General features: G+C 40.7%; 1 long non-coding RNA gene across 2 annotated transcripts; it reads left to right on the top strand.

The window, feature by feature from the left end:
* Window positions 1-25,173: 25,173 nt before the first annotated feature.
* LOC113626772 (uncharacterized) lies at window positions 25,174-45,939 on the top strand. 2 transcript variants are annotated; one of them, XR_003435264.1, is made up of 4 exons: window positions 25,174-25,266; window positions 25,787-28,031; window positions 33,200-33,316; window positions 43,290-45,939. It is a non-coding gene; the product is annotated as an uncharacterized LOC113626772 (long non-coding RNA). The 2 variants fall into 2 exon arrangements; XR_003435263.1 differs by lacking the exons at window positions 33,200-33,316; window positions 43,290-45,939 and having other exon boundaries at window positions 25,787-29,249.
* The last annotated feature ends 26,150 nt before the right edge of the window (window positions 45,940-72,089 follow it).

The raw sequence follows: 72,089 nt of genomic DNA, 5'->3' as shown, positions 1-72,089 counted from the left end.
TCGCGGTTTAAAATCTTCTCTGAAATGCAGGGCACCATCCTTCCCTCCAGCGACACTGGGATATTGGTTCTGGGTTGGCACCAAAGAGGTCTCAGAAAGGTGAACCCTTAGCTCCCAAAACAACTCTGACTTCTGTCACCAAGTGCTCAGTTTTGCCAGTGCTTTAACTCTAACGAGTCCAGCTGAATTTATGACAAGTTGGGTGATTTCACAATGAGGACACGGCTGTGTGGAATTTGAATTTGGGATTGGGGAAGGGGTGTCTTCATTTTCGTGTTTTCCTTAGAAGGGTGTGATGAGAGGAATTCTGGACTGGGAGTCACAGGGGTTACAGCTCTATGTTTAGATCTGAAGAAGCTCAGTGGCACCAAGTGTGTTGGGTAGATGCTACCTAGTTGTGCTGTGTCCCTCTCCCAGGGTCCTTGAAAGAGCCACTGTAGGGGAATCGAAAGAACATAGACACAGAAGCCAGAACTGGTTTTGAATCTTAGCTGCGTCTCCTACTAAACATGGGATCTTGGGCAAGCCCGTTAACCAATCCAAACCTTGTACCAAAGATGGCAGCACTGGGGGGCGGACTCTTTGTTTTCTCAAATCCCTTAAGTTATAAAACACACTACACTCTGTTTGATTTTAAATACACGTACAAAATGTGCTATTGGTGGTGCTCTTTCCTGTGCCTAAAATCGGGGGTCCAAAAGCATCCAGGCCTCCTTCCACGCAGATTGTGTGTTTAGTCTGTCCTATGGCTAATGACTGCAGCTGTTTCCTGCAGAGCCTGTTATAAGATCCATAAAAGGCCGAGATATTAGGGCTTCAGAAGCAGGTAATGAGCGTACACAGAAACCACATGGTTTTCTTTCTTTCCATTTGGATTTTTACTTTGTGGGCTTTCTGCACAGGAGTTTGTGGGTATGATGCCAACTCTCGCAGACAACAAGGATTTATTGTATTAATAATCTGCAAATTATGGATTGCAAAAACAAAGCCATTTGGGGATTCCATTGAACTTCTACCAAGAAAGATGCCTCCACGCTGAGGTTTTCAAGTTTTTCACTGTGCCCGGTTGAAATTAATTACAAACTATACATCTATTTGCATGTTAATTATGAAAACATACTATGGAATATACTTAGGGTAAAGCACAACAGAAAAAGATGGCAATTATGAATATTGGAGAGCAAACCAAATGGAACACCCAACTAAGACTCTCTCCCAAAAATAGGCTTAAAAATATATCTTTGCAAAGCTATAGAAATCTTATTCATTCAAATCCACCAAATACAAGCCCCTTTACAAATTTTCTTGATTTTGGATTGCTTGAGATAGTACGTACTTGAACTATGATGGGAAATGAATCCCCAAATTAATTTTAAGGAATTTTTTGACTGATGACCATTCACATGATCAAATCTTGTTCTATACCTGTTCTATCCAATGTAGCTCTAAAAATCTGGCTAAAAAAAAATGTGGCTTTAAAAACAGAATCCATGTTCAAATTGTAAAAATGTGTGTTTTTTTAACAATTATTTTCTTTATTGCCAATATGTATTGTAAGTACTGTGTTACACGTAGGGTTTCCTAAATTTAATTGGACCAAGGAATCCAAGGCAAATAGAACAGACACAATCAGAATTATGTTCCTTGTTTATTTCATCAGAGGATGGCCTGCTACTCACATTAGCTCTTTCTGGCTGGGCTACGTGACCCACCCATGCTCTGTACACTTCTGACCTGAAACAGTAGGAGGGTGGAAGAAAGGATGGGAATATCTTCACAGGCCAACTCTGTGAAGCCCACAGGGAGGATGCTTCCAATAGGAAGTCCATTGTCGTAAGATGGAATCTAGGAGCTATAGCCAACTCTTTCTTACAGCCCTTCTCACAATTAATGTGTCACGGCTACTTGATCTGTCAATCTTGGCAGTTTGGCCCTGGGGCATTTCGTCTCCTTCATAAGCAAAGGGAAAATGGGAAAGGAGTGGTCCAGCCCAAAGAGGAGGAGTGGAGAGGGAAAGAACATTATTTGACCTTCTGTTATGTAACCAGCACAGGACCAGGTGCTTTGCATACATGATCTCAGTTATGATCGCCATACTAGGACTGACTTTTAAAAGGTCAGAGAAGTTAAGGAAAAGAAAGGAGGAAAAGAATCTTGGGGGAACTAGAGTATCTCTGTCTCAGGGAAAGAGCATACCACTCTTCTGGACCAAAAATTCACCAGGGCCTCCATCTGTCCCTTCCAACTGGGATGCCAATTCCCCCACTTCATCTTCATTCCAACTCTTCATCTGCATTTCTTTCTTTGTCTCTAAAAGCACTCTTCCTACCATGAATCCACCACCACCTATCTCTCTCCTTCATTTTCATAAAATACTCTCATGGCCCCTAATTCTTCAACTGCCCTTTGCACTCAACTCTCTGACTTTGGCCCTACCGTGCAACACCAACTAACCAATAGGATCACCAGTAATTTCCTGGTAGCCAAATCCTGTGAAAAGATTGAGTTCTCCTCTTTAGTTGAAGGGTATGCAGTAACTTGCGTTCTTGACACTTCCTTGTCTCTTGATTTATTACTTTTTTTTTTTTTAACATTTCTCTTAACCCTTTAATTCCTTCTGATCCTCCTTGTCTGGCTTATTGTCCTCTTCCTGTCTTTCAGTGTTAGTGCCTCCAGAGTTTATGTTCTTACCTCGCTTCTCATTTTGCATGTTCTCTTTGGGTAATCTCATCCACTATTCCATCTCTAACCTTCTCAATCGTTGTAAGTTCTTATTCCCCATGTATTGATGCATCCTGGGCTCTACCCTACCTTTTCTACTTTTTGTTGGATATTGACATGAGGAGCTCCCCAAACCAAACTCATTTTATTTCTTTTCAAACCCATCCTTCCTTGTAGAATCCAGTCCTGGGATAAATGGTACCAGAGTTTCCCAGTGACCTGAATCAGAAAGCTGGAGGTCATCCCCAACTCCAGTCTAACATTCATAGTGCTCCCTGATCTTGTCATTAATATACAGGCTTTAAACATATTCAGAATCTCTCCACTGCTTGTAGTTTAAGAAGCAGATGACTTAGTATGGCATTCAAAATCCTTTAAAAAGTGGCTTTGACCTATGTTTTCCGTCTAATCTTATGTTATTCTCATCCCCCAATTCCCATCATGACTCATATGCTTCAATCACACCTCATTGCTTGCAGCTCTCTAGATACACTGGGTTCCTTCTCATCTTGATGTCTTTTCTTAGGATTGCGTTCTTGACCATGACTATTTTCTATGTCTTCAAGACCTACCTCCTCTTGGAGAAACTCGCTCAACCTCCCTTTTCCTCTTATGCCCTGGGTCACGGGTCTCTTTGAGTTCTTTCTGCTCAGTAGAGGGAGCCCTAGTGCAGGGCTTCTCACACTGCACTGGAATCAGTTGCCCAAGTGTCGGTCTAGATCTACTACACAATAGATGCCCTTCCCTCTGTCACTTACTGGCCTCCAGCACAGTGCCTAGTTAAATGAATGACCGAATTAAAGCTGTCTTCCTTAACCCTGGTTTTCTCAAATGTCACTGATGTCCAAATGACATCGGTGTACCTCTCCCCTTCCATCTCTTTTGCCTCGCCTCATCACTACGTCTCCTTTACAGTTCGCAGATACAAGGCATGGGCAGCTTGCATAACTTCTCTGTGCATCACTTCCTTCGTCATCAAATGAGAACAACAACTGTACTCAACTCAGGAGGTTGTCATAAGGATTCAATGAGAAAATGCATGTACTATTTTAGTACAACGTCTGGCTTATAATATATGCTCAGTAAATATTAGCTGTTGATGTTGCTTCTATAAAAATAAGATTCTTTTTTTTTTTTTCTTATTTACAATTCAGGGTAAGTAGTTGCTTACTTAGAGAGGAGAGGTAAAGGTTTTGGCCATGGCTCACGGGCCCAGCTGCTCCATGGCACATGGGATCTTCCCGGACCGGGGCACGAACCCATGTCCCCTGCATTGGCAGGTGGACTCCCAACCACTGCACCACCAGGGAAGCCCAAGAGAGGTAAAGGTTTTAATAAGTTATTAAGAGTCATCCTTGCCCGTGGTTTTTTGTTTTTGTTTTTTGCCCGTGTTTTGTTTTATACTTTTTTCTGTCTCTACTTTTTTTATTGACATTGCCAATTAACACAGAAGTTTCATGTGCATTGGTCATTTTGTCTACCCAGTATCTCTACATCCTTTCTTTGGTATGAGCATCCTTTCTTTTGAGAAACTGCTCTCCCCACATTTTATGTGGTCCTAGGAGTTGTCAATCCAAGTGTCTGTGTTAGCTCCATTCCCCATTCATAAAGTAAGGACATGGCCTAAGCCAGGATAATCTTTCTTCTGGGATTTTGTCACAGAACCAGACTTCTGGGGGCTGACTCACAGTCGATACTATATGCATTTGAAAAGTTATTTTCACCCTCTACTTCCTGATGCTTGACTGCTCTTCACATTGTGTGCTTTTTGAATTCGCTATCCTTCTAATAAATTAATTTCTTTCCTTAAATTGGCCAGATTGTAATTCTGTTGCTTTCAAAGAAACAACCATAACAGGTACAGCACTGTCCAGTTACATCAATACCAAATGAACCATTATCTTTTGAGCAAGTGAGAGTTGTAAGGGAATGATTCCAAAGAAGTATGAGACATAGTTCTGGTTTCAAAGAGATTACAATCCAAATGGGAAGAGAAAACAAATACAAATAAAATAATTCAGGAACAACTAAATGACAAATTGTGGGTAAGTGAGTATTAGGATAAATTGTAAACAATTTCTCTTTTTGTAAGTAAGAAAACTATTGGCAATTTTGTATATGTCCACGTAACACAATTCTAATGGAAGTTCAGGAAAGGGGTGGAGGGGGGGACAAATATAAGGTGAGCACTCCAAAATGGGAAAAGCTCTGTGTGGGAGGCGAAACTTAAGCTGGTCCTGGAAGGATAGGCAGACTCTGAGAGAAAGGGAAAGGGCTTAGCTGAGAGGAAGAAGCAAGTAGGGAAGGGCACAGAGATGGGAAAATGCACTGACCTTGAGAGTCAATGGGGAGCTTAGCCTGATTGCAGCAAAGGGCATATCTGGGTGAACAGTAGAGAGTATGCAGGGATAACTGCATGAATAGTTGTGGCAGGCAGATAAATGGTCCCCAATGATGTCCATGTCCCAATCTCCAGAATCAATGAAGGCTGTGGATGGAATTCCAGCTGACCTTAAAATAGGCGGGTATTTCCGGATTATCTGGGTGGACCCATTATATTCACAATGGTACTTGTAAGTAGAAGAGGGAGGCAGAAGAGGAAGTTAGGAGTGACACGATGTGAGAAGGACTCAATCCATGGTTGCTGGCTTTGAAGATGAAGGAATGGGGTCACAAGCCAAGGAAAGTTGGCAACTTCTAGAAAATGAGATAGGCAAGGAAGTGGATTATTCCCTACAGCCTCTGAAACGTGGTATAGCTCTGTCAAGACCTTGACTTTAGCCCAGGGAGACATGTGTTGGATTTCTAACCTATAGAACTGTAAGATCATGAACTGTGTTGTTTCAAGCCACTAAACTTATGATAACTTTTTACTGCAGAGATAGAAAACTACAAATACAATGGTATTTTAAATAGCTTTAAAAAAAAAAAAAAAAGGTACAGAGACTAACCAGTCAGAATGGATGCCCAGCCAATCAGAAGTCCATGCTGGACACCAGTTCAGGGTAAATGGGATACAACCACTTTAGAGATGGCCTTGACCTTAATCCCATGGATAAAACATAGTCTAGTGAGGTCTCTTTTTTTTTTTAATTTTTAGAAAAAGTTTATTATTTTTGGCTGTGTTGGATCTTCATTGCTGCACACAGGCTTTCTCTAGTTGCAGCGAGCAGGGGCAACTCTTCCTTGAGGTGCACAGGCTTCTCCTTGGGGTGGCTTCTCTTGTTGCAGAGCAAGGGTTTCAGTAGTTGTGGCTCACGGGCTCTAGAGCGCAGGCTCAGTAGTTGTGGCACACGGGCTTAGTTGCTCCGTGGCATGTGGGATCTTCCCGGACCAGGGATCAAGCCCCTGTCCCCAGCATTGGCAGGTGGATTCTTAACCACTGCACCACCAGGGAAGTCCTAACCTAGTGAGGTCTTGGGTAGGGATGTATCCTGGTGAAAACAGTAAGATCAGTGTGGTAGCGGAATGGATGTTGAATCCATGGGCTCTCTAACACATTTCTGACCACACTTGGGGTAAAATTTTCATTTAAAAGCTGCCTGGTTTAAACATACCAGCATCTTTAAAACTCTGCGTGATTCACCTGTGGGACCTGCCAGATCATTCTGTTTGACTATTTATGTTTAAATTATTAATGCAGCAGATACGGTTGATGTTTATTGCTCATACTAGGCACAGTTCTTTGGCAGTCACTTTTCTCAGCAAGAGAATCAACTAAATGAAAAAAAATTAAAAATTCATAACATTTAAGGGCTTCTTTTTTGTATAATAAGTCATAAATTGGGAGGAAGGATGGGGTTTTTTTCTCTTTCCCCAAAACATGAGATGCAGTAGTGACTCGAGCATCAACAAGGGACTATTTCTGAGTCTAGAAGTTAGAAATCATGTGATTCCTTGAGGACGTTTTGTGACCCATTTTTGAGGATTATCATAAGATAAAGGGCAATTTTTCCCACTTTCTCTTCTTTCTCCTCCATATCGTTAATAAAACAATTATTTTTTGTCCAGAACTGATTAATCTCATTTATACTATTTAGCAATTTAAAAATACCTTCCAAGTTTAAAAAAACGCCACTTATGTGAATGAAACTCTTATACATTGGAAGTTATTTAATCTGTGGGTCCTCTTAGGTGGTACATCTACTTCTGTATGTTTGATTATTAAAAGGAAAGCCACAAGGCCTCACAGACAGGACATGGAGTTCGGAATCGAATGGCTGTCGTTTCAAATCTCAGTTTTTTCATTTACCAGCCATGCTGCTGGAGCATGTCAGTTGACACTAAGTTTAAGCTCCCTATTTATAAAGTCAGGATAAAAATAATGCCCTCAAATGATGTTAATAATAAAACTTACAGATATACAGCTTACTATGTGCCAAGTCCCGTCCTACCCTTTAACATCTATTAGTTTACTTCATTCTTATAACACCAGCATGTAATAGGTATTATTTTACAAATGAAGAAACCAAGGTTCAGAGAGACGATATTTTGCCCAAAGTTTCACAGATTGGAAATGGCAGAACTAGATCTGAATGCAGGCATTCTGTCTCCCAAATCTGTGATCTTAACCATTTAATCTAATTACCGATTCCCTTCCTCAATTGTTATTTGAAGGATTATCCAAGCGATGCCCAACTTAAAAATGGATTCTATCTCAAATTCTCCTTGAAGTTGGTTATTTGCCACTTTGAATACATTTCCCCCTAAAACTCTGCTATAAAACTGTGCATCTGTTCTAGGTCATTAAAGATAAGCAAATAAATACATAAATAAAAAGAAAATCTTTAATGGAAATAAAATATTATCATTTTTAATGATAAATAATAGAAGAGGAATACCACAGAGGGCAATAGAAATAGCACCAGGAAGATGATTTAACGTTTCTAGGCCTCAGTTGCCCTGTTCGTGAAAGACCTTATCCCCGAGATCCTAACTAGAATGCAGAATCTGAAGGGGGTGTTTCAGGTACACGAATACCGGCACTTGATCAGCTGGACTCTTATTTTTGTCTAATTTCCCTTCAAAATTTATGAATTTCCTTTCCCTTGATATATGCCTATCACTAGCACTATTCTTACAATCTTTTTGTCTTGAGAAAAGAAGGAGAGGCAATGGAAGGAGGAGAAAGAGAAACGGATAAAAAAGAAATGGTAAAATGGACGAGGTGGACCAAGAGAAATGAATTTTCTCCAGTGAGTCGAGGAACAGGACGAGATGGAGGTGGTAGTTGAAGAGGCTTGAGGGTGGGCGAGAAGAAGAAAGTGGGCAATTGTGACAAATCTAAAGTCTCTGTTAAGTGTATTCATATCAACAAATTCAGCTCAATCCAACGTTATATTCGTCATCTTTGGTCTAACACCCTTGGAAATCATTCTCACACATATGCTAGCTTTCTGTCATTATAAGCGAATAACATCTTACTTTTTTTTTTTTTTTAGTATAAGCTATCTCCTCCCAGATCAGACTTTGCATTTGTCCCTCTGGAACTTGCTGAGATATGAATCTAGTTATAGGTCTGAAGACAGTAAGCAGTAATTGGGGCAAGTCTTCAGGAGAATAGACAATCTGTTGCTAGGCAGCTGCCCCAAGCAAGGTTATTCTAGAGCCTTTGAGCAAAGGGAAGCTGATTTTCTCAAACCCAGGAGGATGAGCTGCTTCCACTAGGAAGGGAGGCTCAGAGGATTCAAGATTTTAGATTTGGGGGGTTCAAGATTCTCAGCTTTGGCTCAATGGACCCAGAGGTCATCTCCCAAGTGTCCCCTTTTTCCCCAATGCCCTGACTTTCACATAAGATGTTTGGTGAGTCTGTGTCATTTTGTAATCGACACAACTAAATTCTGAGTCTGGTCTTCAATGAGGTCAGCCCTGTGGCTATAAGAAGAGAATCTTTGGGGGTTACCATAGAAAAAGTTCTTGAGTTTTCTCACTGTAATTTGAGCTGAGAGCTTAAAGCCCTGAACTTGTCATTGCCCTCTTATAAGCCCCTCAATTCACTCAGTTCATTCACCCCGCTGTCCTTGAACTCGTCATCAACTGTCATCACTATCCCTCACTTTGCTCCCATGAACGCCAAGTTCAGCAGGCATTTGGTCCCCTAAGACACTGACTTAATAGGGACTTTATCACAATGGGCCACAATAAATTGAGAGGCTGCTGCTTGGCAGGAAATACTAACATTTCATTCCCATTAGCAGGTGCCAGCACTGCATTCAAGCCCAGGCATAGAACCAGACCAATCCCATAACCCCATCCTGGAGGGCCTCCTGGTACAAATACTGTACAGTCGGCGTCCACGAGGAAAACAGAAATCACATTAAGTATTTCAACTGGAAAATCTAATAAGGGAATTTAGAGGGTTAAAGAACAAAAAGGCAACACTGCCAGAAAGCCGGCAGTTCAGAGGAAGGGCTACGAGGAGGAAGGGCACAGACCTTTAGGTAGGGTGGCTTCTGTGCCTAGACGCGGAAGTTCCCTGGGAACGTGGTGATGGGGCTGGTCCTGAGAAAGCTGAAAGGAGGTGGCGTCAGGTGCCATTACTGGGACAATTCAGTTCAGACAATATCTATTCCAAAGAAGAAGTCCCTTCTCCTCTACTCCTGTCCTTCCTCTACTATCTCCTATTGGCGGAACCTAACTGGAAACAAAGGGAAAACTTACTTTGCAGAGTGTTATCCCGGTATCACAGAACAGATTACAGAAGCTTAGGTCTGGAGCAAGAGACTATAACTTAATCACCGCACAGTGGGTAAGGAGTGAGAAAGGAGTTTACAGTCATATATATGTAAGGGACATGTGTTGGCCAGACCGTTCACATGGTGTCTATATTTACACAGCTATGGCTATGAGTTAAGATAATCAATAGGTAGCAATTTTGAGCAAATAAACCGATATGGCTGTACTTCCATGGCTAAAAGTCTCAGGTCTGAATGTCTAATCGGGGCTGAAATGGAACATTCTAGGTATTGTGTTATAAAAATTACTGCTTTCGGGCTTCCCTGGTGGCGCAGTGGTTGAGAGTCCGCCTGCCGATGCAGGGGACGCGTGTTTGTACTCCGGTCCGGGAAGATGCCACGTGCCGCGGAGCGGCTGGGCCCGTGAGCCATGGCCGCTGAGCCTGTGCGTCCGGAGCCTGTGCTCCGCAACGGGACAGGCCACAACAGTGAGCGGCCCGCGTACAGCAAAAAAATAAAAAAAAAATAAAAAAAAATACTGCTTTCTTCATTTTAAAACTGTTTTGGAGACGTTGTAGGGGAACAGCAACATTGGGCTTACAGCCACTGGTACCAGACCTTCCGTTATAAAATGAAATGGAGAAAATATCTGCTGCTGTGATTCACTATGAATAACTAATAAGACACTGTGAGCCTAGGAGTTCTGGACCTTCACTCTGTGGCAAAGGCACATACACGTCCCCACGTGGACTGGAGCTTCCGTGTTCCAATCCACTTCATCAGTATAATCCTGGATCTTAATCTACTGTGAAGTGTACTTCACTGTAGTGAAGACCTAAACGTCATCATTAAATGAAATGTTGGATAAATAAATGTATAGATAGATGAATGATTTAATAAGTAAATATGTGATTGGTGCAGATTTCAGAGGCATCCAAACTGGGGCTTGAATGACCCGGATGGGTTGCTGACATTGATTGTATAGTTTGGCTACTTATTTTTTTTCTCGAAGAGCCAGGTTGTTGCAATTTAAAGGTCTGTTGGCATTTTCACCAAATCTTCTCAACCTATTCCTTCTTCATGGGGAAGTTAAAGCAAAGCAAACACCTGCAAGTTAACCAGGCCTTATTAGGTGCAAACTGTTGTGAGGAAGTGGGATGGAATGGGAGTGGAAGGTGATTTTGAACTGTCTTATGAATTTCAACAATGAGGAACAGAATGATCCCAGGTAAAAAGAGCTCAATGATCTCTATAGAGAAAGACCACCCAAGGATCTGGTACAAAAAGAAAACCCACAAGGGCTTTAGCACCCTTCCAGTGAAAAATGGGCTTGTATGGTTCGTAGGGGGAAAAAAGGAAGGTCCTGGAGGTGCCAGATAAAGAAAGAAAAGAGATAATATAGCCTTTACCTGTTTTACAAGTGGGCCCAAGACAAACCTTGCTTAGCAGCCCACTGTGGGGCAGGAGCTTGTCCAGGTGAAAGGAACTGGGCAGACATGCCGCTGGCACCGCTGGCATCCTGCAGGGGCTGCTGCCTCCTTCTGTGGCAGAGCTGGGCAAAGCCTTCAACACTAACGGGCCCAGGCTGAGGCTTCAGCCCTCTGTGTGAGCCTGTCACAGCCCCTGCCGGCCATGGCCGTGGCCGCGACGACACCACATACGTCACCGGGGCCAGAATCTGGCTCCCAAGTGCTGTGGTCAAAAGGCCCGGTGAGTGATGTGGTCTGGGGCCGTGGGTGCTCGCTTGAGTTCCGCTTTGGTCTCGACCACAGCATCAGAGATGATTTGATGCACTGGGCTTGAACATGTTTTGAGTTACACTGTATTGCATACACATGTAAAACAAATCTGGGAACCCACAAGTGTGTGACCAATTATCTTGCTCCTCTGCAAAGTGTTTATTAAATTTTGAAAAACGAGATGATACAAAGAGGCAAACAACAGAAGCAATCACAAACCCCAAACAGTTTTCAAATCTATAAACAACTTTTGAAAAACATTCAAGTAACTTTCCAACTGTGTTGCCAATGCAGTGCAGAAAACAGATCTTTCTTAAGATTCAGGAAGTTTTCAAGAATGTTCGGAATGACCCGCATATGTCTGTTTGGCTGTTCTGAGTGGTAACGGATCACGGAGAACCCCTGCTCTAGATATTCAAGACATTAAACAGCAAAGGGCGAGGCTCTGCAGCTTAGTACCTTTCAGTGATTGTAAGCCTCTTGGGATTGGGAGCTCAGAGCCCTGGACTGAGGGCTCAGTTCTGCCCTTGTCATATGAGTGATATTGAACAAGTCATATTAAGCCTTATTTCATTATCTGCAAAAAGAAGTGCTTTCTCTGTATCGGTGTTTTCGAACCATTAGTAATGACTCATTAGTGGGTTTTGAAAACAATTTTTTGGATCACGACCAACGTTTAAAAAAAAACCAGAATCAAACCAAAAAGAAAGTGACTTCCCTGGTGGCACAGTGGTTAAGAATCTGCCTGCCAATGCAGGGGACACGGGTTTGAACCCTGGTCCAGGAAGATCCCACATGCTGCAGAGCAACTAAGCCCGTGCACCACAACTACTGAGCCTGCACTCTAGAGCCCACGAGTCACAACTACTGAACCCACAGGCCACAACTACTGAAGCCTGTGCGCCTAGAGCCCGTGCTCCACAACAAGAGAAGCCACCACAACGAGAAGCCCACACACCATAACAAAGAGTAGCCCCCGCTCGCCGCAACTAGAGAAAGCCGATGCGCAGCAATGAAGACCCAACACAGCCAAAAATAAGTAAATAAAATAGATAAATTTTTAAAAAACCAAGAAGAAAATATCAGAGTGCATGGCAAGGCAGTAACAGTATATCTTATTTCATGCAATTTCTGTTTCAGTATGTATGCATATTGAAATTGCTTTGCTCCTCTACAATAGGCTTATTAAATTTTAAAAATGAAACAATATAAAGAGACAAACATCAGAAGCTATCACAAACAAACCCCAGTTTTTAGCAATTTTTGAAAAATGTTCAAATAATTCCATGGCAAGTAATATTCATTTTTTTGTCCTGAGTGATACAATAAAATGCATTTCTTCTTAGAGATTTTGGTCAAAATGTTTGAAAACCACTCCTTTAAGTTTCCATCTACTCTAGTGTTCTATGATTCTAGAATATGGAAAGGGGCGTGCTCATTAAGCCCATAATGAGAATATGAAATGCAGCATCCTTTAACACTTTCTAGGCTTCCAGACACCATGTTAATTGCTTTCCATGCATCATTTCATTGAACACTCCCAACAACCCTATGTGTTAGGTAATCATGATGCCATTTTATAAGGACTTAGGAAATTAAGCAATGTTGGAGAGGTTCAGAACATATAGTTGGCAGGAAAGTCAAGATTTGAAATTCGTAGGCTGACTTGCAAGTCCTTCTTAATTTTTCTACAATTTGCTGCCAAATGTGTGAGATTCTGAGCATCAGTTAGCAGCTCAGCCCATGATACAGATAGACGCAGGTCTCTGTCTAGATGATGAAACCGACCACGCCCCTTCTTCTTGACTAGGGAAGGTGCGATGCACACCCCAATGCCTGCTTGGCCTTGGAAGACAAGGGAGTCAGTCACTTTCTTTGCATTTCATTTTACTCATCTGGAACCCCAATTCCCCTCACTGTCTTACAGAGTCCCCATGATATCGGAGAAGGCAAAAGCCATGGATGTGATTTCGTATGAAATGAAAATAGCAAGTCTTGCCTTTTCACAAGTGTCCTCACCCTGTCTAAGTCTAGAAAGAGGAGTGTGACTCTACATATTGCAGAGAGAAGAAAAGCTTAGCCCACCTGGAGTGTGTAAAGGGATATGTAAAGGGTGTAAAGGGACTTTTAGCAGAAGTACTTATAAATCACACAAGAAGTCTTCCTTTCCTCCTAGTCGATACTCCCACAAATGCATGGATGCTGGCCTGGCCTTACCAGGATACAGAAGAGGCCTTTGTGTGTACCCCTGACCAGAAGAATAACAACTGTTTCCCTTCTAAAGTCATTGAGCCCCCTCAACCTGCATGAAATTTTAGCATTAGATAGTCATTCCTTTTGCTTTAAGGCATTATATCTACAGAAGTTCCTGATTAAAAATGAAACCTTTCTATGGCTCACACACAAAGTAATTAAGAGCCCAAGTCACAATTAGGTCATCCTAAAACCTAACAAAATTCCAATGGTACACAAACAGTAAGTTCAACTGGGGGTCAAGGAAAAGCTTGACAGTACAGGGCACAATCTGGAGGGGCAGGCTTAGGTAGGGATCTAAGTGCAGTATAAAACTCAAGAGCATAGAGGGTCATAGAAAAGCACTGAAGACAACCCTAGGCCACCTTTCATTTTGGGAGAAGTTGCAGTACTCCAGGAAAAACACAGTCTTTTCATCTGGTGCTTTCTAGTTTCACCCATGTTAGCCATTTAACACTCACAACATCCCTTTGAGGTAGGTATTTCCAGAGGAAGAAACAAAGAGTGAGAGAAGGGAGGTGACTTGCCCAAGGTCGGCCAGCTGTGAAATGGCAGGTCTTACAACTCCTGAGTCCTTCAAACTCACCACAACTCTCCCTAGGTGCTGGGATGCATCTTCCATGCCCACATCTGTGCTTCACCCCCTCTGGGTAAAGGTGCCTCACACCCCTTTTGATATGTGTCAGGAAACATAGAGATGGATCGAAGGAAACAGGATTCTGACTTTGATCCCCATCAGTGAAATAAACGACTGGGGATGTTTCTGTGTATGGCACAGACACACACACACAGACACACACACACACACCACACATAAAGTATCACCAAGAAGAATAACTGTTCTAGGTTCACAATTCAACCAAAAGTCATCAGTGATTAAAGATTCTGGGTTTTGCTTCGATCTCTGGTTTCGCCTTGACTTTCAGTTCTCTGCTTCTTTCTCGTTTTCTCCCCGCCCACCTTTTAGTGGCCTTTGTTCTTCGCTCCTGAGCCATCTGGTTGCAAAGTATGGAAGGAGCACAGTGCAGCAGACACATGAAAAAGCAGTACCAAAAAAAAAAAAAAAAAAAAAGGAGTGAAAACAAAAGACACAAAGATCCTGAATTTTTTATTTCTCTTTTCAGAGTGAAATATCACGGCTCCTGGTTCGGATGCAAAATGGGCAAGTGCGCATGGGGTCTTTGGATAGGAGATTGACATATGTAGAAAGAGGAAAGGACCGCCCCAGGCCACCCTGTGCGTCAAGGCTGGGCTCTGGCACGGCTGGGCGAGTGACATGAGTCGTCTCTAAACCTGCGACATGTATCAGAGGAGGTGTTAGAGGAACCACATAGCACACCTGCTTCTAATGGCCCCCACGCTGCTGTGCTCAACCCTTTGCACCATGGAATTTATTTTTTCTGGAAGCCAAGGCTTTGAGTCTCTCCTCCCCTATAGAAAGCTTCTGTGTCTGTGTCCATCTACCGTGTGAATGCATGCAGCCACTACCTCAAATATCATAAATCCTCTCTCTCTCCCCCTTTCTGTCTGCCTGTTTATCTACAATCTGTCTATTTAAATTCTTTTTAAACAAGAAGGGAATATCTTTATGCCTGTTTGTAGGAATATTCTACATCCATCTGTTATTTACATCATTCGTTTTCCTGAGGTGTCTCCAACAAATTCTGGCTGGATGCACTGTATGTGTTATTAATAAAACAGCTGTAAAAATATTAACTGTACGGCCTAATTGTCAGCCCTGATTAGGAGCCAAGTTTATCCCCGGACGGATGCGGAGACTCAGAATTTGGGCTTCAATCCAGATCTGACCCTTGCAGCTCACTTTACATTGGATTCTTTGACCATTTAAGCCGCTCTGGCTTCTTTTTTCCCCTCCAGGGATCTGTGCACATCCGGCCACTGGCCTCCTGACTCCTTCAGCTGGCGCTGCTCCAGTTTCTGGAATGTTCATGGCCAGGGCTCCTACCCCACTCGCCCTCCCCACCCCCCCCCGCCCCACTTTAGTTAAACTTAACAGCCATATGCTATATAATCACCTTTCGGGGATTTAAAAGATGAGTAGAAATATTGTCAGCATTGTTTCTCCACGCACACTGATAGGAAATTGCATTTGGAAAGTCTGCGGTGGAAAACACGTCTCTATTTAAAACCCCTGGGTTAGGACACCAGAAGACCCCTAAGGATCAGCTACAGAGTGACACTCCCTTAGTATCTACAACTAAATCAATCTTTCAGACGAACCTTCTGGACATGGAAGATACATGAAAAGGTGATAATGCATTTTATTTTTAATAAAGTGTTCAAAAGAAATCAAATGAGGGCAGAAGTTATCAAATAAGACACTTTTGTTACTGTTCCCTTCTTAGTACAGTCGGATTAGCTCTGACTGCCTAATACCTAAGTGAGGTCGAGGTGTTTCCTGGGAGAAAACAGCTACATAGAAAAAAATGTTTTTCTGCCAGTGCCCAGAAAGCCTTGGCAACGTCTGTGTCATCTAGACCTCAGCTGATGGGAAAACAATAGAAGACACTTAGATAAGCTGATATGATGGTTTGCACCATTACATATGAAATATATAAATTATCTGCCGATGTTTCATAGAGCGAAGGATTAATGACACAGTTAAAGTGTATAGCCCCAGTAACACCTAACATAGCTATGACTTACTGTCAAAAACTTGGATAAGACTTGATATTTCATGTTACCCTTCTATCAGGGATTTTCTTTCGGACTGCAATATTTCTACTTGAGTGGAGTGCTTTGGAAATTTTACAGCAATGGCCTTTGATTTTGCTTATGTTTCCAGGAAGTTTCCAAGCTGGCTTTCTTGCCATATAAGATTACTTCTTAAATTCTCTCTCACCTCGCAGGTTCCAGACCACCCTTGCAAATGTTTCCAAAAGACAGCATGTGCTGTGTCCCCATCTTGCCTGCAATTCTCATGACCATTAGTATTGACAATCTGGTAGAATGCTCACGGCTTGCTTGAATTGTACATTTTAAAAGAATCATTTGTAAGGGGAAACTATATTTTTGTCTCTAACAGAGGTGATGAAAATTTCAGAAAAGAAACACAAAACTTCTCATTTCCATCTCTTAAAAGAATTTGTGGCGGGATAGTAATGAAATCATCACATACGCTACTGGAGAGCCAACCTCCACAGAAAGTTCAACACACGACTGTCTTTGCTTTAAAAGTACGCATTTCTAAAAGGCATGGTCAATTGTCTCCCCAAAATGTCTGCACTCTAAAATGTTTTTGTCTAACAATTGGACTCGATTCAAATGACTTTGTGAAGACAAGCTGTTTTTAGCCTTGAAAGGATTAGTAATTGCTAAATGTTTTAACGGATGCTACTTCCTTTTTTTCTCCATTGTTTATCGTAATGTTACCTGAGTTTAAATGTATGGGTGTTTCATGGCTCATATCTTATAAATGTACAACAAACTGGATGTCTTTCCAATGGAGCAAGAGGAAAATAGCCATGTCAGCCGTCATGAGAACAACACCATACTTTCTCTTACATCTGTATCTTCCCCAACTCTTAACAGACAACTGTATACCAATGGGGCTCAATATTCATTCACTAATGACTAAGTTCACAAGTTCTCTGCTTGGCATAGTAGAGAGGACTACATTTCATTCTTCTTTCACGTTTCTACATTTCATTCTCAAGTGATAAAACTTCTTTCGGCAATTATTTTGCTTAGATGTTAAACAGAATTTATTGGGTACCTTCTACGTGCCTAGCACTAAGCTACGCACCAAGATGAATTTGTAATAAGCCTAAGACGCGCTTCTGCCAATAAATAATCATACAGTTTTTTTGTGGAGCCAGAACAGCCCACGTGGGAGGCATTGTATAAGCTGGTGTAGGATGGTGTAACTCAACAGAGGCAGATAGGATATTCAGTATTAGGGAAGAGTGTCATGGGATTAGTTACAAGACGAAACTTTACTTGAAAGACAAAGCAGGAACTGGGCCATGAAGGAAGCAGAAAATGGAAAGAAATGTGCAGTTTAAGATTGAAAACTTGGTAGGCTCAGCATATACATTATTGAGTTTCTTGCCCTAAAGCCTTCCAGCTAAATATTATTTTTTTTTAACCAGATGGAGGCTGGCTGGTGAGCTCAAAGTGTGGTGATAAGACAAGCTTTTCTTATAATCAATGTTTAGGATGTGAAATTGATTTTCTTATAATCAATGTTTTAGAGTGCAGAAAAAATAATCCGCACTCCAGTGTCTGGCACGCATTTCATAACTTACTGAATATGTTTAAGACAGACCAAACCTCACGACATCACTACTGTCCATGAAGACTCAGCATGCTGAGAAGATGAGAAGTTAATTGATGGCTTCTGGAGATGGATGGAAGAAATGGTCCTCGGGATATCTGACTACCAGACAGAAGGCTACTGAGGGAATGAGTGTATCTCGCACCATTCTGGAAGTCTCAAGTGAAAGATCTTTTAAAATGACAAATTCAGGGAATATTTACTATTTAAAATATAACACCGACTTTCCATTATTTTTGCCTGGCAGAGAAGTGGAATTATTCATCTCCGAGGAGACAGCCCTTTTTGGGGGAAGATAGCCTGATGGGCCCCTTTTTATATAAACGATGCTCCCACTGTCTTAAAAGATAGGATGAAAAAAAGGAAGTTAAACTGCACTACATTAAAAATTAACTGGCATTTGGGAAATGGTCACTGATGCTTCATTGTTGGTTAGAGACGGCTGAGCAACTTGGCAAGAAGTTGGCAAGGAGCCTGAGAAGAAAAGACAGCCAGTGTGAAAGTCAAGGTGAAATGACGGCTGATGGACTTTCAAGAATAGCGGTGGTTAACATTCAATTGTCAATTGTTTCCTATTCTGTGCTGACACCACCCTTTCCTACCTTGAAAGCTTCGGTAAAGCTCTGTCACTGTAAAGATCTGCCTAGAGGTGTGTTAGAGGTATTGGGACAGAATGGAAGAAGTGGTGCAGGGCTCAGCCTGGACCAAAGCAGTGAAGAAGGAGGATGTTGGCCACTGGAGCTGAGAGAGTTAGTTTGGAGGCAGGCTACACAGAGACGGACCCAGGAGAACATAAGCCTCTCCCTGGGAATCCTCAGAGGTTATCAGGGAGAGTGTGGAGGCCTTCCACTGACACTGGATGGAGGCTTGAGCCATTTGACTTGGATAGTAAAGAAAAGGGAGCTCTCAGGCACTGACATCTGGGTTTCTTCTAGTCATCCTAAATCACCTGGCTGAAAAGAGCAAAGGTGACGCATTTATCCATCGCTCTCATCATCCATCCATTCAATAAGCACCAAGCCAGAGTTTCCTTCTTCCAGATTTTAATTTTAAGAATGAACGTATGCACAAAGCACATTAAAGAAATAGCAACCAAATATTTGAGAACCAGGATGGGTAGTACGCAGCACACGTGGTTAGAATGCAGAGGACAAAGAGACAGCTGTTGGCTGGAGTGGTTGTAAAAAGCTTCAGAGAGAAGGCTGAACTTTATATGGGCCTTGGTCAGTGACTTAAATTAGGATAAGAATTAAAGGAGGGAGAATTCATAGTCATTCTTCATAGTTACATCTCACTTTATAAGTCATCATGCAATTTCACATATAATATCCAAATTCTCATCACAACTACTCTCTGAAGTAGATATTAATCCCATCTCTCAGATGAAGATGCTGGGTCTCATAGTTTAGAAATATTTAGAGCCATAAAATTAGACCATATGGGTGATTCAATAATCAGAGTAATTGTTATTATCAAGTTCCTCTAAGATTTAGAAACATTCTTTGAATAGCCTAACATTTTAACAGTTTGTGATGAGTCCCATATTAAAAGAACAGATACATAATGAAATTTAAACTCACAGAAGATATAAATGAGGAAAGATGGCTTATGAAATTATTCATGACTCGTCTAAATATCCAGTTCTCTATTTTATGTGAAGTGATTTTCAAAATGCCATGAATGTGTCACTTTTTTGGAATGCACCATAGAAATTTACACTGGGAAGGTGCTTTGAAGACCGCCCTGTCCGACGGCTCATATCTACAATACAGAGGATTTGGGCCTTGCTAAATGCATCTATCACGTATTAGCTCTGCTTATTACCATCCTAATGTTATAAATAACACCAAAGAAATACAAACTATAGTCTCTGCCCCTAATCTGCTTCTAATCTGTTCTGTAGACCTTTTCCCCTTTCACAAAAGAACTATGATAATTTGGGCTCCCATCTAAAAGTTCAAATATAGAAATACTATACTAAGTTAAAATAAGCCATTCCTAACATTACATTACTTGTAATACAATGATTTATGAAGAACAAAAAGTAATTAGTATAAGCATTTCCTTTCCCTACTCTCATTTTGAGTATAAGAAGCCAGTGTTGGTGGCACAGTGGTTACGAATCCGCCTGCCAATGCAAGGGACACGGGTTCAAGCCCTGGTCCAGGAAGATCCCACATGCCACAGAGTAACTAAGCCCGTGCACCACAAATACTGAGCCCGTGTGCCACAACTACTGAAGCCCACGTGCGCAGAGCCTGTGCTCAACAACAAGAGAAGCCACCGCAATGAGAAGCCCGCACGCTGCAATGAAGAGTACCCCCCGCTCGCCCCAAAGGGAAAGCCCGTGCACAGCAACGAAGACCCAACGCAGCCAAAAATAAATAAATGTATTAAAAAAAAAAAAAGAAGCCAGTGTTGTTTCAATAGCTCCAAATATCTGAGTTGTTCTTACTCCCATTCCTGTAGGGGAAGTGAAAACTTCCTTCTCGCTACTTCATCCCCCTCATTCCACCCTCTTTAGGCCTCTGAGTAGCATAAAGTTGGTTAAAGGAAGATAGAATTTTGAGATAAAGAGGTAGGAACAACTGGGTCCATAGGAAATGCAGGGGATGCCTGAGATGGAGGGACCAAGGACCACTGGATTTTCCAGCATTGGGTCCCCTGGAGGATATGCTCCAGTGAGGAATTACTGTGGGATGCTGAGAGAGAGACTGCACACCTGCTACCAGGCTGGCCTGGAAGGCATCAGTGACCCTCCCAGTGGGTTTATATAACCATAGTCAATTTTGTTGACTGCTGAGAAGGTCCCCTCTGCACCCTCCTGGAGTAGAGGCTTGAGTGATGCTAGAATACCAGCGCTTGGCACCAGTAACAAGTGACTAAAGGACAAAAGCAATAAGGGGACCACCAGATGCTAAGAAAGGGACTTCCCTTGACTTTCCTCACAGTACACACGCAGATCAACATGTTTTTTTTTACTAAGCAAATGGAATTTCCCACTAGTCAGATATGTGGGTGCTCAGAGCAGATTTAATTTTATAATGGCTGGAAACTTTATACTTGCTCTTCTTTGCTTGCCCTTAAGTGCTGTAAGTTAAAAGTCACATACATTTACATACAACCTATCCTCATTATTCATGGATTCCAAATTTGCAAATTCGCCTACCTGCTAATATTTATTTTTAACCTCAAAATCAATAGTCACGGTGCTTGCATAGTCACTCATGGACAAACACAGAGCGGTGAAAAATTTGAGTCTTCTGAGATGTACGTTTGCAGCTGAGATAGAACAAGGTGACCCTCGGCCTTCTTGTTTTAGTGAGTGACCTTCTCACAGCCTGTTTAGTGCCACGTTTTTCATTTTTGTGCTTTTTGTTGATGATTTTGGTGTTTAAAATGGTCCCCAAGTATAGAGCTGAAGTGCTGTCTAGTGTTCCTAAGAGCAAGAAGGCTGTGATGTGCCTTATGTAGAAAGTATACATGTTAGATAAGCTTTGTTCAGGCATGAGTTATGATGCTATTGGCCACAAGTTCAATGTCATGAATCAACAATACATATTAAATAAGGTGTCTTTAAGCAGAAACACACAGAAAACATCGTTACATATTGATCAGCTGACCAAAATGTTGTGAGCAGAGACTCACAGGAACCTAACCCTCTACCTCCTCTAGGAGCAATGGTTCGGGATTCATGAATTCGGTGTTTGTTGTGACTGTATAGAAGATAACTGCCTGAACAATAAGAATTGACTGTATTTATATGTTCTTTGACTCAACTTGTTATGTGCAAAGCATTGTACTAAGCATCAAAATAAGAACAGGCAATACGGCCTGCAATTTCTACCAGATCTGCATACACTGCAACCACACCATGTGCTACAGCACAGAATCCAGCACAGGTTCTTACTCAGGACATGTCTTGAGCCTCATCCAGAAAGGGGTTATTTCTGGAAGTAAAGAAGACAGTTATAAGGCAATCTCATTTACAAAAAGGCCCCTAATAAGGACCCAGAGGACAGCTCTGAGGACGTTTATAGTGCGGCTCTGTGGACTTGGGGTCACCGTTTCCTGTTATAAACACCACTCTGAGTTTCCAGGAGGCTTTGTGGGCATCTGAACTTGAGTGAGACTTGGCGTGCTACATCCCAGTATGGGAGTTCATGTAAACAGGCTGTAAAATAATCAGCTTGACCCTTTTCAAACGCAGGCAATGTTTAAAAAAAAACACAAAAAACAAGCAAACAAAAAAAAAATGCACACAACCTCATGCCTATGAGAATGTTATTTTTTGCACCTGTGTAAATGAAAACAGACAAGTTTACAAAATGAACGTGGCAAACGATTAGTGATGATTGACTTACAAGGGAGGAACCAAAAAGTCAGCCATTTGCTACTGGGCCATCTTTAAGTCCTGGAGCATTTTAACTCAAATATGGTATTTTGTCACAGTTACGAAATCATGTTGTCAAAGAGGTGACTGCAATTCTCCAGTAAGTATTGTGGGTGATTAGGGTTGAGTTCTAGCATGTATCCAAGCCTCGGTTGCAAAATGATGACTAAAAAGTGGTAGAGAAGCCTAGAAGGTAAGCATCTGAAGGATGAGGATTTTTGACTGTTTTGTTCACTGATGAATCCCCGGTGTCTAGAACAGTGCTTGGCCCAGAAAAGGCACTCCATCAATACTTGTTGAATTAGGTCTATTTTAATATGTTATTTTAATATAAGCACAGCCAGTATTTATATTTCTAACTATAGGGCATCGTGTATCTGTGCCCTGTTTCCTATACCTGTGCTCTTTCACTCCCCAGCCCAGTCTGCCCCAGTCTTCACCCTGAACAGCCAGTGACTTCACCCCAGAAGAAACCAGAGGAAGAAGCAGCCTCAGCAGCAGGAGCCCCATTACTGTCCAGAAGGACCCCAAGTGCCCCAGCCAGACCCATCCTCTGGGCCTCTATTCCCAGTGGTCTTGGTCCTAACCACTTCTGGAGGAGTGTGTGCAACGTCTGGATTGTTGCCCACCTGATATGTGAGAAACGGTATCTCAGGATATTATAACTTGAACTTCTCTTATTAGGAGCAAGGCTGCACTCTATTTTCATATGGTTAAGAGTCATTTGTCTTTCTTTTTATAGGGAACAGTCTGTTCATTTCCCTAGTCCATTTACCCACCAAGTTACAGGCTTTGTCTTCTCTATTTTTAGACGCTCTTTATATATTTGACATGTTAACCCTTTGTGATAAAAGTTACAAATTTTTTCCCATTTGTCATTATTTTTACATTGCTTAGAGTATGTTTTTAACTTGAAAAAGTTTTTTCTTAATACCATAAAATTTAGCTAGATTTTTACTTGATGTTTCTGGACTTGGTTAAATAGTTGAGACACTTTTCTTCATCCTAGTTATTGGAGGAAAATACCCTTCTCTTCGAATATGTATAGCTTCATTCATTTCACATTTAGATCTCTGAGCCTTTGGAATTTATCCTGGTGTACAATGTGAGAAATGGATCCAATTTTATCTTTTTCCATATGGCTATCCACTTATCCCAACACCACTTATTTATAAGTCCATCTTTTGCCACCAATTTGAAATGCCATCTTTATTGTATATTAAATTTCCATATGCAATTAGGTCTATTTCTGGATTTTTCTAGTCATTGATCTATCTACTCATGTGCCTATAGAGTTCTTTAATTATAGAGGCGTTAGAATGTATTTTCGTATATGGTCACGCCAGTCCTTATTTTCATTGCTCTTCTTTTACGAGGATTTCCTGACGACTCCAGCTTATCTTTCCTCCCAAATGGTATTTTAAAAATTATATTAATTGTTTAAGTTAAATTAATTTTCAATAAAATTTATAAATTAACTAAGAGAGAACTGATTTCTGTCTATCCAAGAAACTGATACGTCTTTCCACTTCTTCAAATCTCCTTTTGCATCCTTGAGGGGTGTTTTTAGTTTTCTTTGTACAGTTTTTGCACAACTTTTGGTTTTTTAATGTACCTAAGTTTATCATTATTACTATCTTAAACATATCTATCACATATCTTCTAACTACTTTTAGTTTGTATGTATGAAGGCTGTTTACACTGATTTCTTCCCTATCTGCTACTTCACTGAATTCTCTTATTACTTGTGGTGCTTTTCCATTGAGTGTCTTGGACTTTTCAGTTATATACTCATGTTTTCTGCCAGTAGAGATATTTTTGCTCTTCCCTCCTATGTCTTATGTAATGGCAGATGTTGTGCTATTTGTTTTCTACTAAACTTTATATTATGAGGTCTGTGCAGTATCACTAAATGGTCCTAAAGGCACAATTTTAATGGTTGCAGGTATTTTATTTTATGGATATGCCAACATTTAGTTAGCCATTTTCAACTTGAAATTCAAGTTTTCTCCTTTTTATTTTTGTAAATAATGTCACAATAAACATTTTTTTGTTTGTATTTATTTGTGCACATTTCTGATTATGTCTTTAGTGTAAACTCCTAGGAGTAGAATCAGTAGGTCAAATAGCCTGCCTGGTTTTAAGGCTTTTTAAATGCATAATTGAAAAAATGCCCTTCAGAAAAGATAAACCAATGTACACTCACATCAGCAAATTTGTCTTCCTTCACTGTGCCCTCAGCAACCTAGGTATTTTAAAGTTATGGTAGCTCACCAGACAAACAATATCACATCGTTATGTGACTGGTTTGTTGGGCAATCTCAATTCAGCATAGGTTCATCTCTGAAGCCATTTTTTTAGAGGAGAGGCGTGTGAGGAAAAAGGACCGGCATCTTCTTATTCATAGGGATGCAATGGCAATATTCTTTCTTGGGCACGTGACTATTTTTCTGACTTAGACTAACTACACATCGATATCTCTATGTGGTAGACATCCAGGGGTGGCTGGCTCTTCCAAGAAGTGGATGCAAAGTCTCTCTGAATTTGTTAGATTCTCTGGAAGACCTTGTAGGATCCCCTCTGCACACTTCTTTCCATGGGAGATCCGGCTGTATCTCTCTATCTCTTCTCAGTTCCCACCACTGGATGGCCTCACGCATTAGGCAAGCTTCTTGAGCAAATCAATACTAGCTAGAGTCTCTGGTGCCCATGTCACCCACTAGAAACTTGTGCATCCTTGGGGATACCAGCTGGCGGGGGGGCGGGTACAGGCTGCTTCTCTCACCTCATTGTGACTGTCTGGTAGGCACAGGAGCAGATCAGAAAGCCTGTCTGCTCCCCAAGCAGAGTTCCAGGCAGGGAAGTAAATCCAAGTCTGCCTATCTGTTAGCACCTACAGTCTCAACGGGTGATTCTCTATCCAGGTTGAGTAGAATCATGGGAGGCAGGCCAACCCCCTCCCTTGCCCATGGGAGAGAGGAAGTAACCTCTGATGAGTAACACTGCCCCTGACCACTTCCAACTTTGCTTCCTGTTCCCTCCTGCCCCCTTCCTGTCCTCTGCTTATATAAGTGTGACGTGAGGCTGGGGTCTCATTGCTCTTTCACTTGTTAACACCTGTGGTTTTTTGCTGGGGGCCTGGTGCTGGCTGATTCCAGGGCAAAAGTCGAAGCCCAGCTCCACATCCTGGTATGCTAATTTTTATTTGTACTTCTTTGCTTAGCAGGGAGATTGGACACTGTTCATGTGTTTCTTAATAATCTTATTTCTCTTTTTATGAATTGACTGTTTGTGGCTTGCTTTTTATTCTCCTGCTTCTTGTGTTTATCTGTCAAAGTAGTTTGACCTGACTTCTCTAAGCTGCATCACATTACAGCCCCACTGGTTCTGAATTTAACACAACTGCTTTCCAGTTGTAGTTTCTGCCTTTAGGGTGTCACTATTAATATTCAAGATACAACGAGCTAAGAAACAGGATACACAGATCCACTATTTGATATTCATCAACTGGTTTATAAATGTATGCTAAATATGAACAAACTGCGACATACATATTTACATGTATGCATGAATACCTATTATATAAAGTTATGACATGATGTTCAAAATCCATTTCTGTCTCCCATTTAATTTTCCTATAACCTCTCAGTCATTCATTCAACCTAATAACAGCAACCTTAACCAGAGAATCAATTTATAACCCTACCAGGTGGCAAAAGGCTTCTCCAAGTGACCTCTTGGGGATCACTTCTGGCTATCTTCTGGAAAATAGGAGATTAAAAACATGTGTGTTCCCACAATGCTGCATTCTGAAGATGTTTCATCTCCTAGTCCTGCCCCCCGTGTAAGTTATGTAAGACTATTGAAATCAACAAAGAACAATTCATGCCTTGACTGGGATTATTGTTGTTGTTTTTAAGGACAGACCTAAAATTGGAAAAGCAACTGAAATGCAAGCAGTCCCTACATACTGTCAAGCTCAGAGAAAATTCACTTCTGACTTTTCTGCAGGGGATATAAGTGGATAAGAATGCTTGGCATTTTGTGAGTCTATTCACTCTTTAGGATGGAAATAAAATGCACTTAATTGAATATCCTAAAATCTCAAGCCGTCAGAGCTGAAGCCTGGGAAGCTATACCTGAAACGTGGGTCGAGCTAGGAGAATGCCTCCAGAGGGCTGGAAGGATGAGTGTGCCTGGCATCTTGACGTTACTATGGGGATTGCTATAGTAACAATTCTGCTCGCCCTTCATTTATTAAGTTATTTTGTTGTGGAACCAAAAGGTAAACCAAACATTCAAAGAAACAACGCTTTTAAAGAGATTTTTGCTGTTCCTGCAGCCCAGGCCAAATGCTTCAATGAAAGAAAAGGACAACACTGGCAGATAATTTAATACAATTGAAGGAATGAGATTCCTCCAGGTTTCCTCTGAGACTGGAAAAATAACAGCTGATCTGTGTCATAACGCAGAGCTGAATTTGTGAATTTACCAGTCCTGATACGAAACCCTCTGAGGAAACAATGGCGTTGCCCCTCACAACCCACACCTAGCCTCTCTCTCTTTTGCCTTCACTCCACCAGAATATGGCTTGCCTTTTTTTTTTTTTTTTCCATAAAGAGAATGGGGAAAATGAAGCTGACCAGAAAAAGAGCCTTCATCTTGAAGGGCTTAAAGGTTTTAAATGCAGCATCCCACCCGCGGGGGTCTTAGCAGGTCCACAGTCCTCACTGGAAACAATAAAACAGAACTGGGAGTGGGGGAGGGGGAGGAGGAACGCTGGGGAGGGATCTGGAAGCAGAATTTTCTGTCCTCTCTCCTCTCCTCGGATCCTTTCTTCTTGGTCCCATAGGGGTCTCTGCCGGGGTGGGAGAATGATTCTGGAAAATGTGCAGAGACTCCCTGGAAAGCCAAAATGGGGGTGAGAGAAAGCATGTGTTCTGGGGTCTGTCCTACTCTAATGGGAGATTGTAGTAAAACTCCTCATGGGGTGAGACTGTATGAAAGAGAGAAAATGAAAACAGAGGAGTGAGGAAAGGCAACTTAGAAAAACCAACCCGCATTCATATGAGAGAATGAATCATGAGAAAAAATTCAAGCAAGTAACTGCTTAGCTTGACTCCACTTCCCCTCATCCTAAGGGGAAGTTTCCACTGCGTTTATGCTTGTCATCACTATGGTTCAATCAACCAGTTGACTGTTCTGGTGTAATGAAGTCAAGGCTTGGGAATAGAGGCAGAGTCACCAAAATACAGTAACAATGGAGCCCAAGTTGGTCTAAAAAAGGATTTCAGGAAACAGTAGGAGCAAGCGCTGCCCTGAGTCTTTCACCCGTGTTAATTCAGCGAATTCACACACCAGCCCTCAGAGGTAGCTCCTATCAGCATGCTCAATTTTCACGTGGGAAAACTAAGAGAAGATAAGTGATTTGCCTGCAGTAAAACACTGTAAAGAGAAGAACCCGGTTTCAAACCTAAGCAGCTGATTCCAGGGTCTGTGTTCTGATCCATGACCCTGTACTCTTCCTCCAAGCCAGCTCGTGAAAAACAGAGGAGACAAATCCCAAGGTTGCTTTCTAATAACTTGGAGGGAGAGCAGCAAGAAAGAGAACAGAGACTTGGATAGTGACTGTGTGGACGGGCAGAAGCAGACAGTCTCCGAGGGGATGGAAAGCGAGAACGCACTGCACCTCGGATAAGGAAAAGCAGGCACAAGACAGCACCCTTAGGAAGCTCTAAAAGGCGATGGGGTCCAAGCCTTTCTCCTGTCACCAAACTAAATCCTCTGGGGTCCTCTTGTAAACCTTGTCTATAGGAACAGAACAAGAAATTATTCTCTTTCTTTCCTCCTTCACAGACTGGAAAAGTCAAGTTCTATAGAAGGAAAGAATCAAGCATTTGGATTTTAAGTTGCCACCATCGGAACGAGCAGGAACAGTCTAGAAATCTCCTCCTGTGAGTCAGTAATAGAAGCACATTTAAAATCTCGTGTGCAAATTCCTGGCACCTTCAAAGAGAAACAGAAAAACATTTAAGACTCTCAGCCTCTCTTATACTTCAGTAGAAGACTGAAACAGTTCCTGGCCTCATGTTTAGCAAGCTCCCCGTTATTTTATTAGGATCATTTGGTTGTATTTGGTCTTTAAAAGTTTCAGGGCTTTCTCCACCAATGACTTAAAAAGTGGAAGCGAGGCCGAAATAGGCTTGTTTGGGAGCTGGAGATGGAAAGGCTAGGCTTCACAGTTACCATGGTTAGGGGTCCTCTAGGCGGCGGGGGTGGGAGGAACTTCCAGAAAGAATTCAAGTAAAGGCGGTGTGTGTGTGTGTGCTTGTGTGTGTGCACGTGGGTGTACAAGTGTGTGTACGCACGTGGGCAGTGGCAGCTGCTACCGAGGAAGGAATAGCCTCCCTTGACTATAATTAAGCATCCTCCAGGCTGGGGTGTTTGCTCACAAGGCACGTCTCCCGGGCTCTCAGAGCTCTAGTAATCATGCAAAGTCCTGTGTGCCTCAGAGACCCCAGCTCTCCTTCGCACATGGCCGAAGCCTGGGAAGCCCCACGTCATACTAAGTGACTGATCTCCAAGGATGCGTTCACATGGAAAAAAAAAAATGACAGCACTTGGGAAGTCTCTAGAAGCCACATATCCAAATGCCTGGGGGTGCAGCGTCATCAGGAAAAGGGAAAGGCCAGGAGGAGGAGGAAGACAACAGAGAATTAAACTTGCTCCATAGCCTTACGTTTTATAAGGTGCAAACATGACGCTAGCTATACCTTGCCACCTCATAGTAAATACAGGATTACTAGGCAATTATATTTAAACATTACAGAGTCTCCGAAAAGAATGGCCATGTTCAGGGCAGTTGTTCAATCCCTTGATAACAGTATAGTTTAATGGATAGAAACAACTATATCATTTATTCCTCTTACATAAAATGCTCCCAACCACGTAAGTACGTGATCAATAGCAGGGGTTTCCAGTGGGCAGGCGTGCAGTTGTCCCCAGAACAGCAGCTTCATGAGAAGTAATAAGAGGTAAAATGAGAATCAAAAAAAAAAAAAAAAAAAATACGGAAACGAAGTTCTTCAACAGAGCGAAGACCTCAAAGGCTTCTCAGTGCACTTATTTTTATGGTGTACAAGGAACAATGGCAGAGCTAAATCTGGCACTTTTAAGGGATTTGTAAACCAGCTGTAAAATGTTATCCTGGATTGGAGTTTTCCATTCGGATCTGTTGGTAACGGAGATTGGAGCTGTAGGAGGGGTTTGGGTGCGGATGGAGAGAGCGAGCACGCTGCAGGTGAGAACATTTGTCTTTTGACCTCTCATTTTTCATGTATCTGAATATTATTGCAGGCAGGTCTGGACCCTTTGCAAATACTAATTTTACTGAAAAAGATATTCCCAGGGCAGCCACTGTGTACCTTGAGCAACGTATCTCAAATTGATTCAATCATTGATTGCTCTTCTGAAAAAAAAAGACTGCAAAGCTACTAATAGGTGGTATGAAGGTGGGGGGCTTTGGAACTGGCTAAGAATGCAGAGGGGAGAAAGGTGACCTGCTCTCTGATGTGCATCATTTCTTCCTAGAGAGGCACGCAACCCCTTGGGGACCATCAGACTGAACTGGTGCCCTATTTCACGAGCAGATAGCTTTTCCCTCCTCGATAATTGCTAACCGTCATTGAGGGCTTCCTATGTTCCAGGCACGGTGCTAGCCATTGTATTTGTCAAATCTTCCCAATCATCCCATGAAGTATGTAATATCATTATTCCAGGTTATGACACAGAGGGATTTGATGTTTTGTGAAGTTCCGTTACGTGGTCAAGGTGACACAATGTTTTAGTGGTAGGGCTGGGATCCACCCTGTCAATTCACAGCTTTCTCTCTTAACCACTACTGCTTCCCTTCCTATCCAATCCAATGATCGATTCCATTTAGGTCACAGGAGGGCAAGAGGGACATAACATACACGCATCCACCTGGGACTATCCTAGTGCAGTGTTTGCTATCTTACATTTGTGAGATTATTTAATCGTTTGAAACAGGCTAGGTAAAATGCATTTTCTCTACTGTGTAGAAAAGGAAACTAAAGCTCAGAGAGGTTAAGTCTCACGTCTAGGAGATGGTTCTAAGCCAGCTCAGCTTGATTTCCAACCTCTCCTATTTCTGCTGTAACAGGCTTCCTCTTACAAGCTAAAGAAGCCAGCTCAGCTAACCATCCAGGACCAATTTGCCTGAGTTTAGATTTGCAATAAGGAAAATGAAAACCTGCCTTTTTGACTTGTATTTTGGGATGTCAGTGAGATACCAGACATTGCGGAATGCTTAATGGAGAAGGTTGATGTGCCCCTCAGCTCTGCGTCTGCCTCTCTGGTTAGGATCATGTCCTCATTGGTACTCATAAAGAGCTTCTTTGCTCGTAATATCCATTCTGTCTTCCCAATGGTCCAAACTCTATTCATATGTCAAGGCTCAGATCAAGTTTGCCTTGTTCCATGAAGCCTTCCAAGATTGCTCTTCCCATATAAATCCCAATACTCCCTTGATCTCCTGAGGCACCCAGTACCTATACGAGCAGCATATTGTCTGTTATAATGACTCCTGACTCCTCAAAGGCTCCAGGAACTATTCCATATACTTTAAAAAAATATCCTGTATAATTCCTATGATGAAATTGAGGTCACACATGAATACTTGTTGAACTGGGATTGAATTAAGTTGGCCTCATCAGTGCCCTGAACATAGAGGGTATGGAAAAAAATAAGAAGAAAAACATGAAATTGGTTAATAGAGTAAGTTGAGAAGAGACTAATGGAGTTGCAAAGAATAAGATAGAGGTTTGGTGGAGGAAAGTAAGTCAGAGAGGGGGCCTGGGAGACCTCCTCAACATCTGGACACAGAACCAATCTGTATTTCCCTAGCTCACTAGTTCTCAATCTGAGCGTACATCAGAGTCACCTGTAAGGCTTCTTGAAACATACCACTGCCCTTTCCCCCACTCCACCAGCGATTTTGATTCAGGAGGTCTGAGAAATTGCATTTCTGAGTTACCAGGTTACACTGATGCCGCTGATCCAAAGACCACTATTTGAGAACCGCAGTGATTCTCCGCCCGGACTGCACATTAGCAACGCCTGGGGCGGGGCTTAGCTATCAGCAGCCTTCCCCTCACCAGACCTGTGAAATCAGAATCTCTGGGGAGCGGGCTGCTCTAGCCAGCCTTTCACAGAAAAAAATCCCACTGTTCTGGAACTATCTCTTTGCTTCACTGCCTCATCTCTTACAACTGAGATCCTTGAGATGTCCATGGTCTTGTTCTTTTTCTAGGAATGCATTTGGCAAATAGAAGGAGTTCAATAACTCTTTACTGAAAAAAAAATATTGTGGGTTGGGGTGAGGGGCAGGAAAACTCTGCAGAAATATGGCAACCAGGGGCCCATCCCTGCCTGAGATTGAGGCAAGAGATTACCTGAAAGGCAAGGCAGACTTCATACGTGTTTATTTTGTTTTCTTTGAAAATATCATTGTGGTCTCAACATCTAGGACTGTGATCATACAGGTAAACCTAATACACATTCTGCCCATGCTTCCCAAACCAAGGATCATACAATCAAATCAAATGCTTACAGAGTTGCACTAAATCATTGTTAAGTGTTGAGTCAGAGTCCCCTAGTGTGTTATTTATATACCTTCCAGGGAAAACAAGAAAGTCAAAGTCATTGATTTCTCAAATATTTGTTGAGCACCTTTAAATGCTTTTTTGAGTATTTATTCTTATTGAGCACCTATAAACACATGCACCAAGCATAGCACCAGGCTATGTACCAGGCTAAGTTCTATCGTTCTTTGCAAATCAATATGGTGGCCATCCCTCCACAGTGCTCACATGACACTAAGTCCACACCCTAACGCATGTCAGTTCTCTTGTTGAAAGGGCATCTCCTAACCTTCCCACCAATCAGGCCGAGGCATCATTTAGAATCTGAACCAAAATGAATCTTCTCCAGAAATCTTTTCTTCCTGATTAGCCTGGTCCTTATCTGATTGCGTTTTTTCAGCATCTCCCTCAGTAATTAGTACTGGGCCCATGATTACTGCTTTGACTTACTGATGATTGGCCCCAAGATCCCCTCCTATTTATATGTATCCAATTTACCAGACCTTCCACATCTCCCCAATAGTACCTGGTACAGTACATTGTTGTTGCTCAATAAATGTTTGTTAATGGAGTGAACTGCAAGCTTGTTAGGTGTCCAGTCACTTTTCTTACTTGAATCATCAGGAATGAGTCAGTCAGAGAATACTTTTATGCTCTAGAAAGTGTTTGGAGTAGCTTTCTCTGGAAGCTCAAGGAAGACAGGACTTTGAATTCTGGAAATCTTTCTGCTCCATTGGGAACTGGTCTCTTCAACCATGACTATTCCTTTTTTCGGGATTACTTCCCAAATGCATTCCATTTATGAATGTGTTCATTTTTCTATTTATTATTTATTCACTTTTAATGAGTGTGTTCATTTCTCTCAAATCCTTAGGATATTTTTCATAACGATCTGCATCTTCAAATGTGAACATTGTCTTTGACACAGACAGTGAATAATTTCTACGTAATTGATGGTTGGATATTTAACTTAAAATTACTTCCATAAAATCTGCAACATATTTCTTTTATTGGGTTCTGTCTATACTGACTGCTTTGGGCTAGGTCCACACCCTAAAATTCCAATGGGTGTGAGCCAAAGTTGCAGAGTTCTGTGGCTAATAATAACAATAATAATGAGCACATTTCAAAAGTGCTAATTACAAATGCAACTGAATTGTGTTCTCATTATAAACGCTACAGGTTTTCTGCCAGGTTGGTACTTCATGACAGTATGTTTTCAAACACCTGTTTACCTTTACTATCACTAGATATATTCAAAAAGAGAAACTTTTCAATGTTGAGATGCATATTAAGTTTCATGTGTCTTTGTAAAATTTGGAATCTTTTACCCAGAGTCCTTTACTGCACAAATGGAAGCACAATGAGTAATTATCTATACCTTATGTAGACAAAGAGCACGGAAATTTCAAGAATTCTTTGTTTATCCAATAGAATCCAACAAGATTTTTCTTTTTCAGGAGGTGGGGGGATGTGCAGAAGAAAAAATAGAATTATCCTGGTAATTATCTTGCATCAAATCAAACTTTACTAAACGTAAATCTCTGCTCCGTGGGTGGGAAAGTAAGACTACAAAGGTGAATAAGACACAACCCCTGCATACAATGTATTGAAGGAGATTTCACTGGACACAAATATCATAAGGTGGTAAAGTCCTTGGAGAGGGAAGGTGAAACCAAGAAGGAAAGACTGAGTGTGGACTTGAAAATACCAAACAGGGGCCTTGGGGTTAGGACAGGATGGGATTTTGCTTCTTAATTCAGGTCTAGTAATGTGGTGACAGAATCTTCCTTGGATTAGGAGGCATGAAAACATATTGTTGATGGGCAGCCTTTCAACCTAGCTCCACATGTAGTCAATGTCAGAGATGCTTGCAGAAGGCAGAAGACCAGGGCTTGTTTTTTAACAACCCCATCTCAGAAGTATGGTGGATCCATTAGACAGTGGTTCTAATTCCTGATTATACATTAGAATCACCTGGGGAGTTTTTAAGGCATACCAATGCCCCACCCCAGGGAAGGGAATCCTCACGGCGGGGGCGTGGGGGGGGGGGTTGTGTGAAGACCAGGCGGAGTGTTTTTTAAAAGCTGCCCAGGTGATTCTGCTGTGAGTAAATGTTGAGAGTTACTGTATCAAGGAATGGGAAGATGTTATTAGATTTAGTCAGCATCTTCATAGTTCTTTATTTTTGCCAGTGCTTTGACAACAATTTTTTTGAGTGTCTGTGTGACTCATACAAAGGAGACCAGGATGGAGGTCAGTGTTTCACTACCGGAGTACCCTATCCTTACTCAGTTTCTGGTTATTTGGCTTTTAAAAAGCAGATCAAGCTTGTAGGAGCTCCAAGGACTTAAAGATGGGACAATTTGAGGATCATAAATCATAATGACTACAATGAGTTGAAACTTATCAGATATATGAAAACTTATGAGTTCATAATGATACTTCAAAAACAAACAACAGGGCTTCCCTGGTGGCGCAGTGGTTGAGAGTCCGCCTGCCGATGCAGGGCACACGGGTTCGTGCCCCGGTCCGGGAAGATCCCACATGCCGCGGAGCGGCTGGGCCCGTGAGCCATGGCTGCTGAGCCTGCATGTCTGGAGCCAGTGCTCCGCAACGGGAGAGGCCACAACAGTGAGAGGCCCACATACCGCAAAAATAAATAAATAAACAACAAAAAAATCGTTGATGACCATGGAGGTTGCTAGGGTACCAACTCATTTTTCTGAAAATGTATAAATTAAGCAAAAATCTTGAGCATCTCTTCTGTCTTTCCCTACTTGAAAGAGAACTTGGGCTAGACAAATAGATGAGGAAAACAGTTCTTCTCTGTATAAAAAAATCATGTGGACTAAATGGAGAAAACAATGACAGAATTAGAAAATCACCATTTTCCACTCCATAATGAAATAGGGATCTAGGCAACAGTCATCAATGGCCGCTAAAATTATTATTGGAAAGTTGAGGGGGAGCTTTACAATGGATGGATTAGGCAGATGACATGTGTATTAGTTTCCTGTGGCTGCTGTGATAAATTATCACAGACTCAGGGCCTTAAAACCACAGTAACTTATTCTCTCATCGCTATGGAGGCCAGAAGTCCAAAGTCAGTTTCGTTGGCTGGAAACAAGGTGTGACAGGGCTGCACTCCCTCTGGAGGCTTTAGAGGGAGAATCTGTTCCTTGCTTCTTCTGTTTTCTGGTGGTTCCCAGTATCCCTTGGTTTGTGGCCGCATCACTCTAACCTCTGCCTCCTTAGTCACACTGCTTCCTCCTCTTCTGTGTATGAAAGCTCATCTCTGCTTCCCTCTTACAAAGGCACATGTGACTGCATTTGTATCTCAGCAAGAAAATCCAGGATCCTTATCTAAAGATCCTTAACTGAGTCACATCTACAGAGAACTGCCCCCCCTTTTTTTGGTGCCACATACGATAACATTCATAGGTTCCAGGGATTGAGACAGAGGTATCTTTTAGGGGACTCTTTTTCAGCCTATCACAACACTGAACCATCAATCAATCTTAATATTAAGCAAAATGGGATAAATACATTATTCTTACCCTACTCCTCCCCCACCTCCAAATGACTCAATTTAATCAAGAATCTATCTCTAACTATTGATTTATAGGGGATGGGGGAACATATTATATGACACCAAAAGGATATAATCAGTCAAATCCAGCAATTCTTCAAGACAAAAGACTCAATTCTCAATTTCTATAATAAGCACGCCAAACAAAGGAGGGAAATAATTACACATCAAAAGAGATGTAAGAGCATATTAACCATATGTAATCTCCACCAAATCTTGTTTGAATTCTGAATTGAGCAAAACAACTATAAAAAAAGGCATATTTGAGACAATCAGGAAAAACTGAACACAAATTGATGATATGGAGGAATTGTGGGGGGTTTTTTTGGGGGGAATCTGATAATATTGTGGTTGTGTTAAAAGAGAAAAGTTAGATACGCCTACTGAAATAAGTGAAGTGATATGTCTAGAATTAGCTTTAAAATACTGCAGCAACAAATAAATAAACAACAAATTAAAAACAAATAAACAATTTAAAAAAGGAATGGGATACAGAGTGAAGTAAGTCAGAAAGACAAAAACAAATATCATATGCTAGCACATGTATATGGAATCTAAAAAAAAAAAAAAATGGTCATGAAGAACCTAGGGGCAAGACGGGAATAAAGACGCAGACCTACTAGAGAATGGATTTGAGGATACAGGAGGGGAAGTGTAAGCTGGAACGAAGTGAGAGAGTGGCATGGACATATATACACTACCAAATGTAAAACAGATAGCTAGTGGGATGCAGCCGCATAGCACAGGGAGATCAGCTCAGTGCTTTGTGACCACCTAGAGGGGTGGGATAGGGAGGGTGGGAGGGAGACGGAAGAGGGAAGAGATATGGGGATATATGTATACGTATAGCTGATTCACTTTGTTATAAAGCAGAAACTAACACACCATTGTAAAGCAATTATACGCCAATAAAAATGTTAAAAAAAAAAAGGAATGGGAAGGGAAAAGATAAAATAAGAACAGCAGATGTTAATTGTTGAACCATTAAAGCAGCCTTTCTATTTTTATGCATATTTGAAAATTTCCAGAATAATAAGTTTACATTATATATATGTGTGTGTGTGTGTGTGTGTGTGTGTGTGTGTGTGTGTGTGTGTGTGTGTCATACATATGAGAGTGCAGCATGTCCCCAGTAAGACCAGGTTTAACTGACCATCCTCCTCATGTCTGGCCTCACTGCCTGGAGGAAAGTTCTACGGAGTGGTAACACCCACTTCACCTCTTAGGGCTGTTGTGAGGTAGCAGAGAACTAGATAAGAACAAAGGGCACACAGAAGCTATTCCTGAACCTTCAGTCTGTAGCTTGGCTTTTATAGAAAGATATCCGCCTGGGAACTCATTGATAAGCACTAAAATTTCTGTAAGAGCTTGCGGTCTGTTCACAGATAGCGTTCATCACCTCCCCGAATCCTCCAGGATTTGTGTCATTGAGGTAACTCCAGATTAGAATGGGAAAGAGCAGAGTGTGTAAACACAGAAGGCACATAACAGCCAAAAGGAAGAAGCAACCCAGATGTCCATCAAGAAATGAATGGCTAAAACCAAACAACCAGGAACTATCACCACCGGCATCACAACAATAAAAGTTAAGGCCAAATATTTAGAAAATATAAAGAGGTTTAGTTATTAGAAAAGAGATGAATGGCTAAACAAATTGTGATATATTCACACAATGGAATATTATTCAGTCATATAAGGAATGGAGTGCTGATATATACTATGATATGGACAAACCGTGGAAACATGATGCTAAGTGAAAGAAGCCAGACACAAAGAGTCCCACATTGCATGACTCCATTTGTATAAAATATCCAGAATAGGTAAATCTACAGTGAGAGAGAGCAGATTAGTGATCTTTAGCTGAGTGGAGTGGCTGTTTAATGTGTGAGGGGTTTCCTTTTAGGATAATGAAAATGCTTTGGAGCTGGAAGGAGGTGATGGTCACACAACAATGTGAGTGTGCTGAATGTCACTGAACTGTTCACTTTGAAATGGTTTGTTTTATTTAAAAAAAATTAAGCAGAAAAATAACGCGATTACGTTTGTTCTTAAAAAGAGTAACCCTAGGAGCTATGTAAGAACAGATTAAAGATGGACAAGATTAAAGCAGAAGGAATACAGAAAAACATGAGTGTTGGGCAAGATGGATTCAACTGCTTCTCTCCCTTAAAACTTACATCCTGAAGCAAGCCCAAAGAAGCCACCCTTAGTGTCTCAACTCTGAAACCCATCTCGTCCCTTTTTGGTATTCCAATGCTTCCGAGCATCACGCAGGCTCCCAAGCTTCTAGAAGAGTTCCAGGAGTTGAAGTGTTAATATCCAACATACAGCATATTTTCAGCAAGCATGAAAGATATGATCTTAATATCCTCCTGTTTCCCGATCCTTTGAGAGCCTTATCCAGGAAGAAGGAGAGAGTGTCTACAAAGTAGACAGTGTTTGGGCTTCTGGGTCCCTTGGACCTGAATTTGAATCTGAGCATTGTGTGATGTTCTCCTATAAAACAGGTTGTGTGAGGATTACATGGAAGGACAAGTGCCCAGAATACAGCGGGCACACATAAATATTTTTCATTAGTGTATTGAAGTATTCACTTGAACCTAAACTGGGATTCAGACATGCTTGTACATATAGAGTGAAATGTTGAGTAAGATTATCCTCAGGGGAGACTGAAGGTCTCTAGGAAAATCATGTATTCTAAGGTAAGAATGAGGTCAGAACAATGCATTAGATTCCAGTAAAAAAAATAATAATAATAAAGTAAAGAGTTTCATATTGCAGGAAGAAATGATTTTAAGTCACTCAAATCTATTTTAAAATCAATCTCATGAACTCACTCCTTGGTTATGGGTGAGGGGAGGCCATAAATAAAACTGCAATAGCTGCTTTGCTAAAAATCAAAAACAAGCAAACGATAGTACTGTGTTGATACCCTGAAAACCAGGGGACGACTTTCAAAGCATTTATAATATCAAGCAAGGGTATCACCCAGTCAGAACAGATGCCAGCCATGAACAGCCACGAATTGTGAGGAGCTCAAGGTCATTACCACCAAAAGATACCATAAAAGGTGAAGAAAAGGCATCCCCTCCATTTGCTGACAATCACAGGGACCCAGGGCACAGCAGATGCTCACTTCCGTGTGTTCCCTCTGCAGCCCCGGTGAGGGGCAGCGTCGAGGTTGTGTTGGTTGGCACCATGGCATGCCTCCATCGCTGGCTGCCACTCCTCTTTGAGCAACTTGCGAGACACGCCTTACAAACTAAACTAATTCATACCATTTGCTCCAAATGAAGACCAAGATTTGGGGTTTAGGATGAAGGATCTTTAAATTGTTAAATTGCGAGGAAGGGTTTTTTCTTCTCTTAAAACTAAATGATTTAAATTGAATGCATGCAATAGCTGCATTCTCAGACGGTGTCATTAGTTAAGATGCATAACTCCGCAACAGTCGAGCTGCTTTTAAAGGTAAACCCAGAAGTGAATACTGAATTTAAAAATCCAACTGTTTGCTTTCACTTACAATTTCAAATTAAGATACTGCATAGGATCTTCCATCCATGAGTCAAAGGTGGTCCTAAGAGAAGGCAGACAAAAGACCTCATACTCCGGTATAATCCCTTTTCTAACCCAGTATCCTAAGACACTCATACGGGTTGGCACTGAATTTAAGCTCCAAATCACTCAAATCAAAAAGAGCTATTCTCAGTCTGTCATCAGGAAGCAAGCTCTCCAAGGTGTATTTTTATCCCAGCCTCATCTAAGTTATGACAACTCACCTGGGTCGTTTCTGCCATTTGAGTAGAGAGAGGCATCAAAGTGACAGGACATCACTCTCTGTGTTCCGTGTGAGGTGTGATGGAGAAGAAAAACAAACCTGGGGGAACAGATGTCAAAGTGTTTCCAAGACATCTTCAGATTGGAGAGATACAGGGCACTATTTAGGCTTTTTCTTACCCAGGGCTCTTCTGAAGTTGAAACTCCTGCCTCTTCTATAGGCACTTATTTATTTATTTGCCTGATGGTTTATTTATTAACTTTACCGCTTTGATCCTGCCTCATCTCTCTACCCTTAGGGTTCCTGAAACGTGCAGCCCTAAAATGCTGTGCTCCTGGTCATTGTCTCGAACCCTGGATTTCTGCACTGAGCACACTCTTCCCATTGCTGAATCAGATTAATACTGGGCTAACGTGCCTTTCTGGAGACCCAGATCCTTAGGCCACACTGATTTTCCACATTGGAAAATGGTGGAATCTAGTGATTGCTTAATTGAAATAGATTAGATAGATACAGGTATAGATATGAATATATAATATATAGTCATGAAATATACTAGCTATACCTATATATGTATATGTTATATCTATATAATATCTCTATGTATATTATATATAGAGAGAGATGTTACAGCTATCAGGGACCTTCTAATCTACACATTAGATGACTGTCAAATCTAGCCATCCACCTAATTTCCAGATGAAGTATATATATATATATATATTTTTTTTTTTTTTTTTTTTGCAGTACGCGTGCCTCTCACTGTTGTGGCCTCTCCCATTGCGGAGCACAGGCTCGGGACGCGCAGTCTCAGCGGCCATGGCTCACGGGCCCAGCCGCTCCGCGGCATGTGGGATCCTCCCGGACCGGAGCACGAACCCGTGTCCCCTGCATCGGCAGGCGGACTCTCAACCACTGCGCCACCAGGGAAGCCCCAGATGAAGTATATTTTTGCTGTCACTGCTGGGATTATTTTCATGACTTTAGATTTCCTGTAATTGCACATGCATTTCAACTTTTTGCATTTTATTTTCTGCTTTCTTGCCATACTTTTTCTAGGATCCTTTTTTACTCCTTTTCTAACTTCTTTTGGAGTGATGGAGTTTCCTTTATTCTCATATTTTCCTCTACTGGTTTGGAAGATAGATGTTTCTATTATTTTAGTTATTATTCTTAAATTTTTAACATGAGTCCTGACCTAATAGGGTCTAAGGTTAATCGATGTTTCTATTCTGCTCTCCTATGGCATGAGCCTTAGAATATTGTACTTTAGCTCTGATCATCCCCTTCCCCTTCCCACTGTACATGCTACTTTGTCCGATATTCAGTTCTACCTTATTTTCAGATCCTACCAAATTATTCATCTTTATTACCATTGCTGTTTTACATAATCATTTCTTGCTTATATAAACTCACTTATTTACCAGTTTCTTTGCTCACCATCTTGCATCTCCTTCCTTTGGAGTTTAGATCCCTATTTCCTGAGTCACATCTTTATTCTGTGCATCCAGCATGGGTCTGATAGTGTCAAGCACTCAGTTTTTACTTGATAATCTGTTTCACTCTTATTCATGAGTGATAGCGTAGCTGGGTACAAAATCGACAGGTTTGCAGTGACTCCCCTCGGTGCTTTGAAGCCACTGTCTTCCTCATTCTCCTGTTAATGAGAAGGTTACAGTCAGTGTGATTGTTCTGTTAGAGGTGATTTGTCTTTTCTCTCTTGTTACTCTTAAGATTTTCCGCTGGTCTTTGGCATTTTTATAAGCTGTGTCCAGCTATTGCCTAATCCCACTTGGGCCTCCTAAAGGTTTCATATCTTTCATCAAATCTGCAAGATTCTAAGCCTCATCTCTTCACATGCTTCCTCTGCCCCATTTTATCCTCTCTTTCTGGCACTCTCCTTAGAGCACTCTTTCTCTCCTTTTAAAAATATTTTTCTTGTCCTAATCTCTCCAAGCTACAGTTTGGGAACATCTTTACTGAACTGTTAAGATCCCTTGGTTAAACTATCTGCTGTGCTTTTCACATCAATATGTATATGTTTCCATTTTAGAAATTCAATTTCTTTTCAAAGCTTCCCATTCTTTATTCATACCGTTTTATGCTATGCTGATTTATTTCTTTCCTTAATCACTTTAAACATATTTTAGAATCTCCCTCTAACAGTCTATTACTTGAAGTTCTTTGGGTTCTAATCCTTTTATTTGGCATGTGTGCTATCATCCATTGTGGATTATTTCCTCCCGTGTTTCATAACTGTGGGTTGGGCATGCATCTTCGGCTCCCCTGCAACCCATCCCACCCCAGGATAACAGTGATGTCATGCTCAGGTCTTTAGTACTTCTTGTTTGGGCTGAAGTTTCTCTCACTCTCCTTACTTCTCTAAAACCTCAGCTGTGTATTTAGAAACATGTTTATCAATTTTTTGTCCACCTTTCTGGGGTATTTTTTTTCCCATTTCTTTTTGTATTTTATTTTACTTTTTCTTTAACATCTTTATTGGGGTAGTTGCTTTACAATGTTGTGTTGGTTTCTGCTGTATAACAAAGTGAATCAGCTACATGTATGCATATATCCCCATATCTCCTCCCTCTTGCATCTCTTCGTAGTGGGGTGGATGGGGTCTTTTTTTAGCAAGAATTTCTTCACGTTATCTAATCCAACTGTTGCCAGAAGCAGATGTCACATTCCCAAGAATTAAAATGACAAGGACAGGAAGACATGATCTAGGATGAAATTAACTAAGGAACTAACTAGAATACACACATCGTTGGCCCTTCCCAGAACTCTTTGTCTGGCTTACTTGTATTCATTCTTCAAGCCTCCACCTAGACAGTAAGAAAACCGGTCAGTTCTTGTTTCTATTCCCACTACTACGTCTACTTCTCCTGTCATAACTCTCACCATGCTTTACCAGAATCATTTGTCTCCTGTCTTTCCAAGGAGGAAGGGAGACCGAAAAGGAACAAACATAAAAATGTTTTTGTGGGGGCTTCCCTGGTGGTGCAGTGGTTGAGAGTCCGCCTGCCAATGCAGGGGACACGGGTTCGTGCCCCGGTCCGGGAAGATCCCACATGCCGCAGAGCGGCTGGGCCCGTGAGGCATGGCCGCTGAGCCTGCGTGTCCGGAGCCTGTGCTCCGCAACGGGAGAGGCCACAGCAGTGAGAGGCCCGCGTACAGCAAAAAAAAAAAATGTTTTTGTGAATAACACACACAAGTGATGATAAACACTATGGGGAAAAATAAAGCCTGGTGAGGAGATGGAGAGTGATGGAATGAGATGAGCTCTGGCAACTTGACCAGAGACCTGAGCGAGATGAGGGAGCAAAGCAGGGGGTATCTGGGCAGGAGTTAGGGGAGCAAAGCCCCCTGCAGTGATGCAGGCACTGTGTTTGGGGAGAAGTCAGTGAGGGGGAGGGGTGGGCAACAGGGACGAGGAGAAGCCAGGAAGGACAGCACAGGAAGGACTTGGAGTTCTCTTATGAGTGAGGTTTGATGCCCCGGAAGGTTTTGCGTGATCTGGCTTACATTTCAGAAGACTACCGCTGATGAATCGTGAGTAACAGGGGTGGAAACAGGGAGACCCAATTAGGAAACTGATGCAATTGTTTAGGCAAATAAAGGATGGTGGCTTGAGTAGAACAACAACTGCAGGAGTGGCGAGAAGTGATTGGATTCTGGATTAACTTTAAGTGCAGAGTCCAGTGGATTTGCTGACTGCATCACTCTAGCTTTGTATTTGTAGATTGACTGAATGAAGTTGTGAACAAGTGAATGAATGCATTACGTCCAGGTCCTCTTTGACACCATTTACATTGTTGAAATGGAAATCGTATGTTTTGCTGGTGCGGTTAAAATGGGCCTAAGTTAAATATTGTTACCCATGCTTTCTAAGTACTAGATCTCCTGCTTTCTGGCCCAGCACTTTTATTTACTTGTTTGTTTGTTTATTATTTTTACAGATTTTAGATCTGTTGTCCATCCTCTGCTAGAATTTGGAATTGCTCTATGTCAGCTCTCTGACTGACACTCAGGTAGGCCATTGGTAAATTTGCCTCAGTCATACATTTGTTCTGAAATCCTTATTTATGTTTTCAAGAAAAATGTATTTGGCCAAACAAACATTTTGGTTTCAGAATGAACACTGCACAGTTCTCATTTTATTGTCAATTTGTTTCAGGACGATGTTCAACAGGGTTGACTGGTAAAGTTCACTGCTCAATAAAAGACATCAAGACACATCTTCCAAATGACTGGCCTTTCAAAACAATTCGGTGACTATTTAAATGTTACCACGGACATACCTACTATAGCTTTTAAGAGATTTCAATGACTTTTAACAGTGACAGAGATAAATGTCTTAAATGAATCTGTAAATTCATTGATAATTTTCTAATCAATCCTACTTTTATTAAATTATCTTTTGAAACTTTAATTAAAATTTTAATTAATGCCATTTATGAACCACAATAATGTCCTCTAATTATGGGATTATACCAAGTGAAGTCTGCTGTTCACACAACTCCTGGTTAAGATGCCCCAAATCACCAAGGATACATTATCTTTTCTCTATGATGTACATCACATAGAAAAGTGCCCTTGTGATTAGTGCTCTTTCTGCTTCATATAGTACATTAGCAGAATCTCAAGTGCTGACGCTATAATAAGTGTACGGCTCTATAAGCCGTGCCAAGCAAATCAGTGCCAAACGTGCCTGGCTTTCATGGTGGCAACTTCAGAGAAGACACAAGTTAGTTAAAGGATGCTATTCAGAGGAAAACTTCAAAACTCACAACATCTTGGGTCGGAAGGAACTTGAAAGACTGTCTGTTTCCAACCCTCCATCCACCTTAGACTTTACTTGATCTGTAACGGCAAGTCCTTTTGCTACACCAATCTTAATAACACGTTTTGATTCCCGTCTGCTGGACTCTGCACCGGGGTGAATCTGGAGACAGTTAAGCAGAATCTACCCATCTCTAGGTTTTCCACAGGTTGCCTGCATTTGGCCCTTGGCTCCCCCAACAAAGCCAAACAAGACCTCTAAGACTTCATCTCACTTCAGAAGAACATTAAGGATAGGGTGCAGGTTTTGTGCTGCACTCAGTCTAGGTTGGAGAGGTAGGGCAAGGATGGCGAGACCATCTCTAGCATACATTAACAGACCCCTTCTTCCAGGATCATGCCCCGTGAAAGCCAATGAGTCTTCTGCTCTGTCCTTGAGAGAAATGGAGTGGCCTCGGCCACAGCACATTTTCTTCCCTGTGCAAAACATTCTACCACTCCGGTACTCTGAACAGAGTTCTGAAGCTTGTTTTCTCTCTCCCTCCTTCTATCCACCCTGCATTACTGTGTTGCCGCTGACCACTTCACAGCAGTTAACTTTCCATCCAGAGAAAGCTTGCCCTAAACCAGGCTGTCATTCGTAACAATAATCACTGTGTCAGCCTTTGGTTAATGATCCTAGTAGCTAACCTTCATTCCATGCTAATCAGAGCATGATATTACATCACTGAATTTCACGGTACCCCGTGAGGTAGGTGGCACTGATATCCCCTTTCTACAGATGAAGGCGTGGAGATTCACCGAGTTTGAGACTCGTCCAAGTTCCTACCACCGGTCAGCTCTGGAGCCAGAATTCAAATCAGGTGTCTGATTCCTACTGCAGTTATTTAAGCCCAAATGAAGCCACATTTGATTGCCCCAGGACAACGGCGATGGTTACACTGAGAGCACGCGCACCTGCCCACACACCTGGCGCAAGTTCTTGGAATTCCAGACACCCCTTAAAGCACAGGCCTATGTCAACAAGAGTGTTCTAGAGGAGCTGAGGTTATCTGGGAATCTGGCTGCCAGCATTTGTGCTCTGATCTGCCCCGCTCCGTGCAACAACATAGACCCGACTTTCTTGAAGCCGCCAGCAGCGCAGGGCGGCCAAGACTAACAAGTGTAGGCACTGTGCAGGGTACGGGGGTGCATGAATAGCACCATTCTTTGCTGGCCAACACTGGCCCCATTGTTTCAGGCAATGAATAGAGCTGTGTGGGAAAAAAAAATTCACACACGAAGCAAAAAGCAGCAAAATTTGTCTCTTTGTGATGGTTTCAAGGCCGGGTGAAAAAGTCATTCTTCACCTGGTGCTCTTTTACATTTTCTTTCACAGACAGAAAGCCCTTTCTGGCAAGGGGAGAGGCTTTCTCTAAAAAATTAAAAAGTTACAGGTCACAGTGCAGGTGAGAGCACCAGGAATCGACCTCGAAGCTGAACTGCGTTCATTCATTCCAACGTGAGCGGGAGGGAGAGGGATGGGGCGTCATTTGGACTTAGCGTAGTTGAGCTGCTTTCCCACAATCATCTTGATCTATTCAGGACGGGCAGGTTTTGCCTGCATGTTCCTCGATGACAGAGGGAAAGCTAAGCACAGGGCATTAACTACTGTATACGATCAGGCTCTCATTTCAAGGTAAATACTTGCCAGGCTTCTAGTTTCCTTCCAGGGTTAGAGGCTCAGTGGGTCCCAGAACCACTTCTGGGGTTGCCTTGCTGGGTTGCAGTAATGACAACCAAGGGGTCTATTCCTATCTCTGTCCCGTGAGCACCGTTAGATGAAATCAGAGTCCCACGAACCACTACATTAATTTAACTTCTACATGTGGAAGATGGATTCCTGTCTTAAGATCAGGCACTAACATAGTTCTCTACAGGCTGGTGTCTTCTCTGAGAATCGCCTTCTCATCCTCAAACTATCTGTCAAATCACCACTGCAAATAGATATCCTGTGATACAAATAATCCTTAATGGAGTGTTGAATAAATGATTATTTTTTTCTACCCTGGTGTCATACAGTTTGGTGAATTCAGTTGCCCCAAAATTGATATCCCTATTTTTGTAAAACTTTCAGAAGCAGCCTAATGCAGTGACAAAAGCATGCCTGGGCTTCAGATGCCAACTGATTGAAACCCTGGCCTACGGAGTATCTTCGAAGGGTGACTATGTGCTGGGTTGTCCTGGAAAGACCTCATTGATACTTGATGTCCTGGTATAACTGTGACTATTACCTTCTTTCACTCGAAAGTGTGTCCTGTTTAACTGGTAGATGCTAAGGTCACCCTCTGGTTATGTCACTTTAGGCAAGCAACTTAACTTCAGTCAGCCTTGCTTTCCTCATTTATTAAATTAAAACAATACCGTCTACCTCTGAGGATTAGTGTTAGTGTTAGCGAGAATATACGTGTATATCCCTGATCATTGTCAAGGCATAGCAGGGACTCAGTAAAGGGTGGCTATAGTTACTATTTCCTCTGGAGAAAGTGCTGTAGTAAAGTTAAAAAAAAAAAAAGGTAAAAAAGTAAAAGTAACAAAAAAAAAAATTGAGGGAATGACATTGAGTCATCAAGGTTTTATTTTGCCAAGTAAGACTTAAGAGGAAACTATATGTCACCAATTACACACATCTTTTCATGAAAGACAGGTTATTTTAAAAGCTGAAAATGAAAAAAAAAAAAAAAGCTGAAAATGGAGGAAAGAAAATGTTAGAATAAAAGACAGTCCATTTAACTTAAGGTACTTATGATTATTTTTAAAAACACAATATCTTTTGAAGGGGATGAGAATATGTTGGTCCAAAATATGCTACTTTGGCATAGGATTATTTTGAGCTGAAGGCAATTGAGAATCAACAGATCCAGGAAAAATTCTCTGCCTTTACCTTATCTGCCTAAAAAGAAGGAACACATTTTCTTGTGAGGAAGATCCCCCCGACCCCAACCAAGGAGAGAAGAAAGGTTCATCATTGAAGACGGGGAGTCAACAGCAAGACAAGTTTGCATCAACAGACCTTACTTTAAAGTCAAACAGACTTTAACTTCCATTACGGTTCCCCAGATATTTCCTAGCCACTTCCCCACAGCTTATTGTCCCTAGAAGCCCAAACTTTATTTTTGTTAAGAAGGTATATAAGCCCTTGGGTCCAATTGCTTCTTTAGTTTCACTTCTTTTCTGTGAACTCTCGTGCACATAAATATTAATATAAATTATGTGCCTGTTCTCCTGTGAAACTGTCTTTTGTAGTTTAATTCACAGGTCCCCACTTACTCAATCTAAGAGGGTAGAGGAGAAGTTTTTCCTCCTGACACTTCCTTATCTCTGTAGGCAGCAGCCCTGTGAATGCTTAAAGACTCATAATGGTCCAAAGTCAGAAAGCTGGGGAAACAGGTAAAGCCGGGCAATCTGTCCTGTTCTGCATCCTGACCATCCAGTGTCATCTCACTCCCATGCTTCCCAAACGTTATTTCCAACATTCGGCAGCTTCATGATATTAAGCGTTCTTCACTCTTTCAGCCCAGTACTCAGCAGGCTATGGGTGCATTAAAAATATGCGGCTGGGGCTTCCCTGGTGGCGCAGTGGTTGAGAGTCCGCCTGCCGATGCAGGGGACGCGGGTTCATGCCCCGGTCTGGGAAGATCCCACATGCCGCGGAGCGGCTGGGCCTGTGAGCCATGGCCGCTGAGCCTGCGCGTCCGGAGCCTGTGCTCCGCAACGGGAGAGGCCACAGCAGTGAGAGGCACGCGTACTGCGGAAAAAAAAAAAAAAAAAATGTGGCTGATTTCCAACTTCATGTCTTCTTAGGTAAAACTTTTTATTTTACCAGCTTACTTACACATGGTTGTTACCCCAATTCACCTGTGTGTTTTTCTGTAGGTTTTGGACGTTAATGGATATCCCAATCAATATAGGAAAAATTTAGGTGATTCAATACAGAAATGAAAAGAGGCTTTGCATCATGCCTATAAAGAAGTAGCTGCCGTGCTTCACGTATTCATCTTCAGCAGTTTGCGCATCATATGGCTTAGTTTGGCTTTCAATCTGTACATAATTCAGAAGCAAAAACTCTTTTTTTTTTCCTTTAGCTTTCTAAAACATTCACCTTTGATAAAAAGTTGGGGAAAATTGACCTAAGCATCGTACATGGCTTCAAGAAAGGAATGAGGACATCTCCAAGAGGTCTCCCCACCTCCATTCCATTTTTTTCTCTGAATGCCAGTTAATATCTACGACGACTTTCCCAGCATTTAACCCAACAATGCTTTTAAAGATTTAATATTACCTTCTTTTCCCTCAAATGATATTTGCATAAGCCATAATTAAGTTTTTGGAGTCTTATTGAAAAAAAAAAACCCTATTGAAAGAGATAAAGCAGTGAGGCAAACACTGTAAATTGGAGTAGCTAATCACACAAAACTGATAATAGCTTCCAAACTGTAAAGTCAAAGTTTACTTATATTTCCTGAATATTATGACTATTAATATTTTAAGATCTATTTATACTAAGATATATCTTTGCTTTCTAATTTGCTCTTTCATTCAAAATGTTCTTTAACAAGGAAAATCTTGTAACCCAATATCATAATCAAGCTACTGAACTTTTAAACTGAATCCAGGTTCTTTTTAAGCACCTCATTTTCAAACATCAGGAGATGAAAAAGCACTTATTCTAAGATGCAAATTTTTAATTGTTTAGGAAAGTCGAAGCTTCTTTGGACCTGAAATACCAATATGAAATGTCCTTCAACAAATATGAATCTTTTGAAAAGATGCAAATTCATCATTATGGCTTTAACTCTACCATTAATTTTCTATTTAATACAAAATATTACATTTCATTATGGTACCATCTTACATCTTGCTTTATCGAAGTCCTCAGCAACTTAAAAATTCTTTAAGGAATGGAAATGTGTAATTTGAGCTGTGCCTAAAAGAGAACTCACCCAAGTCTGTAACCACACAATTCCTGTCACATGAGGTTGACAAGCAAATGACAAGAAAACTGTACATTTCAGCAACATTTATTTTGATCAGTCCTCTGTGACCGGAATGTGTTCTGCAGGGCTTCACAATGTTCATTAGATAATTTAAATCAGAAGGGTAGGAGGGGTGGGCAAGTGACCAGGATACACCTAAAACACGTAAATAATGAAGGAAAACCGTAGCAGTTGAGGCAAGATGACTGCCCTTGGACTTGGTCCCATTAAAGTCTTCCTAAAACAATATTTTCTCAGAAATTTGGACAAAAACTTGCAATAGTGGCTTCTTTTTGAAGGTGACAGTTGTTTCCAATATTTTATACAACCAAAGGATAAAATGACAGAAACTTTAAATTAAACCTTAGCATGCTACCAAACTAAAGCTTTTTGTGCAGAGCTAGTCTGGGAATAGCCCTGCAGACATTTCTTTCCTTGCCCCCCACCCTTTTTTCTCAACTTAACAAATGTTTGCTTTCAATTTGTTTTTGACAATAGAATTTAATAAACTCTTTTACCTAGTTAAGATTTATGAAAAGTGTTTCTCCCCCCACTTATCTCATTTAGAGAATATATAATTTGCACAATGGTAAGACAGGGGCATTTTCATTCTTGCCTTTCAAGCACTTCCATTCCAATTTTCATGGTAATAGTAAGTGCACTTAACAACAATGGTCCATTGATCCAGCGTGTCTTCTACCTGCCCTGGAGCAACTGGGAAATTGTTAACCATAGAAGCTACAAAACAGATAAGGGAATCGACCATTAGTGTGAAAGCGCTGCCTATAATGGTTTCGATAATAATTAATATGCAGGATAGCTAGTCCCGTCACACACCATTTCAGACTAGAATTGCATCTGTCAGTCCAAATCCTGACTCCATTCGGGGCATCTAGCACTGAATCTAGTTAGACAGCTAACTGAATTAAAACAAAAATCTACAGATGCATGATAAATGCACAGGATGCTGTGTCACACATGAATGACTCCTGTACAGGCCAAATGACAGATGTATTTCCGCGACTCCAGGCCAGGCTCCAGCTCAAACCACTCTTCATTTATCAATAATTGGGCCTTAATTTCATTTGGCAGTGGTGGAGCAGCGTGCTCCGCTTCCTCTCCAATAGACGAACACTAATTAGACTTTTTTTGGGGGGGGGGCTGGGGGGGCAGGAGCCAATCTTTTGATTTTATTTTAAATACTTAACGATAAGCAAACTTCGAGCTTGTCCTTCGGAAAGGAAGGGTCTGTTTCACCCGCAGCTCATTATGAGTGATAATCTATTGCAACGGGAACTCTTCAATTATTAGTGTTCCAATTTGATAAAGATGAGAAACATAGAAGAAGCCAAGTGGAAAAAGAAATAGGAGGATGGACTGAGCTTGTGCATCAAGTGTCTTAAAGCACTTGCTAACTCTTCTTACTCTTTGCTGAGTTTTACTTCGATTCTTAGGTCTGCGTTTGTGTTTGTGTTGTGTGTGTGTGTGCGTGTGAGAGAGAGACAGAGATTCACAAACATCTTACATGGAATGGCAATATAAGAGGGAAATTATAGAACAATTCTTGCAATTGTAAACAGAGAAAATTATTAGGATTATTTTTTCAGGTTATCATGTGAATTTTCAGACTAATTTTAATGTGCTTGCTTTTCTTTTAGGTGAATTCATTGTAATTGTTAGTAAAATGTCCGCGAGTTCCTAAAAGGGTTAGTGCTTTCCACTACCATCCAAGTAGGAAAAACCTCTCCCCCAAAGGGTTTCCAATCATGTATATAAGAGAACACACCAAGTCCCTACTGTCTCATATAAACCAGCCCCAGAAGGACAAAAGATACATGGAAATATCTGTATACTGGCCACTTCCCCCCGCCCCCGCCCCCTTATAGCTACATCACGGGGATTCACATTCCTCTTGCAATGCCTACAGAGTCCAAGTGTTCATCATTCCCTTTTTTAAGCAAAGGGAAAGCTGGTACGGCATGGCAGACCATGGGCTCTGGCGTTCCCCCTGGGTGGACCTTTCTCTATTGAAGGAGTTGTTGCTGGTTGCTCATTGGGATTGAAAATTGGCTGCGCTTTTCAGATTCTCTTGAGCTTCTTGCCTCTCCTTCCAAACGCCACCCCACAATGAGTGACAAATGGGGGCCCTGCTTCTCCCTCAACTTCCAAGCACGAGCTTCTTGTCAGCAGGGAGCCCTATTGATCCACTCTTGAGATTTTGCTCTTCCCTGCCACTCAGACACTCTTCAACATCACGTTTATTATTCTTCGCTGGCATAGGTGACGGCGGCGATGCTGTGCTGAGGACTGATTGCTATGCCCAGATGATCTGTTGAAGTTGGCTGCCTGATCCAACATACAGCATAATTGAAGAGGACGAGGAACAGAATCCACTCCTGTTTCACCCCAGTAACTATGCCAAATTCAACAGCGAGCCCTCCATATGGTCTAACACAAGTGAGGTAATGTGGATCTTATGCCATAACAAATGAAGCTTCATAGGTTTCAATGGCTCATAGTAGCTCTCAGGAATCTTTCCTAGCAACTCATGGGAAACTGAGCAGCATGCCATAAACGGGAAAGCCATAAATAACTTTGCAACTCAGCCACCAGGGGTGTGGTGAAATGCTGTGCTTGCATTATCCACTGTAAACACTGACAGACATGGTAGCACGTCTGCCATTTTGTAAGCAGGCTCCCCTGCAGAACGCAGGGGCACTGAAGGATTGGCATCGTACTTGGGAAAGATCCGAAAGCTTAAGGAATTGCGAGGACTAATCTCTAGAAAATGTGCTATTTGTAATTCCAGAGTAACAAGATTCTTAAAGACTGTTGTACTTCTAGGAGATATTCAGTGAGGAAGAGAAAATAGAGTATTCGTATGGTATATTGTATTATTACCTAAAACATTCATTGACCCTCCCTGTGGGAGGATTCTACCCCATTGACATTAAGCTTGGCCACGTGATCTGACCAGTGAAATGTGACTGAATGTGTCACATGTCCATTCTCAGCATGACCTTTAAGAGCCATCATGTGATTCTGCCATGAGGCCAATAACATCCCAGAGAGGGGCTGCTCCATCAGCCTGGGTCTTGGAGTGAAGGCACGTGAGGCAGCGCCCCGGTCAACCTGTGATGAGCATGTAATGTGAGCAGAACTAAACTGTTGCTGTTGCCAGACACAAAGATCTGAGGATAATTTATGACTGCAGAATAATTTACCTTAAGATGGCTGATACAGATCACTGCACAAGTTTAAGATAATACGGACTATTTCATTCTAATTACTTTAACATGCATATTTCACATTGGCAACCCATGAACCCGAACAAACGATGAGAAGAGGATTGGTTTTCTGTGATCTATATATATAGAGAGATATATATAGATATATACATACACATACATATATGCATACACACACACATACACACTAGTCTCCACTACCATTGACCCTTCTCTTTTATTTGCACATGATTCTTTGGACTGACCGACAGCAGTTTGCAACCAGCATGTGTCTACCATTACTCTTGCATGTATGGCTGCTGGTGTGTCCTTTTCTCCTCCCTGTGTGATCTCCTATTTGTGTCTCTAGTACTTGGTTAGCAGTCTCTCTCTCCCTCCTGGCCCCCTTAAGGAAAGAATTCAGAGGCCTTATGGAGTATTTCAAGGTTTGCTGATCTAGACTAGAGTACATCAGTGCCTGGTACGTGGCGGTAATGTAGTCACATTGAGCTTGCAACCTGTCATGCCCAGAAGGGATTGATTTAGTTGCCCCAAATCCCTCCTGGACAATGCACGCCTGGGGATACTGTACTTGGAAAGAGGCCCCTGGAACTTCGCTTGAGGTCAAGGGTGGAGCAGACTTGGCTAGAGGTCTACGGTGGGTAGGGCCATGGTCTCTGGGGATGCAGCCAAGGAACTGGCACCTAAGTGAACACACTGAGCAGAGAGGTGGAGTTCAGGCGTAAAGGAGAAACTGGAGACCAGAGCTCAGAGGAGGCTGGGAAAGGGAGGGAACCCATGTGAGGTTCCCAGGGGCTCTCTAGCTGGGCCCCAGGCATCGTGTAACATGCTCTTGGTTGCCCTTGGGGATGGAGGTTTCTGTTAAGAACCCAAACCTGCTATGCCCCTAATCAGCCCACTGTGTTTACATGTTGACATGAACAAAACTGTTCTCAGCCCTTGCACCATGGAGTATGGCTGTGGTCAGCCTCCAAAAAGGTGAGCCTGGAAAACAGTAAACCAGACCTATGTTTATCCTTTACTCTCCTGAGGTGTCTGACCTCTGCCATCAGGGTGCTCCTCAGAAGCCTGGAACTCTTCACCATTCCTTGGACCAGGGCCTGACTTTCACACAACAACCAGAGGAAAATGAAGACAATTAAACTAAGTTTTTCCTAAAACTCACATAACTGATTTTGTGTGTGTGTGTATAAATTTATGCACTGATGGCTTTGGTCTTTAAATTTACCTTTCTTTTATGTGACATGGATGATAATACTTGGTCATTTTTCTACTTTAATATCTTTATTTGGTCAAACAAAAAAGTAGCAAGCCAAGTCAGTCTGAATTTCTTTTAAACTTTACTGGTGAGTGAAATCAAGAGTCTGGGAACCACTGATCCACACTGTCGCAAGGTTTTAGCTGGATCATTCCCCTGGTCACAGGAGACCTAAGAGAACTTCTGAGATTTACTGCAGACACAAATCTGATGACACTGGGAGGACCTGGAACATGGGGAAGGTTAAGTCTGTTCTCTCCTGCCTCTAGACACCCACAGTTGGGAAGATTCTGAACAAGGACAGAACCTCATTTTATCTGGGGCTTTCGAGGACTCTGAGAGAGCATATACGCATATATTATCCCCTGGAGACTTTGCAAATGGTCTCATAGCTTTTCTTGTGAGAAGACAGATTTATAGAGGGTACTGAATTCTATAGAAAGTAGAAGTCTAGGTTTTCAGGGTCACTTTACTTTTATCAAAAGTAGACCAGTCTGTGCAAGGTTGAAGGTTGTATTTGGCTGTCTTCAGGCTCCTCACTGTGCAGCCCATGCCCTTGTGAACAACAACAGCAAAAAAACAAAGAGCATCACTCATCGTCCAGCTATACAAGGGTTAGGTCGAAACCCACTGCAGTCATCCACCAGCAGTGCACCCTGAGCAGAATTCAGGATGAAAACCAGGATGAGGCACTCTGTGTTTTGGATAAATGGGTCCCTAGAAAATTAGATGCATGTCTCAGGAAGAATTTCAATGATCCCAGATTCTTGCGTTTTCCTATACATAGAACAGCACTATAATCAACTTGAGATATCTGTTTCTTGTGATTAGTAGTAATCTTTTCTCAAAATGTATGCTCGACTGCATGCATTTCCTAGCCAAAAATTCATATATATACTGGCTCTTCCCCTACCTCTTTGGAGCAGTTCCTCAGAACTGTCTCCTGTGCCATAGTCCTCAGTAAGGCCCTAAACAATACTCAAACCCATAACTCTTATGGTGTGTGTTTTTCTTTAACTTGACACCCCTTTCTGGGTAGACCTTATTCCTAGGTTCCCAATGACTCACATTGTCTACATCTCCTTAAGAATATCTGTGCTGGAAAAAAAAAAAAAAAAAAAGAATATCTGTGCTGGTTAGGATTCTTTGTTGCTGGTGTGGAAGAGGAAAAATAATTTTCCCTCTACCCTTCTGAATTTTTAGCTGAGACCCCTGTGACCAAACACAGATCAACAAGAGAAAATAATAAACAAAATTTTATTAACATGTATACCATGTGGGAGAAACCCAGGGAAAAAGGAGTAACTTTCACAGGTGGCTTAGAATTCAGACTTAAATACCATCTGAACCAGGAAAAGGGAGGGAGGATGTAGGCCTCTTAAAGGAGAGTAAATGATTTTTAGAAAGGATGAAAGGGCCCTCAGAAGAACAGATGCGAGATGTGATGATTTGTGACAAAGTCTGTCTGGGTGTGGTACCTACTTCTTATCTCCTTTCCAGGATAAGAGTCCTTCTTCCTTAGTTGAATATACTCCCAGGGAGGGGATTATGACAATAGAGTTCCTTCTGAAGGATCTGTCTTCAGGAAGATAAAGGGGATTCACAGAAAGCCTCCCTGCATTTACTGTTTTTCAAGTGCCCACAGCTCAAAATAATCAATATACCAAAGCAGCATATTTTGGGGTGTTGTCCTTCACTAGCAGCAAAAAAACAACTGTGACTACCTTCAATGAAAGGAATTTATTGAAAGGATAAGGTATCCTTCCAATAACTACCATTAGCATTGTTCCTAAAAATCAAAAGCTATCTAGAGAAAATAGACCTTGAAAGATAAGAGTTGTTCTAAGGACCTAAGTCGTGGGAAGTAAGTGACAGTCTTTTCAGCATGCCAGCACTGGGATGAATCAACTCCAATCATTTTTTTTTTTTAATTCTTGTCATGCTCTCCATATTTAAATTCCTAATATCCTGGCTAGTGTCATGCACCCATCCTTGTCCTAAGGAGGGCAGGACAGCCTAATGGACGGTTTTATCAGGACTGTAGGCAATGAGAGAGGGGAAGTCCCCAAAAAGGAGGCTGAGGGGGTGTGACCAGAAGGCAAAGGATGGATTCTGCATGGGCAGAACAATGGATGCTTTAGTCTCCAAAGAGAACTTTCTGCTCTGCATTCCAGACTTAGACCTCCAACGGCCCCCCAAAGCAAACCGATCCTTAGCAAGATGGTATGTTGTCTAGAAACAAAAACATTCTAAAAACCAATGGCCTGAGGGGCAGTTAACTATTTCAGCAAGAATAGCAACTTAAAAATCATTTCATAGTAGTAAAAATTAACACTGCCTAAGGAGAAGACGGAACTGCCTGGGGTTCTATGAGGGAATTTAATAAATCAGATCAGGGACCTTAGTGCAAACCTTTGAATGGTAATAGGAACCAAAATTTTGCCTCCTAATCATATGACCTCTCCCAAATCGTTCACCAAGCTGAACGTTTTAACTAGCCAAATAATTGTGGCTGAGGTCATTAGGGCTCCCACCATTTGAGTCGGAGACACCGAAGGAAAAAAAAACGTCATTTTGAAAACTCTCTAGTGATACTTAACTGTCTAGACAATACTCTGAATGTTGTAAGTCTTACATGAAAACTAACATAGCTTTTTATTTCTTATGACCAAACACTCCACAGAGTATCTTATATATCCTAGATCAATATATGCTAGCAAACCTGTTTCTAAATATGACATTTACAGATGATTTCTGAAAGAAACATCATCCTGGTACTGAAAGAGTTTATCCCATCTCGTTTAGTTTTTGATATTTTAAGAATATTTCGATTTCACATTATTTTATAGCATTTTGTGCACTGCCACCAAAAAAAAAAAAATCTTAATGAGTTTTTAGTGCCATGGGCCTTGTCTTTTTTTTTTGTACACATAGCCAGTTTAATTTTCAGCACAGTAGAAAATAGTTTTTTTTTTTTCACATTGCAAAAGGGGGAAGATAGTTTTTTAGAATTGGATGCATGACTTTTACAAAAGGGAGTAGGTGCCTTGTTTAAATGTATTTTGATGGAATATGGTAATAGATTAATTAGTTCTGAATTTTCTAGCAAGTTATTTCATACTCACCATTCCTCGTGCAGGTCCCATGAAAGTTAAACAGAAGTTAAAACACATAGTGATAACCTTTGCCTTTGTGCCCTTGATAATCATCTGCTCTCCTTTCTATTGATTATCTTGCCAACCTGTCAGCTCTTAGATGCTTTACGCAAAAAGATGAACATACTGACAGCCAGAAAGTAAGCAGGGAAATGGAGGACAGGGGGTGTTAGCAGGAGTACGACTCTTGTCTCCTACTAATCAATTGAATTCCTCTCAGAGTGCGTGGTTTGAGCTTGGAATGAATCGTTTACAGTCTGCTCAGAAATACGGAGTCATATGGAAAAGCCAACACACGTTGGATGAACACAAAGATTTCCAAAGCGTTCTGTCTTAAAATTACAAAGGAACAGGAGAGAAAGGGTTTTGACTCTTTGCAAAGTTGAAGGTCCACAGGCTTTCACTCTCTTCCTTCCCACCCCATCCATTCCCTTAGCCATTATGGTGTTTCAAAAAGTAGTACATTTACCTGAGATTTGAGAGTCAGGCCAACGTATTTCAGTTCTACTTCTGTTATGACCTTACCCCATGGGAGGTGCTGGGCAAATGACCCCAATTCTCTCAGTCTGAGTTTCCTTGCAGTGGAACTATGAGGATTAAGTGAAATAATACATCAGAAATTTTGGTCCATAGAAAGTGTTCCTTTAGTAGCTTTAAAATTAGCTGACATTTAATGAGAGGCTATATGTCTCAGACACTTTACATGTACTCATTCCAGATATAATCTAAAGAAACTATCATTATCACCACTTAGTGTTGGGGATACCACAGTTCAAAGAGGTTGAATAATTTAGAAATGAGCTCAAATTTTTGGACCCCAAAACCTATACTCTTTCTACTGGGTTACTGGTCATGTGTGATCATAAAGATTTAGAGTTAGTCTGTTGTTCAAGTATTATGGACCCATACCAAAATTGGGAATGCCTGCAAAAAGGTGTTCAAATCCAATGTTCTATGATGAGAAGAAAATTATGAAGGAGGTACACATAGTACCATGATGTATTATGAATTACATTCGAAGATTCTGCATTCAAAGGGGCCCTGCCACGAAGCTATTGGAAGGATCGTGCTGCCTTTTTAGTACCTAACACCATTACCGGGTTCAATCATGAGGCTAGATACCATTTAATATTTAGTTAAGTATACTTTTCTTTACTATACTTTACTAATAAAATTTGAGACTCCAAAATGTAAATCATGAAAGCAAATTGGAATCTCAGAAAATTAGATCAACCATCAAAGTTTCAGAAATATTCTCTATTTACTACTTCGACCACAGGTACTAATGTTACTTTATTATCTGGTATATATGATGCTTCTTAGTACCCTGGGAAAATATTCAATAAGAGAGGCAGGGTGGCATACTGGGAAGTCTACTGGACTTGAAGTCAGGAGATCCCAGGTCCAGTCCTTACTCTCCATGACTTCTCAGGACCTTCATGTCCTTATTTAGAAAGTGGATCCACTCATCTCTAAGGTCTCTTCCAGCTCTGAGACTGTAGGATCTGCAAGAGCTCAGAGGCATGGTAAGGTAGATCATGTACTTGATTTTCTAATTGGACAGGCAACAATGTGCCTAACTCTTAACCATCAAAGACAAATATAGAGGGATGGAAAGCATTCTCTTCCCTGCCCATTCGCAAGCACTTGATCGTCATTGCCTGTACAGCCTTTCACAGGGCCCAGCACCCAGCAGGTGCTCCATCAATGGTCACTGAGAGCCGCTGCTGTTGCCACTGATGATGAAGATCATGATGATCATGATGTTGATGATTATGATGGTGATGGACTGGAGCAGTGAGGCAAGACCCCAGGAAGCCTGAGAATGTTTCTGCACGTCACACTTTTCCCCTCTACTTCCTCTAAGTTCATTTTTTGCTGGCTAACTGGGGTCCAAGGCCATAATGAAGCAATGAAAGTCATCAAGTGATTCTGTCTAGACTCCAGAAAGGCAGGTATAAACTTGAAAGGTTTTATCTTTCTTCTATGGCTCTACAATTTGGCTCCTTGGCTGGAAGAGGAGAATGCCATGGGTTAAACAGTGCCATTCTGAATTCTCTCAGTAAAAGATAGTTTTTGTTTGTTTGTTTGTTCTGTGGGTAGAAGTGTATCTGTATAAATCATAATCCTTTGTGAAAAGTTTCTTTTTAAAAAATTATTCTTGGGAGACTTGTATGTCTTCTTTTCCAAACATTCAGTGTCCAATAGGTACAGAAAGGTCACAGGTTGGACATGGAAGCGTATCTTTACCACTTTATGTTATAGTGGAGGTACTGTCCACGCCAGGATGCCTGGACGCCAGCCTTACTCTATTGCTGAAGTCCTTGCATAAACAGTGTTTTGAAACCCTGAATAACCTAGATTTGGGGTTATGTATTGATGCATATAGTATTGTATTCCAACGGATTGTGCTAAAGGGAAATGCACTAGGCCAAAATCAATTAATTAGTTAATTTAAAAAAAACCAAAACAGCAATAAACAGAACATTGAGCACAGGGAACTATATTCAATATCCTGTAATAAACCATAATGCAAAAGAATATGAAAAGGACTACACACACACACACACACACACACACACACACACACAAATAACTGAATCACTTTGCTGTATACCAAAAACGAATACAACACTATAAATCAACTATACTTCAATAAAAAAAAAAAAAAACAGAACATTGAAAGCATTCCCTGTGGATACTTGGAAACACATGGATCAGGGATCCTGGACATCATTTAGAGAAATACTCTGGAAGTTCCGTCTAATATAATTTGGGCATTAAAGGAAGTTTGACCTCACAAGACATCTGAGGCAGGTAAGTAATACTTGGAATCAGTTATTTTCTAACAATTTCAGGTTAGGAAATATTATATTAGTTTGTATTCTTTGGAGAATTGTATTTAAACTATTCCTGTATATTTCTGGCTCCAAAAAATTGTGTTTCTTCACCCTAGAGATGATATCTTCTCTTTCTTTTGTGTCCCTCAGACAATGAGTAGTTAATGACTACCTTTTGAACACATAATTGAAAGAAGAAATCTCACCAGTTTAAAACTGAGATGCCAAGTCCCTTTTCATATTCCAAATAAATCAGTGTAAGAACTAGAAAAACATTTCTCAACTCACTTAAATCCCATTCTATTTGTTTTTTGCTTCCATTTGTCAATTCCAGAAAATAGCTGTCATGAGTTCATGAGTCTTGTCTCTTTGCTGCTAAATTGCTTTGCCTAGTTACCTGTAGCAATGATTATGAGCAGTCTCTGTGGTTCTGAAATAAACTATATTTACAGTAAGAATATCATGCTTTTTTGCATAACTGTCTCATAATTTATTGTTGGGCTAATTTTCAAAATTCTTACAGATATTAAGACAGCATAATTTTTGAGACTGCACTGTATTTTATTAGCAAGTCTCAACTCTCTCAGACATTTCAAAAATAATAAGATAATAACCAATCAAACAAATATTTAGTGAACAGGCTAAGTCTGAAAACCAAGTTTCCTGAATTTCCAGTCCTGGGGCAAACTACTACTTATGAAATATATTCAGAAGCTTTCTCGTAATAAATACTTTAAAGATATAAATTAGAAAATGCTCATTAGAATTAGTGGTGACAACAATATTGCTTGGGATACAAACTGTCTAACCTATTGCCCTATAATCCCTAGCCCTCTATTCTGGTTAGGAAAAAAGTCCTCACTTTTGTTCTTACTGGTTTATAAGTGCTTATTAATGCTGAGAGAATGTTTGCTCCTTACGTAACCATTAAGTAACAAGCTCAGTGAAATTATATTTCCAAATTTCCTTTATTCACAGGTTTTCCTCCCCGTACCTAGTTTTCCAAAGTGATTACAAATGAAAATCATTTCAATACCTTGTTTCCATGCTTTACAAGTGTTCAAAGAAGAGTCAACATTTATTGAGAACCACTGATATACCAGGCACTGTGATTTACAAATACAATCTGAATTAATTGTAATCCTTGAATGAAAGAAAAATGGTGGCAAACAGCAAATGTGATGTGCCGTGATTTAAATGCTCTTTTTCTCAGTGGTTTCTTCTTTGCAGCACCTCAGGATAGCAACTAAATTTGAGATTCTTTTCAACTTACATTCTGTTGATGGTAAATGAAAAGGAAAACTTCAACTTACAAACTAAAGGTTTTAGTCCTAAGCGCAAATATGTTATAACAAACATTCCTTCAAGAAAGGGTCTCTAAAAAAGGATTTTCTCCTCAAAGTAGGAAAAATAGGTATCCAGACACATTCAAAGCTGATGGCTCTTATACTGAAGTCGAAAGATTTCAACTTAGAACCTGGAGTTGTTAACTTATTTTGATGTGTTTTTAAGAGAGATTTAGAAGAAACTCATAGAGTTTCTTTGATACACAATGTGGTTTAGACAGAGTTTTGAAGACTTCCGTGTAAATTAACCAAACCCATATAGAATAAATCTTCAAAAAATATACACAAGGTTAAATAATTGGTTTGAACCAAATTAAAAATGTTTGGGACAACATTCGTGACAATTTTCTCCAAGTTCTCCATCCAGCTTTGAGAATTTAAAATCACATTTGAAATTTTATAAAAGTTCTTAAAATTGGTTCATAGTCCTGCCAAAAATCCTATATACTTTCTTTAGCACAATTTTGGCCTTCCACCATCTTGAACAGAATTCCACTCAATAAATAATCAATCAATCAAGTTGGCCACAGAAGTTGCTTTTTATAATGTGGGCTTCCAGGAAACCTACAGATTTCCATGTTCACATTTTAAACTGATATACATCAGGGGAGAGTGCTTAACAAGATCCTTTCAACCCTACTGCACACTACATATTGTACAAATATTAACTAAAAATGAATCTTCTACGTAAATGTAAGAGTGAAAACTATAAAACTCTCAGAAGAGAATATAGAAGCAGTCCTTTCTGACCTTACATTAAGTAATGATTTCTTAGACATGACACAAAAGCATAGGTAACAAAAGAAAAAAATAGGTAAACTGAACTTTGCCAAAATTTTAAAAATTTGTGCTTCAAAAGATGCCATCAATAAAGTGAAAAAACAGCCCACAGAATGGGGGAAAACATTTGCAGATCATATGATTTCTAAGGGACTTGTGTCCAGAATATATAAAGAACTCTTACCACTCAACAATAAAAAGAAAATCTAATTTTAAAAAGGGGCCAAGAATTTGAATAGACATTTCTCCAAAGAAGATATATGAATGGCCAATAAGCACATGAAAAGATGCTCAACATCATTGGTCATGTGATTAGGGGAATGTACATCAAAACCACAAGAGACACCACTTCAAACCTACTAGAATATCTAAAACTAAAAAGACAGATAGTAAGTTTTAGTGAAGATGTAGAGAAATGGGCACCTTCATCCACTGCTGGTGGAAATGTAAAATAATACAGCTACTTTGGAAAATAACCTGGCAGTTTCTTAAAATGTTAAACATAGAGTTACCATGTGACCCAGAAATTTCATTCCTCAGTATATACCCAAGAGAATTGAAAACCCGTCTACACAAAAATCTGTACATAAATGTTCAGAGTAGCATTATGGATAATAGCCCCAAATTAGAAACACCCCAATGTTCATCAATTGATGAGTGGATAAACAAAATACTGTACATCCCTACATGCTACAACATGAATGAACCTTGGAAACATTACGCTAAGTGAAAGAAGCCTATCACAAAAGACTACATATTGAATGATTCAATTCCATTCATATGAAATACCCAGACTAGACAAATCACAGAAATAAAAAGGACATTAATAAATTTCCAGGAACGGGTGTTAGGGGAGAATGGAGAGTGACTGCCAATGAGCATGGGGTGCTGAAGATGTTTTGAAATTAGGTGGTGATGACAGTTGTACAACATAGTAAATACACTAAAATCCACTGAGTGATATACTTTAAAAAGGTTAATTTTATGGTATGTGAATATTTCAATAAGCTATATTTTTTAAAAAGACCGTCTTCTAACAATAGTTCTTTCTATATTGTACATAGAATGAGGGTGAGGGCGAGGGTGGTGGGTTCACAGATTTATACAGACAGCAGTTTTTACAACACTGCCTCTTAGGACAATAAACTGGTTAATTCAGGGCAGAGGGAAGGTGTTTAATCAGTCGAGCGTGATACATGGCATTAATACCATCAACTCGTGGACCAAATGTTCATCTTATAATTGGTTGCCATTGCACTCCAGAGACACAATCTTTATTTGAAAGTCAATGGAAAGCCTCTATTCTTAACATCTGCTGGGACAGTAGTGAAAGCCTCTGGTACTGCTATTTCCAAGTAGCCCCAAGAGAAGCCGAATCAGATAAATATCAACTTCAATTAGATGACCCTGGATATAGTTCACCCCCTCTCCCCCTCTCAGTTTTAGCTTTCTTGGCATCATTTCCCCATGCAGAATTACACATGCAACCATTGAATTTAAAAGGGAGACATCCAGTAAGTCAGAACAATAATTTAAATCGTTTGGGGAAAAACTTTTAGTAATTATAATCATTTTTTAATGAAAATGGTATTTTTATTTTAGATATTATTTTAGACATTTGGTAAAATACTTATGCGAAACTTTGAGGAAAACATAAAGAAACTGAGTTTTCATCAACCCCATCATTCTAAGATTTTATAATTTTATATATATATAATTATAAAATCTTAGAATATATATATATTTATATATACAGTGTCAAGAAGCTGCTATATACTCAACTATATGGAATACACAGAAGTATCTGACTATGTGGCCTCTTTAATCAAGGAACTAAATGTATAGTTCCAGAAGCAAGTCTACAGCATGTGAGACCATACCATACTCTGTAACTAGGTGCTGAAGTGACCAATTTAATCCAACTTTCCTTGCAAATGTTAGCCGCTAAGAGGTAATGGAATAAATCAAGTCCTTCGTTATCTACGAAGACATCATCCTTTGGATAAGTCCCCCAAATGTGGAGTTAGTGTGTGTGAATTTTAACTCATCAAAGCAGGGACGTGAGTGTTCAAGAAAGCCATAGGCACTGTTAGGTCATCTGTATGAGTCAGGAACGCAGCTGTATAGTAAAATCGGTCGGTCTGTTAATGCAATGCACCTGTCTTTCAGTTTAAGAACCTGTCGTTTGATCTAACGATAATCTATAGAACAAGTCCCAAAAGAACCAAAGATATTTACCAAGGCTCAGCTACACCTCCCAAATGGGAAGCACAGCTCAAAGAGAAATGCCATAATGAAGGATCCTACATTTTTCCCAATAGCAACATGTTAAATTCTCCCATTCCCTACTGACGATCGCTGCTCAAATGTTTCCTTCTGAGGTAATTCCCTGGAAGTGTGTATGCAAGGCCAGTCTCCATGGCTAACACATACACACACTCAGAACTGGGAAGCATACAGAACAGACCTGAGGTCATTAGAAGCTAAAAATACGGAACCCTCACACTTGCCCCAGAGCAAGTGTTCTCTAGCAGAAGTGTCAAAGGGATTATAATAACATGAACCAAACAGCCAGTCTACTCATTAGTATCTTGTGCTTTATGGACACAAAAAGGACAGATGATTACCTCATGCACTATACTTTCAAAAAGGAAGGGGCTTCATTTTATTTGGTCTTTTGTTTATTCCAGAAGCATTTATTGAGCTCCTTCTGTGTGCCAGGCAGTGGGATGTAAAGATGAATAAGACAATCCTGGCCTCAGGAAGTCCACAGCTGAGTGAGGAAGAGAGACATGGGAATAATAATTATAGTGCATTGTCATAAGGGTTTAATAAAGATATGTGCAAGTGGTTATGAGAACAGTGTCTCACATCACTGTGGGTTAGGGACATCTTCCCAGAAGGGATAATGCTCTAATGCAGTTTTGAAGGAAGATCTGGAGATTGCCAGGCAGAACGATGAGCAGGGTACACCCCAGGAAGAGAAAACTGCAGGTACATGTACAGAAGCATGTAGGCAAGAAAGGGCACAAACAGGAACCAAAGGTTGCATGGGGTGGGGGGCGGGTAATAATGCAAATGAGATTGGGAATATGCAAATGAGGGTCAGATTGAAAACTGCCTTGACTTTGCCCAAAGAATTGACACTTTGCTTTGAAATCACTGGGGTACCGTTCAAGGATTTTTAACAGGAGAATGACATAACTAAGGGATTCTTCCCCTTTAGTTTAGTGTCACTTTGTTTTTAAAGTCTACCTTGATGACATGCAGGCTGGGTGAGGATGACATCAGAGGTGGGTGAAAATGAAGGCAAGAGACGTTAGGGACAGCGTTCTAGACATTCAGGGAAAAGGTAGTGAGAACAGAAATGAGGCCACAGGAAATCGAATGGAAATAATTGGGTATATTCAAGAGATAGTTAGGAGTACAATCAACCAGGCCACAGACGTGAAAGAGAGAGAGGAAGGGATTAATTCCAAGAGTTTCCCTGATGAAGGGGATGAATAAAGGAAAATGTTTTGGGGAGAAAATAAATTCTGTCGTTGACACATTGCATTTGAGATATACAAAAAGCCATTGGAAACATGATTCTGGACTTCAGAAAGATGTGTCATTCAAAATGTGCATTTGAGGCCTGATAGCATATTCCAGACATTGGAGTAAATGAAGATGCCCAGGGAATGCTAAGAATAGACAAGCCTAGGGAATATCAATGTGTAAGGAGAAGACAGAGAGAAAGGAGCCAGTGGAGGAGCCTGAAAAGGTACGGTCAGAGAGTTTGAACAGAGGCAGGAGATAGCATTGGACAGAAGCAAGGGAAAGGGGTGGCCTTAAAGCCACAGGAATAGAGAGTGCCAAATAGTGCCAGTGAGTGTTACCTACTCTTGTAGGAAGTGGGAAACTCAGCCAGACAAGGAGGCAATTAAAGTAGATGGAAAGGTAAGGGAATGCTTTTGTTTGGTTTGTTATCTGAAGAGATGGGAAAGGCCAAAGGAAATGGGAGAAGTTGCAGACACTATGCAGTTGAGAAGAAAAGGTTCACAAATCACACAGCCTTAAATATAAAATAAATATATTTTATAAAATATAAAATAGGGCTTCCCTGGTGGCGCAGTGGTTGAGAGTCCGCCTGCCGATGCAGGGGACACAGGTTCGTGCCCCGGTCCGGGAAGATCCCACATGCAGCAGAGTGGCTGGGCCCGTGAGCCATGGCCGCTGAGCCTGCGCGTCCAGAGCCTGTGCTCCGCAACGGGAGAGGCCACAGCAGTGAGAGGCCAGACAAGGTTTCAGAAAGACACGAAGTATACGCAACCCTCTTAGGATGGGCTCTGTGTTCCCTCTTCACTTCTATCTCCAAATTAAGTGCCTTTGGAGGTCATCGTGCTGTATCTTCCTTGGATTGATCCTCCCTTCTTATTTATAATCATATTTACATGATAATACTGTTACCTATAATGAAGGTTTACAGTAAGGAAGAAATGACTGAAGGCAAGTAGCAGAGCGCCAGTTAGTATTGAAAGCCTCTTGTTTTTATTGCCACGCATCCAATGAATGTCTCTTTTGTAAACCAGCCAAGTTTGCAGCAAGACCATCATCTACCCTACATTCTCCATGATGGATTGTATGGGCTGGGAAAATGTAGAGATGCTCTCCTCAAGGCTATTTTAAGAACTGTTCTTATAACATGGTTCATCAGGCATTAAACTAGGTAGAATAAATATAAGGAATTTTTCTCGCATGGAGTTTTTTCTCCACTGCTGTCAGCTTGGTGAAGGGCATCATAAATCACTGTGACAGCTCTAGTGCTGCTCTAGAGTTGTTCTGACAAAATGGAGAGTTAGAAGTTTGTTTGTAATTCACAAAATATTGTCTCATTTCTACTCCTTGCGGTAATTGTACTCAGATTTGCTAATAACACATATATCCAAGAAGTGGGGAAGGAAGAGGGAGGCTGTGTTAGCAAGGATACATACCCTTTTCTGCATGTTGATGGGGCCAGGTAAGTTAACAGGATAGGAGGTGCCGATGTGATCGAAAACACTTCCCACTAAATAGTATTGATACTACTATTATTAATAGTAATTGATAATACATTTTGGATACTATATTATAGAACATTTTTTATACATCACAACTCTTAGAATTCTCATATCAAATACTTTTACACATTTGGACCACATCGTACTTATTGCTTCCTTGATCTGTGTGCAAAAAGAATACTGTTCTCTGAGGGGCGCTGCCCGTGTGCATGTTGTAGCCCTTACTGTATTCAAATACTAATAATAGCTCACTTTGAGAACTTAAGATGTACCAGGCTCTGCTCTAAGCTCTTTATATTAAATCTATGTGGGAAAAACATTATAATCTCCATATTAGGGATGATAAATCTGAGGCATTGAGAGGCTAAGGTACTTTCCCAAGGTCAGGTACCTTATAAGTGGCAGGGGTAATGGCCCTGTACATGGATTATTTCATTTAATTTTCACCATAATCCATATTAGTACCCTATTAGCTATTAACATCCTCCCATTTTTTATAGATTCAAAAGATGGAGTTTAGAGTTATATAACAGAGACAGAATCAAGTCAGTTTAAAGTGACATTATTATGGAACTAATAATGATAAACAGGTAGCTTATATAGTATAATTAGGACATTGAAGGCATTTCCACATAATGAATACTTTAGATGACTGACTCTTACACAGTTAATTTCTCAACCATTTATTTGAAATTTAATTTATTTTGGAAGTGATCTTTCTGTGAAGTATATGTAATTCCTTGATAGTTAACATACTATATAGATTACTTTGGACGTATAAGATAGTTTTATAAACTTCAGTTCTGTTGCTAAAATACAAGGCCCTTAAAGATTCTAGTCCTGCATAGACTAGACTACTCCAGCATACTCTTCTCTTTACTTTCTGCTTCTCATATGCAGACTGATAGTTATTGTTCATAGTCTGCTATGGACTTGAAAATCAAACATTTCAGAATTGTGATTACAGTATAAATAGATGCTCAATAAAGCTTGGGAACATATATATATACACACATAAATAAATATTTCTAAAAACTCAACAATTCACTACTAGTAAAATTATAAACAAGATGTTGACAAAAGAGCAAATTTTAAAATATTTATACTGAAAGGAGAGAAACTAAGGAAACCTGAATATCAGAAATTGTTCATCCATTTAACACATATTTGTTGACTGCCTCCAATGAGACAGCCATTCTTATTTTGGTCAATATAAAGTCAACACTTGAAAATGGTTTGAATTTCCTTATGAAAGACATAATATTCATATTGTAATAAAAATAAAATTCAATGATATTGTCTGTGCCAAAGACACTTACGAAGGAAAATACCTTGGCAACTTTGAAAATTAAAGGAAGGTTGAGATATTTCAAGCAAAGGCTAAGAAAAAGGAAGTCAGGGAGAAATGGCAAAATCAGGCAAAGCAGAAAAGTCACTGAATAGGATTAATAGGGTAACTCTATATTGATGACAATTATAATATATATAGCAGGAATAACAGTTATAAACCATTATATATCATATGATACTGTATCAGGAAACATAAGTGAAACACAACTGTCTTCTACTACCTCACCACTTAGCACCACTTGGACACAGAAACAAGAGGGAAATCTGCCCCACGGCAAGGTCAGTGAGTGTGGCCTGTGCCCCACATGACTGGCAAAGCCCAGGAAGACCTGCAACACCCATCCTCCCTTAAGTCAGGCTTCCTGACTATCCTGACCCCACTTTAAACAGTCAGTAGTACAAAGAGCCCTAGCCTGTTCCCAAATAAGCCACATGAAAGAACAGTCTTCAAGAAATCAAACTACAGAGGTGTATGCTCATACATCTAAGAATCACCAAACATTTCAGAAAGTAACACAAAGAAAGAGGCGCTAAACACAACACACAGAAGAACTTACAATGGAGGAAACAAAGTTAATAAAACAATCAGTGCAGGACTTTAATAAAATAAATATATGTATTTTCCTCAGAAGGACATTAAAGAGTATTTCATCTATAAGAAAAATCATCTATTAGATATCATGGGAATTAAAAACTTGATTGCTAAAATGTAAACTTAATCCATGGACAAAATAAAATAAGGTGTGTTGCTGGAGAATTAATTAGAGAGAAAATTGAAATAGAGACTTCTCTAAACATAGTACCAAAGAAAAAAAATAAAGGAGAGAAAGAATAATTAAGAGACATGCATGATATATCCAGAAACTTTAACATTGATCTAATAAATCTAGATAGAATAGCAAGAATGAAAAAGAACATTACTAAGCAAATAAAAATAGATATTTTCCCCAAATTTAAGGAAGACATGAGTTCTTACATTGAAAGTCTCTACCAAATGTTTAGCAGAATGAATTAAAAGCAAAGAAAACTTCCAAACCTAGTCACAATGTAGTGAATTTGGAAAAATGAAGAAAAAGTCTAAAAAGCTTCCCAAGAGAGAAAAAAAAAAAATGCAGATTATCCACAGCATGACAGAAATCTGATTTTCATTTGTAATACCAGAGGCCGAAAGGAAGCGGGGGAAAGCTCTTCCAGGATGCAGAGTAAGGGTATCTGAAAATCCACTCCACTATAAAGGCAATGAGAACACTGGGAAAAAAAGGCATCAAAATCAACATTTTTAGCAATCTAGTTATTAACCAAATGCTTGCTACATTGAGGAGCATTAATTTTTTTAAAACAGTTGACTCTCAGTAATATCAGTGTATTAGTTTTGCTATTGTTGATGTAACACATTACAATAAACTTAGTGGCTTAAAACAACAAAAATTTACTATTTTATTTTTGTAGGTTACAAGTCTGACACAGGGCTCACTGATCTAAAACCCAGGTGTCGATGGGGCTGCATTCCTTTCTGGAGGCTCTAAGGGAGAATCTGTTTCTTTGCCTTTTCCAGCCCACATTCCTCGGCTCATGGCCCCTATTCCATCTTCAAACCCAGCCACACTGCATCTCTCTGACCATTCTTCCATAGTCACATCTCCCTCTGACACAGGTGAGAAAAGTTCTCTGCTTTTCAGGACTCATCTGATTAGGTTGGGTCCAAGCTAGATAACCTAGGATAATTTCCCCATCTCAAGGTCCATAATCTTAATGACATTTGCAAGGTCCTTTTTGCCATGTAAAATAACATATTCAGAGAATCTAGGGATCAGAGCAGGGACCTTCTGCTTAGCACAAACTGAGTTTTGTCATGTTTTAACTTGCTCTGCCCCCACCTCCTTCTCCCCAGCTCCCCAGACCATGGTAGTCTTGAAAATGACCAGCCTCACACTACGACAGATGTAAAAGCCAGCAGCTTAACAGTCACTAAAGAGGGGCAAAACAGATTTGGAACTTCCTCAAAGCTCATCCCCAAATAACTGTCCCTGCTTGGCCTGTCTGGCAGCTCCCTGGAAAAACCCCATTCTCAGGGCTTGTCTTTATTTAAACTAATTCTGATCTCCCTCAGTGAGAACAACTCTATCCCCAGAGCATTGTCAACAACAAGCCGATGCCTGTGGCAGCATAACAGCTGGGACAAACAAGAGGCTGACTAAAAAGTGTGAAAGGAAAATATGGGGAAGAAGATGTTTTTACTGGGCTTTGAAAAGTTCCAATGTATTCTTGAGACTCTAGAAAGCCACACCCATTTGCAGGGCTATGTGCATGTCCAAGAAAGACCTGAGAGGACTCTAATCTCTCCCTTTGGGCTGTCCTTGAGGTTGGGAGAGTTCTTGGTTGAAGATACTTAAGAAAATTTCTGTCCAGTCATTAGCTGACCACTAAACTATCCAAGCAGAGAATTCACCTGCCATACAAAACAAAGAATATAGACTTTACAGAATTAGTCCAAGAAAGTCACTAAAAAACACAGAGTAGTGGCATCAACAACAATAGACCCGGGGGTGAGGAAAGAGTGTGTGTGTGTGTGTGTGTGTGTGTGTGTGTGTGATTTTTCAGAATGTCCACTTTAAATTATTTGAAGTGTCCATTTTCCAATCAAAAAATTTGCAAGACACACACAAAAAAAGGAAAGTGTGGCTCTTACTCAGGGAAAATTACATTCAATAGAAACTGTCCCTAAGGAAGCCCAGATGTTAAACTTATTAGACAAAGAGCTTAAATCAGGTATTATAAATATGTTCAAAGAACTAGAGGAAATCATGTCTAAAGAAAAGAAGGAAAGTATAAGAATGATGTTTCACCAAATAGAGAATATGAACAATGAGATAGAAACTGTTAAAAAGAACCAAATAGAAATTGTGGAAATGAAAAAGCACAATAATTGAAGCCAAAAATTCACTAAATGAACTTGAGAGTAGAATTGACCTGGCAGAAGAAAGAATCGCCAAACTTAAACACAAGTCAACATACACATAGTGGGAGTCCTAGAAGGACAAGAAAGAAAAAAAGGGACAAAAATAATATTTGAAGAAATAATGGCCAAAAATTCCTAGTCTGAAGAAACACATTAATCTACATATTCAAGAAACTAAACAAACTTAAAGCAGGGTACATCCAAAGAGATTCACGTCTAGACAACTCAAAAGACAGAGGCAGAGAATATCTTGAAAGGAGCGAAAGAAAAGCAAATTGTCAGAAACCAGGGATGCCTAAAAGGATTCACACTTGGGTCCTTAGCAAAGTTTTGTATACTACTGAAACAGCATATTAATCCAAACTACATTGTTTTAAGATGCTTTGTAATCTCTACTAAGAAAATAAGTAAAAAATATATAGCACAAGAAACAATAAGGTAATTAACATGGTACACTAGAATATAGCTATTTAACCCAGAAGAAAGCAGTAATGAAGCAATAGACTAACAAGATATAAACAAGTAGAAAACAAATAGAAAAATGATAGATGGGGGCTTCCCTGGTGGCATAGTGGTTGAGAGTCCGCCTGCCGATGCAGGGGACACGGGTTCGTGCCCCAGTCCTGGAAGATCCCACATGCCGCCGAGCAGCTAGGCCTGTGAGCCATGGCCACTGAGCCTGCGCGTCCGGAGCCTGTGCTCCGCAATGGAAGAGGCCACAGCAGTGAGAGGTCCACGTACCGCAACAAAAAAAAAAAAAAAAAAAAAAAGATAGATGTAAAATCTACCTTATTAATGATTTTTTTACATGTAATTCATTTAAATTCCCATAAAATGCATAGAAAGATAATCACATGACTAAAAGTAAAGGTTAAGTAGTCAAGTCTTTTGGAAAGAATTCTAATCAGCCTAATAAGGCCTATGAATTGGACTAAAAAACAATTGATACTTTTCAAACATACTTTTCCTCTTGAATCAGAAAAACTTATTCAGGAAAGAAGAGATTCTGGCCTGTCTATGAGGTCCCCTCCCAAGCAGAGACACCCAAGATTTGTTCAAAACAGAACCTAGGCTGCCGTTCACTTTTCAATGGACATTGCTCTTTGAAGTCACCAAAAGTTCTTCATCAATATCTTTATGCTATATCCATGTAAAGGTTGCAGCTTTGAGTAAACAGTATAGCGGGAAGTAAAGGAGGACTAATA

The sequence above is a fragment of the Aethalodelphis obliquidens genome, unplaced genomic scaffold (genome assembly GCF_003676395.1).
Source record: "Aethalodelphis obliquidens isolate GAN/ISIS:26980383/991018 unplaced genomic scaffold, ASM367639v1 scaffold19, whole genome shotgun sequence".
In the NCBI taxonomy this organism is placed as follows: Eukaryota; Metazoa; Chordata; class Mammalia; order Artiodactyla; family Delphinidae; genus Aethalodelphis; species Aethalodelphis obliquidens.
Note: the sequence above shows the minus strand (reverse complement) of the source record. Positions and strands in the feature narration are given on the sequence as shown.